We start from the raw sequence: 72,089 nt of genomic DNA on the forward strand, positions 1-72,089 counted from the left end.
GTGGTAGTATAATTTCTTAGTATGAGCGACGCTTTTTAGACCGTGTGGCGTGCATGTGGGAGTCCAATTGTATGCTGCTTGCTGGTGATTGATCACCCCCCGCCAAACACTCTAGAGGTGGCTCGCAGGGTATTATGTAGATATATGCCATACAAGTTGTCGCAAGTATGAGTCCCACCTGGACAGGTTGCTCCTAACCTGCCCAGGGCATGGATTGTCATGTATTTTTAATTGTTACCTTGTTGAAAAATACCGATGTCCAAGGAAAAAATTCTGTTTTCGGTTGTATGGTCGATAAATCATTAAATATTGATAACAAGTGGTCCGACCGGAATTTAACCATACTCAAGTCCTCGATCGACATTTAAGCGATGAGTTAACTATGTCTTAAAGATATGCTAAACTACCGTATGTATACGTGTGTAAACTCGGTAACTTTGTGATACAAATGAAGAAATCTTTCAATGCAGGCTGGTAATTCACACCCGTCTCCTACTAGGCAGTTATCCTCATTCTGTCGTAATAATTCACCACGTCTTCATGAATATTCACGACTATCCCACTCAATTTCTAACTAGATTCCCGTTTTGACGAGAATGTAGACATTTAAGCCTTTCGAAACCATAAATGAATTTCCTGAGATTTAATGAAAGCTTAAAAACATCATATTCTCAACTACTTGTACCACTATGTTCTCGAATTACATTACCAATACTAAAAATGAGTGAAAACCCTTTTAAATGGCTATTTCATGCTTCAAAAATCAAAACTTCATATGGAGAAAGATACACGAAAATTTTTCATCGACGTTGAAAAGCTTCATCATCATGATAAGAGCGACAATACATATAGTGGCCAATTCCTTAACAAAATTTGTGATCATGATTTTGCGTTTATTTTTTTGCATACAAAAAGTGTTCTGTGCGTCCAAAAAGTCTGAGCTTCAAATATATTTCCTTCAGTTGGCCATAATACCCACCAGTGGAAATCTAAGTTCATCCTTTTGACCGTGAAGGTCAACGAAAGCAACTTACAATTTTCAAACTAGAAAATAAAAGTCGTCAGATGACCTTCAGCTTTAGCAATAAGACTGAAATTCTTCCACGCGGAAGAATTAGTATCGAATGATTGTGGTTCAGAAGGACGGCGATACATTTGGTCAAAACCAGCTCCCGTGAACATCATCCTTGCATCTTATCTTCCTGGGAATTGGCGCTGACACGATGGGTAGTAGATCAAACTCTCATCAAACACATCCTGAGGGCTTTTTGCCCTCCGTTCACGCTGCGAGCGAAGAAAAAGATTTCATGCCTTTCATTCGAGCAAACTCGGCGATAAAAATGGCATTCAGGTTGAACCAAGACAAAGCCAAACACTTTTCTTAAAGGCACGAATGTTACAATAGATGATCCTCAAGTTGGCAACATAATATGCTCTCGACCGCCGCGCATTTAAATGGGTTTATGAAGTCGCCACTAGCGTCGCTGACGGACGAAGTGATACAGATTTCATGCAGAAATAAGGTATAATTAGGGGATTTAACCGAAATTTATATACATGATGATGTGATCTATCAAATTCATTACTTCCCAATGCTATTCCTCGCCAGGGGCGCCGACTTATAAAAAATATTGGGGGGGCCCATATCGGAGGTTTTTCCCCGGGAAGAGGTTAAATTCAAAGTGTGTCGCAGCGCCGAAAAGCTGTCATGATTCACACCACCTGATTCAGTTAACCTGCTTAACCTTATAATTATTTGTTTAAAACGCATTGTTGAATTTATTTTAAAATGTAACTATCGTACAACATGGGAAAAAAATTACCAATATATTTTTGTGATTTCACAAAGCATAATATAACTTAATTATTTTCTTGAATTATTGAGGGGGCTCCGCCCCCCCCCCCCCCCAAACGAATCTTTGAGGGGGCTCGGGCCCCCTCAGGCCCCATGGAGTCGGCGCCACTGTTCCTCGCAATAAAAAACATAGTAATGCAAAATATTGAAAAAGAGCGGATCGCATTGCACTCATCACCGCGTCTTGGACGTTTATGATAACCTATTAAAATGCGACCGAAGCGGCAGCAGAAATTAGCCTTCTTTGGCTCGAATTTTTAAGCATCGCGTGATTTAGCGATGACGTAGTAGCAAGCATTTTTGAAGAATTTTTAGGAGTGAACATTTGAACATTTTCATATTAGCGTAGATACCCCTTCAGTTGAATAATTAACTATGTATTTCATTTTCAGTAGATGATTTAAGACAATTTGCACGGTTTGGCAGTCAATTATTATGATTGGCAGCGTGTTTTAAGAATATCGTGGTACAAGCAATTGAGGATTTGAAAATTTAAATTTGGTTTTCATCTACGGAAATCATTTATGGTTTCAAAAGGCATAAATGTCTGCATTCTCGCCGCAACGGGAATCTAGTTAGACATCGAGTGAGGGCGTGAATATTCATGAAGATGCGGTACAATCTTATAATTGAGCGATGGGAAGGGTCTCATAGGAGACGGGTGTGAATTACAAGTTGGCAATGAAAGCTTTCTTCATCTGTTTCTGAATTTTACCGTGTTGCCTCATCTACACGCGGTACTTTAGCATATCTGAAAGTATTTCTCATTGTTTACGTGAAATTTAACTCTTCTAAAATGAGATTTATTTGGTAAATTATTGTAGTTTACACTCTGGGAGGACCTAGTATTCATAAAAACTGCTGTAATGTTTATACAACATATCACATGTTCATATCTATTAAAAACGCTATCGTCTACAGAGATATCCATAAAATATATGTATTCAAATCTATATCAAATAATAACGCTATCATCGACAGATCTGTACTTGATATTATTTGATAAAAATTATTTGAGAAAAATTATTTGATATTTTTTTCATCTATATCTCATTTACGTACATTTAGATAAGTCCAACATCTATCGATGATATCGTTATCTAAAAAATTTTTATCCCAAAATGTTATTGCTTCTATTGAAAAATATCAAAAAATGTTTTTTTTAATTTTCAGAGTTTGGTATTAGCTCCAGGCGATCCAACCAATAGGCATTACGTGTGATTTTTTTTCACCTGGTTAGGTGCTGCGAGGCACCTTCTTTTAAATTCCGGTAATGACAAATGATTTTTTCTCTGTGAAATTTTCACTCCCTTAAAGCCGTTTTACACGGGGCACGGAATTGCGCAGGTTAATTTCTAAAATGGCGAGGGATTGCAAGAATACATGAACGAAATTAGAACGGGGGCTATTTTGCCATCTCACGTCCACGCATTCTCGCATGTGTCCTAGCAAGTCACCGCTTTACACGACGCTATTTTGACTGCGCCTTCGTACTCACGTCAGATTGTGCAAGCAAGTACGTGCCCCGTGTAAAACGGCCTTTAATGTCTTTGTGGGTTATTACGTAATGGTGTACCACTGTTTAGTCCAGAGGTCTCCAAACTATGGCCCGCGGGCCACATCCGGCCCGACAGATAATTTCATCCGGCCCGCCAAACAAATGACTGTTTGTTGTGTGTTGGTTATAATTGGCTTACGTAATCTGGAACCTGGTTTTAATAAAATTCGTTAGTCGGAACTACAGTATCATTCGTCACACTAATTCGGTTACATAAAACTAAACACAGGAATCTATTTAGTTTAGCCTAATTTTTTCCGACAAGATATTTTTTATTTTTTCCATATTTTTACTCTAATTTTTGAGGAAATTAAATTACTGGCACTGATTTGTTTTTATTATCTTTTATTCATTCGGCCCACATAAATGTGGAAAATATGTAACGTGGCCCTTAGATTGAAAAGCTTGGAGACCCCTGGTTTAGTCCATGGTTATTTCCTAAAAAATAAACAATTTTTCCGCCTCCGTAGTCATTTAGATATTTGCAGTGAATATAATAGGGGTGGTTGTTGATACTCTAAGTCTAGTATAATATGCTGAACGAGAAGAGACTAATTACATTCTTTGAAATTATTATTCCGTATTTCCCAATCGCAACTAGTAGACGCACATGCGTACAAGCCCAATTACAAGTAGTTACGGCCATATTGGATGTTAGATGCTCATATTGAATTAAAATTTCCTTAACCAGCTGAGGTAACCTGGTTGACCGAAGAAAAATTCCCTTACACTTGTCATTATATTTTCAAATTACTAAATATTTTGATAGAATGATTTCTTGTTTGTCTTAAACCACGGTCTATCAAAGCTTAATTTTTTGCCATCATTCGGACAATAAAATATATTTAACAAATTATAACCAAATATATTTGCGGAAACGGTGGCAAAGAACTAAATACTTTTATTGATCAAACGTCAAGATAAACGAGAAAACATTTTATTAACTTCGTCATCAAAGAAGTACAGCCGCCCGTATCGCCACAATTTACTATCGCCATTGATATCGCTAATTTTATTTAGGCCATTATCGCTAATTGGCCATTCATGGTACGTACATTGTCATCATACAATTCCAACTTAGCACCTACGAAAGCAAAATATTTAAAAAATCAATAACAGCGCATTAGAAGATGAGTCCTTATTTGTTAAGAATTATACGTGTCATGATCGGTTAAAATCATTCAGATGAAATAACTGTGGCGTGCAATATCATCCAATAAACACTATATGTTATCTAGTTAAAAATGCTACGTGGGGTAATCTCATCAACCCCCTTAGTAGTGTGAGAATTAGAGGAAGTGTTCGTATTTCTGCGAGACAAGCCGCTGAATTCAAAAGCAGCCACGGTACATCCGGAGGAGGCCATGAGAAAGAGGGAGACAAATGAGGAGCGAAGTCGTGATGGATGCACCCAAGGCCCGCTTCCCAAGGACGACGCCGGGGGGCAGGGGGGGCAACTTGACCGCGCCAAGGACTCTCTCTGTCAGAGCAGCACCATAAGGCGTTCCCGAAAAAATCGCTCCAAAAATGATGCAGCTGACGTCTCTTCAAATCCTATGGCGATGCTGAATCTGCGGCCGAGAGAATTACATTTGCAGTGAAAGCTCCAAACTATGCCGTAGCAGCTCGAATTATTCTGTCATTTCTCTCGTTTTTTAATCGGTTTTCGCAACCGTCTGTCGGCAATAAACGCACAGTGATCCTTTAATTCCCAATATTAGCGATAAATTATTTTTAACTGCGTGAATTGGGAGAAAATTCGTAAGAGAAAAAAATCGTTCGCCTTGGCCGGGATTCGAAGCAGTATCCCCCGAACTCTGGTTGAGTGCCATAGCCAGGTAAGCTACTGTAAGCTCTATATAAATTTTTGGACTGTACAGGACAAGATTTAAAAGAGATGGATTGACGAATTGGTTTGATAGATTCAAGAATATTAAGGATTGTCAACCCCGCTGCTCGAATTGTTGTCGCTTTAATTTATTTTCCTAAATCGCCACTCGCGGATCTAACAGTCATCTATATCCACTTTTAACGAGGAAATACACCGAAGTAATATGTAAAGTAGCCAATCAATCGTATAAACTACACCTCTAACGCATGTGAGACGATTGTCAACAAAAAACACGCACATTAAAAATGAGCAACAAGATAAAATACACCTTCTCTATCGTAGGCAGTACCAGGGTCGCAGATAGGAATTAAGGCTGGGGGTGGATTAGGTGCAACTAATACCGGGGTATGTGGGGGTACGGAATACCCACCAGGATAAGCGGTAGGTACGAGCTAAATAAATTGCGGAATTTTAAGATAAATGGTTCAAAATGGTGAGTTTTACGGCTATCTGAGGGATCTTTTATTAATCCTTACACTATTCTATTAGTAATACCAATCCAATTAAGTAAAATGGATTAAAATTAAAAATTTCTCTGAGCTTTGGGGGGGTTTTATCCCCCAAAACCCCCATCGCTGCGCCACTGGGCAGTGCAGTAGGCAGACTTCGTTTTCGCAAATAATCGGCACAGGGCCGAAGAAGCGCTAATTTAATAGACCTTTCTGAAACTGTAGACAAAAGCACGAATTATTGTGTGAACCAGAGTGCAACTTCGGATATTCTAATATAGGCCGCACGTTAAAATGAATAATTAGTATTCAGTTGAATCGCTTATACGTGGTTCTTCAAGGGTACATTCCTTTATCTCAGTGAGTATGTAATAATACTATCGTGAGTGAAATAGTTATTCATATGAATTTCCAGCAGAATTTCCAGCCTCCAGTGATTTTATTTTCAGGCTGAATTTTTTTCTGAACTGGCTATCTTTGAAGTTAACAAGAGCTTGAAATTTACCACAATGTATATTTATCAGTATTTTTACATATCATTTTGAGTTACACAAGTTTGTCCATTAATTCTACGATCATTCATCTCCCTATGCATATATTTATGTCACAGAATTATAATTTCATTGTTTGCAGGGCATTCATATGAATAACTATTTCTCTCGCGACAGTATTATTACATACTCACTGAAGAACCACGTTTAAAGGGTTTTGCGAGTATTTTATTTTGCTTTGATCGGTCAATTTATGAGCTTAAAAATAGCGTTTGAATTTTACTTTATCGTAATTAGAACAGGAGTTACAGACATTAGCATTCACTAGAGTTAGTTATTTTCTTAGGAATAGGATACATTTTGTATTGCTAATACCACGGGCAATATTCATTGCTGAAATCTGAATATTGAAATCATTATATGTGTTCATCATACTCAGGACCGGATTTTCCTATAGGCTAACTAGCCGTCAGCCTATGACCTCAAGAACAAGAGGGGACTACATTCAAATTGTTGGCTAAATTAAAATAACTCTATAATAAATGCAGTGAACACTAAAACACTGAACCCGAAAACAATGAGAAATTCTATGCATAAATAAACGTAAAAATCATTTGTTAAGATCAACGCGTTGGCTCATTGGGTCTGTTCGTTTGTCTATGCTAGATTACAGCAAAGTATAATTCATAGGTTTATTGATTGGTATGACAAATATAGACATGGATTACACAACTAAGCTCTGGTTAGTTCTTACATTTAAAGTGCATAATGCAGTGCTGGAAGGAAAGAAAAAAATGAATTAGCATGAATGAATGAATGAAAAATGATGAAAAAATGAATTTATGAACATGAAAAAAAATCAATTAGCAGAAAAGCAATCGTATTCAAATATGTGAGGTTGAAAATAGTGCAATGAAGAAACGAAAATTTAAGAGTTACAAAAGTGCAATTTCAAAATAATTCATGAATTCAAAGAAGAAAAGAAAAAATTGAGAAACATTTGAAAGAGTAACATCTTTTAGCAATGAAAATATAAAAGAAATAACAAATGAAAACATTCAAGATTGCGCAACATCTTTTACCAATTTTTCAAAAATGTTCACTCCCTTGGGATCGGAGCCAGTGTTTAAATTTATCCAGAAAGAAAGTCATACAATTTTGACTCAATAGCTCAACCTGGAGCAACAGAACAATGCCATTTCAAGGGAAGTGTATGTACACTAATGTCCATAAGTTGTGCATAAGTTACGAACAAGCAGGGGGGACAGGAAATAGACCGCAAACCGCTTGACACAATCATCTATCAACCTTACGTGATTGCTCTGCATAGGAAAGGAGTATTCACTGCTTTTAGTAGTGGCGTAGGTGCAAGGTAAACACGGCCAGTGCCTGAACCCCATATTCCCTCAGTCGTGAATATTTTGCAGTGGAAGACATTGCCAAGTTTTGTAAATTGTTGTCAAAGGTGTACCTTAGCTGTCAGAACCTTTCTGACACTGTTTTTTTTTCACAATTTGAGTGACATTTGGTGTGCGATTCATCTTCCGTTTGTTCAGCAATCCGTCGGATATTCCTATCAGGCGGTATGGTATCGTTTAGTGATCATTCTTAACTTTTGGACACTAGTGTATTTTTAAGGCTTCACTTTTGGGAAAATTGGCATGGGATTACTCAAATCTGCCATTGGATTCCGGGTTCGCGAGTCTCGCCAATTTTTTTTGTGTGGACAGGTGAGTGCTTGTATACAAGACGCTCTCCCCCACCCACTATCACTCCGCCCCCTCCCACCTCCCCCTCACGCCCCTTTTTCCCCACCCACATTGTGGCCCGCCCTGGCGTAGGCCATAGTCACCTTGAGAGGCGGATACCACGCCCACCTCTCGCGGACCAGAGTATAAAATGGGCCGCAGACTTTGGAAGAGCATCACTTCGACAGGGAAACCGAAAGAAGAACTCTCTCAACCATGTACAAGCTGGTAAGTGAGCCATTTTTCTTCTCGGACCAAGTCTTTGACTTTGGGATCCAATCATTTCTGGCCCAACTAGACTCAAGCCTCATCTTAAGGGCTAGTGGAGCACTTGTGACTCTGAATAGCAAAGTTTTTCATAACGATAGCTTATTTGTTCAGCAGAAGTTGTTCAATTCCGACTTATTCCCGTATTTGAAGGCACTTTTGTGGTATTGAAGATAGCTAGACAGCTGGCAGTCAACTTGAAATCAAGAGAGGGGAAGTAAATTTTCCAAAGCCTGAAAGATCCCTAGCAATTTCTTCAGATACTTTTCTCTGTTTGTGTCCCGATAACATGATTTAGCATGAAATAAGTCTTTAAAGCCCATTTTCATAAGAGGGTTTAGGTTCTTAAGAGAATTTATCCATGCTTCTCGATCAGTTGTATTTTGTCTTCTAAGGCGGCTTATTGCTCATTTATAACTTAAATCACTATTCTATATAATTAAACAATTTTACAACCGTCCTTTTTCAAAATTTTCTCGACTGTATCAAAATTACTCTCTAAGTGATTCAGCCCTGAGTTTAGTTTGCACAGGTGATGGTAGATCTCTTCCCCTGCTGAGCCAGAGTCGTCTCTATTTCGTACATTCAGGGTAGTGAGGCCATTTCCTTTTCCTCCTCGCACTTCGAGGATTTAGTCCTACGATACCTGAGGGCTTCACCCGTGATCTGAACCTGGGGCGCTTTGATCAGCATTTAATTACTCTACCCACTAAGCTACCATGTTCCTATGTCTTTCAAGAATATAGTCCACGAAAATGGAGATGAAAATTTTTCAAATTCAATATATAGGCAAACGTTTCCCAGGGACTACTTTATATAACCAGAAAAAATGACTGTTTCTCGCGATTATTTTCCACTATGGCTCGAGTAATGGACATATCCCTTTTTCCATCACTCAGTACGTCCCTTCTCCTCAGCTGAAAGTATTACTGGCACCGTCTTTCAACCGATCAGAAAACACGGTCGCTTAAAGAGACTGTATCGCCACGCTTGGTTTTCAATTGAACGACAGTTGTAAATATGGGAAGTGACGGAATAAGCGTTGGAAAGAGGGAAACGATTCAGAAAATGATAAGTTGAGCGATTATTTCTTTGTTCTATGAAAAGCTATCGTTTGAGCTATCATTCTGATGGACGGAAATAATCATTGTATGATTCAGGCTTTGTATATACATGTATAATCTCCGAAAAATTGCTCTTGACATGAGAGTACTCATTTCTCTTGTCCTTCTACAGGCTCTTCTCCTGCTGGTGGCCGTTCTGGCCGTAGCTTCTGCTCAGCTGCTCGTCAACCCATACACCACCACATACGGACTCAGGACTGGCTACTCCCCATACGTCAATGCCTACTCCGCACCCGTTGTCCGCGCCGGATACGGAGCCTATCCCTATGCCTACGGAGCCGCCCTCCGCTACTACTAAGTCCAACGCACCTGACCACGAATGAGGCTACCACACAATTCTCTCCCAGCATTCCCATGGTGAGTAATTCAGTCATTAATATTTCAAGAGAGGATCCTCAAGTCGGCCTCTAAGTGTGCTGTCAACCAGCGCACATTTAAATGGGTTTACAAAAGTCGCCACCTGCGTCGCTGACGGACAAAGTGATCCGAGTTTAACGGGGAAATAAGGTATAATTTGGGGTGCCAACCGAAATTTATATTCATGATGATACTATCTATCAAATTCATAAAAAGCTTCATGCTACTCCTCGCAATTAGAATCATTGCACTGCAATATATTGGAAAAAGTGGATCGCATTGCAATCATCGTGGAAATTTTTTTTTACAAAAGTCGCAAATCGCGTCGCTGAATCCAAATTTCATGGAAAAAGAGCTATAATCATGGCTATTAACAAAATTTATATTACTAATGCTGTGATGTATCAAGTTCAAGACTTTCAAATGTTCAAATATACATCGTTGCCCTCTGTGCATTTAAATGGGTTCATATAAGTCGCCACTCGTGTCGCCGACGGAAGAGCAATCAGGATTTCATTGGTAAAAAGCTCAACATAGGGCTCTTAACTGGCTTTAATATTCATAATGATGTAATCTATCGGTGTCATAACCTCTCCATGCAAACACTATGTTGCAAATACTTAATGGTAAATATTGAGAATAATGGGCCGGTCCACACTCGTCTAACTTTAAGTAGTGGACATTTTTCAAAACGATTTCAGTGCATCTTAAACGCAATTGGCAGCATAGCATCTACGGGTGGGATTGTGACCTCTTTGAATTCAGAGTACGGGAGTCGGGAATTTGATTGATCTGCTCTTATGCTGTTTAGTGCGTTTTCGTCCTTCCAGGATGCTCTTGAAATGAGTAATGTTCTTCTTAGTTAAATCCGTGACGGGAGGATTGAAACTGAATCGTTGACGCTGGCTCTTGAGTGATTGCGAAATTCTCCTACAAATGGCGCAACATTGAACCATTGTGATCACCACGCCGCCACTTTGGAACTAAAAACGTCGAATGTGTTAGTTTAAGCCTCGGTTAAAATACAAACAAGAGCACATACATACAAGAGGCTGGTTAATGGCTAAAAGCCGAGTCCAACATTAGGACAACTGTCATTTCATTTTGGGAAATGTAACAGTTAGGAGAGTTAATAGATTATATTAAATTTATAATACTTTTCATTCTTTCTTGGCAGCAAACTTAAATTTGTCCGCTAAGTTGTCCTCTACGGACGAGTCTCGTCAATACCTAAAATAGAGTCATGCTTTGTTTGCGTAAGTGACGAAAGTAAGTGTCACCAAATCTAAAGAATCTTATTTAGGGTAGAATAGTGCGTGCGAATGTAATTTAATACAACGTCTATGCAATTTTCATCTATGTTTAAAAAGTTTTTGTGATAAAGTAATATTACAAAAATTATTAATGGTTTTTTTCTTTTCATTTGCAGTTGGTTCCAGTTTGATTTCGGCCATGCATTACATTTGAAAATTTAAATTTCTGTATTTTGGTAAATAAAAATCTCTTGTATTTTTACAATCAATGTTTAATCATTCAAATCATTTTCCTTGCCCCACCGAATACCTTACTTACACTTACCTTAGCTTTAAAGACGCCATGTAACATTTATAACGAAATAATGCTGCGATTTCAATCTGGTTCAGAATTGATCTTTTAGGGAGTCAAAATTAAATTATGAGTTTTCAATGAGAGTAAATTGTAAGCTATGATCGAAATTGTGAGGTATTGCAAATATTTCTGGATATATTAAGGCACAAAAGCATAATAAAGTTCCATAGCATAATCACAAGAGCAAAATAATTACAACTCATCTGAGTTGAGTTCTGACATACGCATGAGTTCCAAGACGGACAATATATTCAGTGAATAACAGCAGAATTACATAAATACTGATGACGACAAACGAGTCTGTATTCGAAACGTTATGGGATATGAAGTGATTCAATCGGTGAGATACCTGATAACATGTCACTTAAACACTTTAAATGCTCAATATTTATTGAATAAAAACGGTTTTGTCCACTTACGGCAATGTTTTGTATCCCAGTTCGTGCTTTTAACTGCACGTTACCACTCATCCTGTTCTTCTAAACAGCCATTGCATTAAACCTATTCATTAATAACAAACCCTCCAAGATAATACATTATAAATGTACGTGAACGTTCATCTCATTCTCATAAAAAATTACTTTCAAGTGAAAAAACGCTCAATGCTCTAAACTTGAGTTTAGAGCGGATTTTGAGAATTTTTTGTTTGCCGCTGTGATTTAAATGTTGGCTTGCTAACCATGTCTCATTCCTCAAAGGCATTTCATATGGTCCAAAGAAGCACTTGAGTAAAATACGCGTAGGAGGTATGAAAAACCCTCTTTCATTTGGATCTAAGAAACGTTCAAGAGAGGGAACTAGAACAAAATGTCAGCAAATTCACGACAGTACATTTCTTGCGTAGACGTCTTTGCGTCCCTAAATTTATGCTGCGGATGAAGTTAACGAAAAGACTTCAGATGAAATTATATATTTGGAAGTTACCATAACTGAAAATCTATCGTGAGGAACCCCAGAAAGAAATGTTTGTGGCTGAACATTGTTGCTGCAAGTCCACGGAGAGTTCATTGTCTAGAGTGATACGAGAACATCATCTTAAAAACACACTTTATTACCTGGTCCTATAGAAACAATAATATAATAGATATGTTTTATAGATAAGTAACGGATAAATATCGAAGATAGTTTCTACTTAAGTAACCATAGAATTTCATATATGCTAGGTGGAACTCAGACATTCAAATCAAATCGTACATTACATGCACAAACATGTATTTAATTCTTATTTGTCTTTCTTGTATTCTCTTAGAGTTAAAAGTCTGGTTACTAAATCGTCCCTCCCTACGCCTATCGAAGTAGTTTGTGGAGTAGTGTTAGGGTAGCCTTTTAACACATCTTGGTTCGGCACCCCTTGCATTTGAACATCCCTGGCGGCCGGCCACTTTTAACATTTTTACTGGGCCGGCACAACTTTACATTTTCACAACTCATGAACTCACACAACTCACGAACTAATGCACATTTTTAAAAAATTTCTTAAATGCATATTTTTGCAAGAGTAAGAACTATATCCAATTATTTTAAAATAAATCCGTAGAAAGCCACTGATTTAAATGCAAAAACACGTGACCGGACCACTACCGCTGGAGTCGAAAAGACGTACTTTTACGTAAGCGGACCATCGAGTGTTAAGTGTCGGGAATGGAGAAAAATACAAGTGGTACAATAACGCAATTTTTTATTGTTTTTAAAAGTAATGTCCACGATAGTCAATGCACTTTTGTATTCCATGGAATCAGTCGTTATAACATTTATTCGATTCCGAAGTAGGGGTAGTCAAAATGGCTGTTTTGTAGGCATCAACCGCTTCTTCAGACGTCTGGAAGAGCTTTCCTCGTATCATATTCATGATTCTGGGGATGTGAAAAAATCATTGGGGCTTAAGTCCGGGCTGTATTAAGGATGATCAAGAATTTAGACGTTTTTCTGTTCCAAAAACGACTTTATGACTCGAGCGGTGCGTGAGCTTCCATTGTCATGATGGAGCGTAATGCGTCAATTTGGGTTATCTTTCCGGAGCTCGGCGATCACTGCAGGCAAGCAAATGGTCGTATAACATTGATCATTAACTTACCTTTGATTTTCTAGAGCAATCGTCGCTACATGTCCTGATTTGGCTACGAACGATGCGAGCATTTTCTTGGAAACGCTGCGAGAGCGAATAACTTTTGTCGGTTTGAGCTCACTTAGGAAGACCCATACTGAAGATTGGCGTTTTGATTCAGGCTCGTATCTGTAGATCCACGATTCATCACCACTTACGATGCTGTGGACATGCTTTGATGCTTCTGTGTTGACTCGTTGTAGGGTGTTTCGACACCATTTAACTCTAGCTGCTTTCTGTTCTTCTGTGAGGAGGTGCGGTATCGAGCGGGAAACCAATTTTTTAACACCTAACTCTTCTTGTAAGATCCTTTGAACTGAGGTCGCTGAGATATCCAATGATACCAGAATCACACGTTATGTAACATGACGATCTTCCATAATCATGTTACGTACAGCATTCACGTTTTTTTTAGTGACGGCGGTTTTTGGTAACCCTTCACGCAGTTCCTCACTGAGGCTAGAGCGTCCTCGCTGAAACTGTACATACCAGCGATAAGCGGTCGTCTTTGATGGTGCTTCTTCGCAAAAAACAACAAAAAACACAGTAAAGCATTCTTTCTGGGTGAGGCTTCGTCGAAAGTCATAGAAAATTATGGCGCGGTACTGTTCATGACTTGATTTCATCTCGTACAGCGACTTGGGAAACGTTGACACGCCACCGTTTTAGAACTATCAGGCCAATCCTAATGAAACTTTGCATGGGCATTAACCAACTCAAAAAGTTGTTTATAAACACCTGTTGCTAGGTGATATGGAACGTTCTATTCCCGGCACTTAAAAGGCTACCCTGGTGCGTAGGTGAAATTGTGAATTAAATGATTCATTAATGAAGAATAAACCTAAGATTTTCTTTGGATATAAAATTCATTAAAATGTACTTCAATTGCACCACTCTTCAACTTTATCGCTATCTCTGGCTTGCAAGCGTCCGAAATCTTGCCCCTCGTTTTCATGGTGCTCTTTGGTTGACTGAAATCCGATAATCCGTGGTCACAAGAAGTAATTGAGCAAAGCCGGCCAGCAAATCGATGGAAATTGAGGACAGAGTAAACACTCTAAAAAAGTGAGTTCATTCAACCCAATTGCACACCAAATTGCCAGCTCGTTGGTCGTGCAAACATAATATTCATAATTTTTTAAAATGAAATGCACTGATATATTTAGAAACATGTACTTAGTATTACTATGGTAGGTAGGGATTAAAAAATATTTTCGATAAGAATTGCTTATTCATTTACAAAAAATAATATCAACAATTATTAGGTTATGAGGATTATAAATTCATAACTTCACCAAGAGTGCGCAGATGAGTTTCTCTCAAGAATATTTTAATCATTAGAAGAAATTAAAATCGTACATTATTTTTCCATTAGTGTTTTGTCTTAAGGAGCATTTCAAAACGGGTGCAAGAATAAAAAATGAGTTAATGGTGGACCAGATTTTTGGATCAACTCTTATAATTACAAGTGTACTAACGTATGTAGGACGCCTAAGTTTTTATTTCATGAGGTAAATATAATCCATTAACATCATTTAGCACAAACTTATTGGCATTGGACACAAAGGATTGAAAAATAATTTTTTATCTATTAACTGAACGGATAAGATATCGGTCTTTATGATAAGAGGTCAGGAATTGATAAATTTATTTGAAATACGGTTCTCCTCATGATACCTCCTTGTTTTTATATGAAATTCATTTTACATTGCCATTATTTTGCTCCAGTTTGTTTTAATTTTGCATTCAAATATTGATTGAGTCACTATTTTATTGACCGAAAATTTAAAATTCCAAAATAAATTACAGCCAAAAATCTAGTTACTTATATGTCAGTGTAAACAGAATCTGATTTAATAACTTCTACAAAATTTATTGACAATACTTATAGAGACATACATTGTTTCTGTTGATTATGGTACATGCTATTGTCTTTTGCCCCTATATACGTCTATCAATACACTATAATGAATGATTTTTGGATTTTCTTTGTGTCTATCTGTAATACTTTACCTCATACTGAAAGATCTCATTGTCAGTGTGTTCACAAGCACGTCCTAAGAGGAAACTTAATTTTTAGCGGTCAAAATTTATATCCTAACGTTTCTGCGACCCACATTCTATTAAAGTGTTGCGTGTTGCATACTGCTTCATCAAGGAGATGCACTTCGCGCTTCAAGACGCTTTCAAATAAAAATCGTGTTTGCCGCTATCCTTTATATCTATGTAAGCTATTTAAAATAAAGGAAAATTTTATCCCAAAACACTTAAATTTGAACAAACATGAATACATGTCTAAAAACATTTCCTGGTGCATAAAATTTTCTTCTGCTGAAAGACAATAATTTATTTGTCAACATTTGCTATGTTTTACATTTTATTTATTTTAAAATACCATTTTGAAAAAGATGTTGGTAAATGCAAATTTATTTCAAAGTGTTGCATTATTTTATAAGTATTTAGTACTATATTATTTTCCCAGATAACTCATAGAGCATTCTTATCGTATTCACTGCATTTCTCACTTAGATTTTCCTCCAACGAGACATTTCTTCCTTCAGCGACGCTAATTATTCCGCCACGTATGTCTGAGTACTTATCTCACCAAACTGATGTTTTTATAAAACTCGAGCACTTCCTCTTTTTAGGCTCGGCGCCAAAAACAAATGAAAGGCGACGAGCGGTTAAGAGCATCAGAGAAAACGCGTTATGAGAGGTCTATAATTACAGGGATGATAAAAAGGAAAAAAAAAGCGTCAAAGGGAAAATAAATATCAGAGGGGAAAACGTTGGCGTGGATGCTGGAGGCGGCGGCATGAGACGAAATGACAATATAAATGCAGATGTGGAAATATTAAGAGACCCATCTCTGCTGGTCGGCCATCAGACGCCAAACCCGGCATTTGCTTTAATTTAAAAAAATAGATTGAAAAAAGAATTAGTAAAATTGGAAAACAGAAATAGAGATAACTAAGACATGGGTTAAAAAAACACTTCAATGATATACTGAGAGTGAGTCATTTTGAAATAAAAATTGTATTTACCGCAGTAATTTTTTGCATAAGTGACTTAACATTAAGACAAATTTTATCCCAAACACTTCAAAGTGAACAAACATTTCGAAAGGTATTTCATGTTTTTTTTAAATTTTCTATAGCTGAAAAAGAAATTCTACCAGCAGATGCACATTTTCCTTTATTTTAAATTACAAATTTGAAATTAAATCGAAACTTGAAGCTTGTACGTAGTGGAAGGGAATATTATCAATAACAGGCACTTTTTTATTTCCACAACGTATTTAAATAATTTTTTTAAATATATTAAGAGATGTAAAAAAATGTCCGTTATTTATAATACAAATTTGAAGATTACAACAAAATTACCTAAAAGTAAAAAATATACTAAATAGCATAATGTAAAATAAATATAAAAATAATCGAAGTAAAAAATAGATTTCTCATAATTGTACAAAGTTACCAACAAGTTGCACCATTTAATTTGTCGTAAATCTAGTCGCTTTCCGGCGCCATTTTGTCGTTTACTGTTATTTCCTCCTAATTTAAAGAGTGCCAAACTCGCTCGCTTGTAGCGTGCATTTTATTTTGCCTTCAGTCAAACTGGAAAGTTAAGAGCATAGAAATGTAATTGGTTTTGAGCTCTCGTCCCGGCTGCGGAAGGTTTTGAGCCAACATGAGATCACGTGATTGTTAACAAACGTCATGGCGACGCGTAATCAATTACTATGTTACCCAGTATTCGCGGTGATGAACAGCATTGGTTATATTCGTGGCTTTACACATCTTTAAACCCACACCGTTATTGATAAATGCGCAAAGGCATATTAGCCATACGAGAATAAAATAAGAGACAACTAAATATTTCCGGAATGAAAAAAGCAAAATTCGAGGCAATTAAAATAACTACCAACTGCAAAGCTATTATCTCAAGATTAATTTCATTGGATTAAGAATTAAAACACCAAAAAAGCCCGAGAATATCCTAAGTTGTGAGTAACGGGATATTTTCCGAGAGAAAAAGTACATCAAAGCATAACTTGCGTTAACGAAAGCATTTTCTCCGATTAAATCTGAATCCTTCACCCACTAGAATTACGTACTTGAATAATTAAAGCATTAATTAGCATACTTTATATGTAAAAATATGAAAAAAGATACCACTATACAGCTCGGATCCCGGCCCACTCAATCCAACCTTATCTTCTCCATCTCCATCAACACCTTTCCAGCAAACGCGTCCTTTTTTTCTCGCCAGGCACTTTGCTTCACCTCTCTCCGTTTTTTTTGCACCTTCCAGGAATCCGAGGGCACGAGGGCCCTCCCTTTCACAAAGCAATAATACGTTCCAGGAATCCTGGTGCTCAGTTCAACTCATCACTCACAGAGGTGAGCCCGCGCGGGTCAACTACAAAATCCGGGATGATGTAATCCCGTTTTCTTTTGTGTTTGTTCATTATATACAATTAAAAAACATTTATTTGCTTTCCTACTTGAAAATACGGCAATGAGCTCTTCAGTTTTTTTCGTCATCTTCAATTCCGTGTTTTCAATAATTATTGATATAAATACATGCAATTGTTCACGATGATAATATAATTATTCCTTTCAATGCAAGCATTTATTTCAATATGGAAAATTTCCACTCCCCCACGCTTAAATATTTGGATTTTACTCTTCAATTGTTGACAGATAAATGAGACAAAATCACAATTTCCGTCGTAGTTATGTGAAAATTGTTCGTGTTTAACATAATGAAATCACATAGTCTCATTTCCACACTTTTATTTCGACCGACCGAAGTTTCAGCACATAATGCCATTTTCAAGTTAAAAAAGAAATATTCCTCATATCCATAGAACACTAAGTAGTATATGTCCTTGGTAAAAAGCAATAATAACTAAATTAAACACTCCAATTGCGACAATTATAGTCCCGAATTCGTAAAATTATATTGAATTCCACTTCATAAACTCTGAGCTTTCTTCTTCAATGCTGACCTCTCCTTTTCGAAGCGTCGAGAATAGTCGGTTTCTTCCAAACTTGAAAACATCATTCAAAGAACGTCATTAACCACCTTGAAAATGGCTTTAGTGCTGAAATCTTGGTTGGTTGAAATAAAATATTGTGGAAATAAGATAAAGTAATTTCACTATGTTGGAGGTCTATAAGCTTTCTTATCTAATTCCTTCCCAACATAATTGTCTCCACGAACTTCAATTTAAAATTTCATCACTGAATTTAAGCTTTAATGATAAGGTCGCTAGCGTAGACCCAAAATCGCATTTAATCGATAGAATTCCCTAGATGGATGGGCAAAATACGTTTCCACGAATACTGTAATCATGCTCATTCGGCCACTTTCTCGTAAGTAAGGTATATTTCCAACCTGCCGTGTTAACGGTAGTGAACTTCACAATAATTTCCATGTGATAAAGTTCCTCTGAACCGCGAATCTACCACGAATCTTTGGTTCTCGGTAACCACTGCGCGGGCCATTGTGCCTGTTAATTCCCATGATTATTTACCGAGGTTCGTGAAACACAACTCTTATACAATGAGTTTTCAAGAAGCCATCCTTCATGACCATTTTCTTTAAATTGGAGCCACTTATTATTTTCGAATGCCAAGAAATACCATGTAAGTCCGTGATGGTTAACATATTTTTTACCAAATTATTTAGTTTCCTCAAAATACCAATAAAAGTTATGGTAAAGTTAGGGTAAAAAGCATGTGTCAAATTAACATAGCCGTTATTGAGTTAATGCTCGTATTTAGTAATTATACTTCATCGTAAAGGTTCAGAATTTGAATAATTAATTTTCTTACTTGGAAAGTAATATTCATCTATGAATGTTTATTCATGAACATAATTTATATTTTTCAAGTACTGATTAATAAAATAGGGTGAGAAATCAATCGGTAATACCAATAGAAAAATGTTTCGCTGCTGCAATGGCTCCCACCGACCGAAATGAGTGGTGACATTCATGCTCTGTATTGAAATTTAATGCTCTCTATTGTTGGATATTATTCTTTGGCCATGCAAAGTAAGGAGGGTAGCATGGTATCTAATGAATTTGTTAAGTTTTTAATAAGAGAGCACAATTTCGCCGAATATCGCTTGATTGCCTTGAAGAAAATAAATTATATTTATGGATATTCAATCGTTCTCCTAGGTTTTCTTAAATTATAGAAAATCTACCATCGAGGCAATGAATCCGTTAATAAGACTTAGGTTTTAATTTCCAACTTCAATTGTTTGGCTGTGAATGACATACAACAAAATATATGTTGTTGCTTGTTATTGTTAGCATTTGCGTTCACGATTTTTTCCACGATTTTGGTCCCTATCTGGACCTTACCTCCACTTTTAAAAAACAACAAGGTGTAAAGAATTCGCGAAAATCAGAGAGTTGATTTCGATCTTCAATTGTTTAGCTCTGAATAACATACAATAACGGAGAAATTTAAATCGCGTAGATGACGCCCTTCTAATTTCAGGAAACTGTTTTGTCCTACACATATAGCAGTACATGAAGGACTAAACGCAGTTTGGACATCTCTTCCTAGGTGACAGTTGAGGAGGTGTAGTTCCCGAATCGGGTGCGAAAGGGTGAACTGGGTGCGGTCGGTCCGGGGGACACGTGGCGCCGCGCCGCCCCGCTCCGCCACCTGAGCCGGCGGCGCGGCGGGGGAGTGTGAAGAGAGGGGATAGGGATGGGCGTGTGCTTCCGGGAATCGTGCGGGGGCGGTGAGAGGAGTCAGACGGCGTGGAGGCGGAGCGGCAGACTACGTACGACCCATTTCCCTGTGCCGCCGCCTGACCCACTTGACTCCTTCCCTGAAACGGCGCCGCCCGGATCGATGCCTTCAAAGCAATGGGGTCAATTACATCCCGTTCCTTCTTTGCTTTAATCCCGTCTAACCGGCTGCGAAAAGATAGGGAGCTACTTGCTTCCAATATATAGTATCTTCTGTATAGATACCTTTTTCTCAACTTATACGCAACCAAACTCTACAAATGAGGTACTAAATTTCACATAATTTATCAGAGAACATGCGACGGCGTATCTTACTTCCTAAATATTGCTATTGTTTCCGAACATTGGTTTTTAAATAAATAAAACAAGTTTTTTTTTATTAAAAAAAACTATAAAACCAAAAACCTATATATTCCTGACGTTAACGGCGCACAAACTGATACATTTGTTCATTTGCAACAATATCTCGCATTCTTTAAATAACTTTTATCAAAATGCGGCTGATTGCACATTCAAGTCTCCTGTTGATACGTAAGTATGAGTCATCATGTGCGCTTAACATAGGATATTGTAATACTTCCAATGTTGTGTTTAAAGAGGTTCTCAGACCTCAATTTGTACATGAACATTTTACTTCCAATGTTGTGTTTAAAGAGGTCCTCAGACCTCAATTTGTACATGAACATTCCAATTTAATCTGTGCATAAGACTCTACCTTTTTTTCGATTAGAAAGGGTTAATAGCTTTGATAATGATATTAGTATGGTATGGTATTTTGAAGGAGGCGACCGACAGCTGAGGTTAACTGCGCCATGAGGGAAGGGTATGGAAGGAAGGGTGGAGAGAAACCTGGCGTCGGCATTAGCCTGCTCTTAACGAAAGGCGCCAAGGGGAACACGGCTTAACGTCCCATCCGACGGACGGAGTGTCCTCCACACAACATTCAAGCAGGGATCGGGCAGTCTCTGAAAATTCTCTGACACCGCCGGGATTTGAACCCGAGCCCACGGGGAGGGAAGCCAACACTCTAGCTACCACAACAACCCGATCCCCACGATATAAGTATCAAAATAAATGCTGATAAATTGTCAGCATGGAAAAAAATATGAATCTTCTCGTGCTTCATATTTTTTTCTTAACCTACACTATTGTTAGCATTATCGACGTTATCCACGACTTTGGTTCATATTTGGGCCTTGCTTCCACTTTTAAAAATCACCAAGGAGTAATGAGCGAAAATTGAGGAGCCCCAGTCATAGTACGTGAAGGGAAGGGCTAAACAAACGCAGCTGAACAATATTTTCTTTGATTTCCCAGCTTCATGATGCTTCCAAAAAACTATGCCGAAAATATTAAGCTGTTTCCAGATTATGTCAAACAAATTTGTTTCCAGATAGTGAAGGGCGTCTGGATCGATGCCTTCAAAGCAATTAGGTCAATTACATCCCGTTCTTTGCTTTAATCCCGTCTAACCGGGTTGGAAGGAAAGGAAGCCACTCGCTTCCTATATATTCTATATATTCACGTCTTTACTGGGCGGGTAGGGGAGAAATTTAATTTTATTAGTAAACGGGAAGATAAGGAACGTGTGAAATCACTTTAGCCTTGATTTGGTGGAAATTCGATGATAAAATAATAACTACAAATGGTAATTTACACGCTTTAATGTTTAACTCCACCACCAACTATGGTTTTGACATTGTCATTTTCAAGGCCTTGATTTGGTCGTTTGTGGATTTTTATATTAAAATGTGAAAATAACCATTTGAAGTTAATATTTTATAAGGAAGATAAGAATTTACTTCGTACGCTTCACTTTGACAATGTTGTGCAGACGACGGCTTCGATAGTTATGAAATTATGGAGGTTGTAATACCTTTGATAATAAAATTAATGTCGAAACAAATGTAGATAAAATGTCACCATGGAAAGAAAAATATGAATATTCTTTTCCTACGTCACTCTTCCACAAAATTAAGCCCAAAATGTTAAACGGTTTACAGTAAATTTAAACTGTTTTGTTTGCAGATAACGAGAGAAAAGAATTTTCAAAATTTTTTGTCCTTTGAACACGATGACCCAATTCCTTTTACCGTGGATTATCTATTTCAAACTTCATGGTTATGCATCGAAAAAATTCACTTAAATCATTGCTCAAAATTACCATGATAACAATAAAAAATTACAATTTTATTTCCTGAGTCAAACTATAATATTGTTTAAATCTTCATCTTCCTTTCCCTTCCTACAGGTTGATTCACTGTTTCCAATTTTCAAGTTGACGCAGGCTATGATTTAATGTGAGTAAAAAGTTAATTATTTTTAATACTAATTTTTGGCGGCTCCAAAATATATCTTGGAAACTCACGCATTGCCCCATAAAAACTCTGCAAAAGATCGTCTCCCCAAACATCTCGCTACGCATTGAATATCAGTCGTGATTCGACTTTGCTGAGTACACTACAACCTTCCTTTCTCTTCTCTCCCCACTCTAAGCTCAACTTTTTTTCTCTCGTCCTTTGTTTCGCCAGTGGCGCCGCATTCCACGAAATTCCAACGACAGGGTCTGTTCGCCTCCCACGCCCTCTGTTATTCATTTCTTTCAAGCCCCGATCTTTTCCCTCTCTGTGCTCAAAGGGGTTCGTTCCTATTTCCAGAAAAATAGCTTCTACTTCCCTTTAGCTCTGCCCACGTTCACCACCCTGAGCCTACATATTGAAAATAAAACTTCAAGCATATTGCTTTCTCGGAATGTAATATTTCGTCAAAAGATAGGAGTTCATTTAATATTTATTTTATATGTAATGGTAGCTGGCGTGACTTCGCAGAAAACCTTTATCGTAGGAGTTCATTGAATTAAAACTTGCCAATTTCCACATAATGAATTGATGAGGGTAACTTCAGCTAAATGCTCAGCTTCCTTCCTTGGGATTCTCCGGAAAAACAAAGTTTTCATCATTTGTCATCATGTGGAAAAAGCAAAGTTTTAATTCCGTCAACTCATATTATATTTATGCTACTGTTGAATTCGTTGCAACTTCGTTTTTCAAATAGATTATTCAAAAAGTAAATAGGGGCAGCTCTAGTGGTATAGTTCTAAGTTTATTTTACTTCTTTGTGAATGCTGAATGCTGATGATGTCAAAAAACCTTTCATTAACCGACAGCACCATCAGTACTTTTAAGGTATTATGAGGTATTTTCAATTATTTCGCAGATTATTATTCTAACTTAATTGCTCTTTAAAATGGATGTAAAAAGGATAGGAAAAGACATCGATTCTATTTTCACATACTCATTAGTACGCATACTTCATGCGTAATTAGTAGGACGTGGCCCACTGTATTTTCATATTTTGCTTACTGCTGAATATAGCGAACATATAACAGCGTAGTAGTAAGGAAACAGTTCATCAGAACTTAGATACATAGCGACACCTCCACCGCTCAAGCGCTTAATAATCGCTCACCGAGTCAAATCCGCTCATCTAGGAGCTCAACAATACGAATGCGCTCAGCTGGCAGTAGCCGGAGGATAAACCTCACCACCTCCAATTCTCTAAAGAGCTCACCTCCAATTCTCTAAGCTTTAGAGGTGAGCGTACTGCTCCGCCTACTGCCAGCTGAGCGTATTTGTATTGCTGAGCAAACAAAGCAGCAGATAAAGAAACAAGGAGAGGATGTACGAATATACAGTATATGGCTGGCAAATCGTATCCTTCATTTGAGAATCACTTCTCTATGTTATTGATATTATAGATTATTCATATATTCACATACTTGCACTACACACATACAGTAAAAAAACAATGTAAATAAATCCCATGTATTCTCATTTTCTATACATTACTTTATAGATTACACCACATATATTACGAGCATGACGATAGGGAAGCGAGACTTTTATAGAAAGGCGATTTATAATTAGTAACGAACAAAAACTGAAATCGTACTAGAGAAATACCTATAGCATGACTATAAGGATAGAATAAAACTTTGCAAGTCGCTCAATGATTTATACAATAGCGACCGGTTTCCATACAATGCATTATCTTCTGGCAGAATTCATAAAATTGTCTCATGTTATATAGGGGTATGGACAGGGAAAAAGGTGAGGTAGAGGAGAGGGGGAGAAGGCGGAATGCTGGTAGGCGTTAAGGGCGGAAATCCGGTATATAATTGTCAGCTTCCGATAGTTGCTAGCCTTCATGGCGTTGCAGACGCTCTTAATAAACGCAAGGGTTTGGGGCGTTACTTGATGGAACTCCTTCAGGACTATCAGGAAAGAATAAAAATTTTCTTGTTCCACAAATAATTGATTCGCTCGTGGCCGGTTTTGGTACAATTTATCATCATCTTCTGGCACAGTTTGCAAAATTCTCTCATGTTAACAAATGAAAAGAAAAACTGTGTATATTTCCACCAATTCATTCTCGCGGTACAACTAGTTTCGACGCAGCGGCGTCATTATCAGGTACAAGGGGTCTCGTAAATCTGCTTCTTTTGTCTCTGGTTTGGGATTTTTGAGAAAATGTACAAGAACCCTTGTACATGATGATGACGCCGCTGCGTCGAAACTAGTTGTACATCGAGAATAAATTGGTGGATAAATACAATGTTTTACTTTTCATTTGTTAAAATGCACTTCCACAAAGTTGAACCACAGACTATAGGAATTTTCTCATGTTACTTACAAAATTCTCTTTGTTATTTTTTGGTAGTGTCTTCAAAAATAGGTCAACAAGTGTGCAGCATAGAGTTTAGAGTTTGGAACCGCATATTCATGTTTAAACGTCAAAAAATTAATACCTCGAGGTACATCACGGTACAATTCAAGTAAAAAGTTCTCAGAACTTAGCTTTACAATTGTCTTCCTCAGATGGTCTTATCGGAAAAATCATACGTTAAATACACGTTGAACACAGTAATATCTTGACCCTGCACACTTCAACAGCTTTGCTAACCATCAATTTCTTGTTCACTTTTGATGTCAGCACTAGAGGGTAGCGCACGTTTTAATCATCGTCGTGTGAATGCACGATAGTTACAACGAATGCTGGAACAATCGTAGGGAAAGAATAGTTTACAAAATTCTCACATGTTACTTACAAATTTATCTTTGTTTTTTTCGGTAGTGTCCTCAAAAATAGGTCATCAAGTGTTCAGCATTGAGTTCAGATTTTGGAACCGAATATTCATGTTTGCACTTTAAAAAAATGAACAACTTGACGTAAATCAAAGTAAAACTCAAGTAATAAGTTCATGGAACTTAACTATAAAATTTTCTTTTTCACAAGGTCTTTTCAGAACTAAAGTGACGATATGGTTGAGATGTTCGATATTAAAGGTGCAATTATCGCGTTTTAAGCGATCATTTCACCTTGTTTTAGGGTTTTTCTGTTTATTCACCAAATTTTTACGCGACTTATCCGTCACCAAAAAAAGGTTGGCCGAAAAGGAAGAGTCTGGACTATCCCGTTTAAGTATTGCATTACTATTCGGAATGTATGAATAATGTGGCATCCTGAGAGCACCTCAAAATCTGCATAAACCAGACAGATTTCCAGCCAACATGCGGTTAAGTGTATACTCTTCAATTTTAATGAAAACTTCAAGATATCGAGCCGAATGAATAATTTTTATCAAAGATTGATCGTAGACAGGCATGTTTTATTTTATTTTATTCATTCACACAAAAGATAAATGCAAATTTTCAAAAATTGAGTACAAAAATATGTTTTAGCATATGGAAAAAGCACATCAAGGGAATGAAATGTTATTTCGACAATGGATAATTGACAGATTGTTGATTTTCCATTTTCTTGGTGAAACAACTTGATTTCTTCCAATAAGGTTGATAGATGTTATTATTAAACATTTGGAAGTTCTGTATCGGTATTCAGCTACGTCAAAAGCAATCTTTAAATCATCCTGATGGATGAATTTGCTTTCGTAGGTTCTAAGACGAGTGTGGGTAATAACTCTATCAGATTAATATAAACACCATCCAACACAATAAGTTGCTTCAAAGGATTCAGCACAAGATAATGCAGTACCTGAAAATAAAGGAAAATACGGTTTTAAAAATGGTAAATAATTAATCTTGTTTGAGGCAAAATTGTGGCAATTGAAATTTTCATTGTAATTGATCAAAACTATGGACCTTCAATGAAAATCAGAAAGTAAACAATTACTTTAACATCACAAAGTGGACTTTCCAGCAATCTTTTTAATCAAAGTAAATTGTCAATGCGTGGATACAATAACTTCCAGAGAATTCAGAGAATGAAGATACTGATTTATTTCTCGATTAAAACTTTATTTGTAAGACAGGTTTTCATATACTGAGTACAAAAATAATTGTTCAATATATGGAAAAGACACAGTAAGGAAAAGGAGTACTAGTTTTATACTGGATGAATGACAGTTGGCTCACTATAACCAATCTCTCCACAGGTTCCCCTTAGTTTCTATAGCCAACGACTGAGGGCGTTGTCGAAAGCACCAATAAGCAAGTTAAATTGTTTCCAGGTTCTATTGAAAACCATGGCCGCAATTAAGGAAATCAATGTAGCGGTCATCGCCGAGCTGAAACAAATGATCATCGACATTCTAATTGTAACCATAGTACCGCAGTCAATTAACTACGCTATGACCGCAAGATGTCCCCTCTGTAGTGGGCAGTTAGGAAAGTGTCACATGAGATCAATATCCTCCATTATCAAGAGAATTCGAAATCGAGTTAACTAGAGAGTTTTTGCTCTCGAAAACGCAATTTATCAGTGTGATGGATTTAGTAAGCTAGTTAGTGATTATGGGAAAGTTAACAGCTGGTTTTTTTGGTGGTGTCCTCAAAAATAGGCCGCATTAGGTGGACAACAATTAGTTCAAAGTTTGTATCTGCATTATCATGGTGAAAAGTAAAAAACTTTGTAATTGGACATAAATTTATTTATGTACGACCTAGATTTTGACGTAGAATGTTATCATCTGGTATATTTGAATAGATGATGACAAGATGGTGACGTGCCACTTCGCAACCTAGGTGATGCATAAATAAATTCATGTGGAACTACAAAGTTTTTTACTTTTCATTATGTTAATCCGATTCCATGAAGTTCCTGATGCAACAAATAATACTGCATTTTCATGTTTTCACATCAAAATAAAATTAATATTACCGTATAATTCTAGCGAAAAGTACATGGAGTCTTTACTGGAAAATTGTCTATTTCAGAAATTCTCTTCAGAGATTAGGTGACGGCACGCGATATGCTTGAGATGTTCGATATCAACATTGATACTCTGATACGAAGATGTCTTCACTTCCTCTCGGTAGCAATAGTTTTTCTCCCAATCATTATCCAAACCACTTCGCCAAGTAAAGTCTCTGGCATAGAAAATCGCTGAGGCCGGTGTTTTCAGGTCAATTTCCCCAGGGAAAGGAAGTCGGTTTGTCGATAAACCGAGATATTTATTCCGCCCCGCCGAGTGCAATAAGAATTCAAAATGATTGGGACAAACTCAGCGCACATAAAGTTCCCGATAAAAGACCCATTTAACTCTTGTGTGTACACCAGGACAGATAAATCGTCGAAGAATTCAAAACGCTTTAATCTTCTGAGAAATAGTTCACTCCCAGACCTCCAGGATCCCAACAAAATATCACAAATTTGAACAGAAACACTTCAAAAAGTTACTTAACGCAAAAAATAAACCAATTCGTAGAAATTCGTCGTATAATTCGATGCGATTGTCTGAAAAATTTATTTTTGAGCTTAATTGAACGAGAGCTTTGGGACACTAGCAACAATGCGATTACGCAAGCCACTCCATCGATCCCACCCATTTTGAGAACGATCGTTTCAGATAATTATAATCACACGTTTTCATTCAGTCTTAATTATTTAATATCCTTAAAATGTATTGAGTATTACATAGTGTCGGAAAGGGTGGAGACCCAAGAAAAACCATTTTCATGGTAACTGCAAATTGCTATCTAACAATATTTGCGTTGCCATAGCTCAGTAACTAAGGAGTTGCGACCTTATGTTTATTAGACAAAAAATGCTTAAAATTATCTCCCCTAACACCTCCTTAAGTAATTCAGATTGCTCCTGAAACACCCAATATCATTATACCTAGCATTAATTCTAATTATAAAAATATAACGTATTATAAATATGAAATCATAATAAATTTCTAGTATGAATTTAGTATTTCATGAGTAAGGCACCACTCGTTATCAGGCTCGACGAATCCAGCATCAGATAAAGTTCTTTTTCCTCCGATGAAAAATCTTCACATCCCTCATTTTCAGACTAAATAATGATTTGGCGATAATTTAAGTTAACTATGTTATTTACTATTTTTATAATAAAATCTATGTATGTATGTAAATCTATCTATATATGTAAAATGTATCACACCCCAAAACTGGTATGTGCAAAACGAAAATGCAATTAAAAACGAGTAAAAAATAATTTCCGCGCAAAAAATCGTATATTTTCAGTGCAATAAATTAATTTTATTGAAACTTTCTTCATAGTATTAAATTGTCTAAGAACCATATCAAATGACTAACCGATAAAACTGTAAATATATCGTACAATTTATCTTTGCTCCTTGGTTACCCGAGTACCCAGGTGTGCATAGGGGTAATAAATTCCAGTTAATCACACGAGGATTAAGCAAGACCATCGTTAAAACATAACTGGTGTGTTTTAACCAACAAGCCAATTTTTTACTTTACCTGACACATTATTTCGATTAGATAGAGTTTGACTTGTGGACGACATGAATTCTCCAATAATCCTCGCGTAAATTTAAATCTATAAGAAATGAGATGATTCACATTTTAAAATATTTAACATTCTTTTATCCTGTTAATTATTAAACTTATAACCCTCTAACTTTAGCAGGAGCAATTGAAATAATCACAGGAGAAACTCCAGAGCTGATACATATAATTCTTGGTATCCCTGTAAGTCAAAAGCCGTGAAATGTAGAATGTGCATAAAAATTAGCAACTCATGCAGCAGACGATATCCATTGGATATCTATATAAGGTTGATGTATCCTAAACAGGTTGTTATAATACGATGGATATTTTGAAACCGCTACATAAATATCCTATTTGTAACAGCAACGACGAGTCGTGAAAATAACGCCTCATAGATATCCAAGTTCTTATATCTGTGATATTAAAAAATTGTTATAACAAATAGTATCCATCAGTGGCGTAACTATGAGGGAATTAAGGGTGTATCCCCCCCGCCCCCCAAAGCCTCATAGAAATCGTAAAATTATTTAAAAATCTTGTCTGGATTTGAGATATAATAACTGCCTCTGCTTAAGGTTAAATTTTAAGTGCAAAAATGATATAAAATGCATTTTCGGGCATTTTATTTTTCAAAAATTTTCCTGAACTCCCCGTTTTATGGGGGGGTAGCCCCCACTAACCCCCTTCATCCCTCCCAAAGCCCCCACATCCCCTCCACCCCCCTAAATCGGATTCCTAGTTACCCTACTGGCATCCATAGGTTGCATATGTTCTGTACAGAATTGAAAAGCACAAATGTTTTGTCTTTATGTCCGGGGATTACCAAAAACCATTTTAATCACACCCATTATGTACTCACTAGATGTTGTGAAGATAACTAAGTTATTTTATATTACGATCATGTCCTCTGTTGGTCATTGCTGCAACGTTGTTTCGAGGGTCCTATGGATATTTTTCGGATATCCATGCAACGTTTATTGGATTAACATGGTTATTGCACGGATGTCGTACGATAACACAGAAAATGCTGTCTGGATGTCGTAGGGATATTGATTACTGCTTCGGAAGTTTCTTTTCGGGACTATAATTGTCTTAAATCTATTTAAAATTTTGAGGGAATATTATGCTATTACTACTAGCGTATACAAGTCAGATACAGCGACTCCATATTTCTCTCGTTATTGTTAAAAGGCAGTTGAAATTATTGAATTCTTGGTGTAATCCAGCTGTAAAATCATTCCCTAAGTCTGGCTATTCAATATTTCATTTTACGAAACATAAAAAAAGGTTCACCACTTCCTAACCTCAGGTTGAAGCCATTCAATCCAACAAATTTGTTTTTTAGCGAATCCATTTTTAACACGTCATTTACATACTAATTTCTTGTGAAAGTGAAGGGGGCTACGATGACCTCGCTTCATTTTAAAAGTTTACGTCATAATCTCCAAGGGTTAATAATAGTTTACGGAGCAGAAGTGACGTCAGAGTCGCTGGTTCGCCCATCGCATATTTTTTTACCGCGCCAAAATTGAGATGCCGTCCGCGTAATGAATATCAAACCAAGGTGACCGCATGGAGGAGGCCCCAGTGCGTCCCGAACAAGCTTGATTAATACTGTCCCTTCACTCACTTGTTCATCGGTTTTCATAAATGCCCAGAGCGCTGCGATGAGCGTAGAATGATCCTAAAGTCCTCTGGATTACCATGATGATGGATTAATGGTGTGAGTGCAAATTTAGAGTACTCTGAAGTGATCTCAATCTAGAGTACTCTGAAATTATCCTCAAAGGCTGTCATAGAGGTTTTTCGCTCCCGGGGATAGCATTACAAATTAATGTATTCAATAGAATATGTCATTACGAATATATTCCTCAGTTATGTAACGTCAGACGTTTGTTTTTTTTTTTAATTCTCTTTATTTTCTCAAAGGTGCAGTTTATTTTTGCCCCTCAACTACGCGATCATTTGTTTCATTACTCTTATTGTTAGTAATGACTTGAGCGATCGCTTTTCGGGACCGGAAAAGTAATCGCTCGAGTGATCATTATTCTGAATCACGCGGTACCTCCCGCCGTCGCTTCTCGCATCATTTCCGATATCACAGCTCTATGTCGTTACCGATGTCGTTCCCACGGTCGTCAAACGTTGTGCTGCAATCGCTCCATACGAGCATGCGTTCTGATTGGGTGATATAGGGTTTCAGTGACGGTTTCAGTGACAGAAAAAGCGATCAGGCGACCGATGAAAAAATTATGGGAGTCCTCATCATAAGAGAGATCGCGGAAAACAATTGAGCGCGACGATAACTTACGAGTGATCACTCGAAAATGACGAAAAAAAATTATCGTGTGATTCAGGTTTTACAGCCAAAAATCGCGCATCAAATAAAGAGCAAATGAAACAGTTTTGCTTGTTGGCAGCAATGCCTATGTGCACCCAATGTTTCCGCCGCCATCCATTAGAAAGCAATAGTAGCAAAAATGGCGACTAGTGACCAGAAAGGTTTTTGTGTTTTACGGATTGCAAAGACAGAATCAGTAGTTATTGTGTAATGCGCGTTCCGCATTAAATTCCATTGTGATCCTCCAGGTGATAATAGAAAACGTGACTCCACTACCAGCTGACCATTCCGAATTAAGAAACAGGATTGAAGCAGTTTTTGCAACAATTACTCGAGAGAAATTGATCAATTTTTGGGAGGAACTCGCCTAACATCTTTACGCGCGCCGTGTGACGAATTTTCGTCGCATTGAACACTTCTAGACTGTTACGTAAAACTGTTTGAGTTGCGTTTTCATTTAATAAATGATTTATAGCTATAGTTTTAGTTTAATCTATATTAGAAAGTGTTAAAAACCCCCATTCATTTCGAAACATCCGGTACTAAAGACCTAGGCGCTCATCAAAATGTTCATCACTTCGTCGTCCTGACCACCCCTCCAACAAAAGTCCTTTGTTGAGTGCATTCTCTCGGCAAAAGCAGAAGGGTAGCGGAGAGCGGAGCGCTGTATATCCATGGGAAGCTATTTGGGCGCGCTGATGTCCTCATAAGGACCGCAACAAAATTCTCTCTCCCTTAATGGATTCACGCCCTGCGGCGCCAACTTATATTAGCGCCACCCCTGAACACACTTAATTTCCCACTCCCCGTGGCCTTTCTTCTTCCGACGATATAACGCTCCCGTGACGTTGGCTGCCCCATTAGACCGCCCACGGTTGCCAAACTTACGAAATTTTCATAGGGGATTTATCATGTTTTTGAACTTCCATTGTCAGTATTAAAGTACTTTACCGGTTATAATTATTCCACATAATAGATTTTTTGCGAATACTAAATTGTAACCATCACTTTAATTTGCAATGAAACCTATACTCTTTTATCATTTTCATAAATGCTCTTCAAACATTTTTTGTTAAAAAACTTTTTTGGTTTCATTGCTGGAATTATTTCCTACTTAAAGATCACTAATACATTAATAAAGCGATAATATTTGAAAGCATATTCCATTAAAAGCGTATTTGGCTGCATAATTAATTAACATTTATATGGTAATATGCGGCCTCATTGCACTGAAATTTTTTTATCATTTTCACGCATCTCAGAACCATGCACTCCTAAAAATAAATTTGAAATTTCGTAAATAAAATGATGAAAGTTGTAATAATAATTAATTAAAACCATGGTGACCGTAGTTGCAAATTATATATCTAGATGCGTGGTGAGATCTAAATTCCGCAGCAAAAAGTCACTGTTCAGGACAACTTAACGCTCTTATCATGCGCACAGCTCCTGGCAAAATGAGTGAATGCGAGTGAGCGCCCGTGACTCGCAAGAGTAACAGACTAATGGAGACTTCGTGTTTCCTCCCGCCTCTTGACTCTCCCCCCACCTCCTCAAGCAAGTAAGAAACATACACGCCTCCAGATTCCCTTTCTCGTAAAGCCAGCGTCCGAGGGTCTAACGAGAGTCATTCGTGGAATTAATGAACCTATATAAATGTGTTTCAAAATGAATAGCGGGATTTCAACGCTTTATAATACTTAAAAAGCTTAACTTACTGATATAAATGGTTCATCAAACGAAAGAGCGACTCAACAGTTCTGTTTATTGGCAACAATGCGCACACGATGTTTCCGTCGCCATCCGTTAGAGAGCGCTAGTGGTAAAGATGGCGACAATAGAAAAGGAAGATTTTTGCAAAGATGGAATCTGTAGCCATTGTGCAAATTGTGTTCTGCATTAATTTTCGTTGTGATTATCCTGATAAAAATAACATCTGTGCCTCCACTACCAGGTGGGATGTTTGAATGAAGAAACAGGATTGAAGCAGTTGTTACAACAACTACTCGAGTTACATTAATGAACGTCGTGGAAGAACTCGCATGTCTTCTTGACGTGCGCTGCGTGACGAATGGTGCTCACATTCAAAATTTGTATGTTTTTATGTAAAAATGTTTGAGTTAATCTTTCATTTAATGCATCTACCGATTCGATCGATGGATTTTTCTTCCTCATAGGAAAATCCACTAGGATTGGTAGAACATTAATAGCTCACGCTTGGTTTCGCTAATTAGTAGGGCCTCCTTCGCTTCTATAGCGTTGGGGTGTTTTTCCCTCGTCCCGTCCCTTCCGCTCCTATCCCTTCCCAGAGGCGTCGGCGGGCTCCCATCGCGGCGGCGCCTCTATCCTTTTTCCTTCCTCTCCAGCCCCTCCCCGGGTGATCGGGCATATAAGCCACTGGCTTGGTTCCTGGCCCCGGTGCGTGGTATCCTTCGAAGGCTTCACCTAGAACCTCACCTCAAACTCTTTCATTTGATGCTTCATTTATAGCTTTAAGTCTAGTACATCAAGTATTAGAAAGTTTAAAAGCCTGGCTATTGATTTTGAACCGCCCGTTTTCCGATCTTTCCATCCAATTGTCCCGCGACGATTGTCTTAATCAAGCCATCATGTCACAAGATATTGCCTATAAGGTTATTCAACCTCATCTCAAGGGTTTCATGAAGCTTTCCTCCCAACTCTTCTCAGGTCTTCTTCATTACTTACTCGAATCACCCCTTTGGATCCTCATCATTCTTCTGTAACACCACATTTCGAAGGCCTCTACCCTTTATTTCTCCGCTGCTGTTATTGTTCATGCTCCACTTTCGCAGAGAAGAATACTCCAAATGTAAGTTCTGACCTAGCACTATATTGCAAATTAATGAGAATGGATTAATCGCTCTTTACTCACTACAGCGCTGCAATTTTTTTCTTAACGGATCAAAATTTTCTAGAAGTGGCAACATAAATTAAGCTTCTTCAGGATGGACTGGGACCTCCTCTATGTCTTGTATGTAGTCCTCCACACCAACAGGCTAGTTTATGCTATACGAGTAGTCGGGAATTTTACATCGTCTGAGGTTACCAATGCATGCATGAGGCACAGAGCTCAGGGAAACATCTCTTAATAATCACCTATTAAAATTGCTTACGGTCGGAAAGTTTCCTTCGTTTGATAGGGTATTAATAATCCTTATTTAAGCCAAGCGCTACCGGCCAGCTGGGTACTCTGCTACCCGCTAGCAGCCTACATCGTAGCGGCGCTCATAGTCTCGCACCAAGGTTGCCGCACACGGCGGCAGCCGAAACCAGAATGAGGTCACACGGGCTTTTCCCAGAATTCATACTTAGCCGTCGCGTTTTCGCGCGCTTGAAATTTTTCACTTTTCATTTAATCGCGAAAAATAGTTATCGTCATTCAAAAATCTAAAGGCGTGAAATGCGTACTCCAGGAGTAATAACCTTTCGGTTTAGGCAAAAATAATAGGAAACCACCCTATTGGCTTGAAGGGAGCTAGAGGAAGTTACGTCAGCGTCCATCACGTCTTTGAGGCACTCATCGTCGCCTAATACGTGACCACGAGTCAAATGAGCCTAAGAGCAAATGACGATCGAGCACGCATTTCAGCCGCACGCACACACGCACGCATATTTATTTTCGTGGCTTTCGATCACCTCACGCATTTACGGTCTGGCATTGTGCTCTCTGCGTATGAAGCGGCGGAAGACGTCAAGGACAACATTTCAAATAACACGCTCGCTCTTTTGGGGTACAAGTCTATCGAAAGGCGCTACCAAATGGGACTATACAATGTAGAGAAATTTTTAAATATTTTACACGTCTATGTGTCTTTCGTATTCCTTAACCTTCTTCTAATCAGGACCGCATTTACCCAAAGTTACACTATAAGCACTTCTCCCCATTGCGCGCCCCTCCTCACTTGAGCCCCACCCCCTCCCCGATTTTTATGATAAAGCATAGCCAATCGCATGACGTAAGAGAAGGTGCCCCTTGGAATGCGACGCCCCTATGCACGTGCCTATTTTTCCTTGCAGTAAATCCGGCCCTGGGTATAATTAGAGGTTTTTATTAGTTCTTGCATTGTTAAGGTAATTATTGTTCCATTGTCTTGGAAATTTTTTTGACACGACCCTATTTTCCCCGAAAGGTGTCCAAAGAAAATATTTTCCTGTCGAAATTAAGAACTGTGCAGCACTTATCCTAGTCTTAATCAGAAACGCACTCAATTTTTTTGACACGGCCCTATTTTCCCCGAAAGGTGCCCAAAGAAAAGATTTTCCTGTCGAAATTAAGAACTGTGCAGCACTTATCCTCGCCTTAATCAGAAACGCGCTCGTTTTCCCAACACAGGCCAAGCACTCAGGAAAACAACACGGAAATAACAAGTATGGTACTACTAAGGACACGAACATGCCGCCATTCAAATAGAACTGCTGTAGGTATTTATAGAAAAAATTATTGCAGTAAATGACCATGTATTCCAAGCATGAAGGAACAGCTTCTTAATTTGATTTAAAGCTATCACAGTTTAAAATAAATAAAAAATTGTGAAAGAGCCATTTTTCACATTTATGAACATTTTCGAGTTACTTTCATTGCTATTTAAATTAATCTTCCGAATATAAGCCATTTTGCACAGCAGATTCATTCAGACATACTTACAGATGACTTGACGTTATTCCAGGCGTTCATCCAACGACGTAAGGATAGGCGGCGTATGCATAAGGGCTGTATACATGCGGAGAGTAGACGTAAGGACTCGTGTACACGCTGTAGGGCGTGTGGTAGCTGTAGTACGTCGGGGCCGTGTAGTAGAGCGGCGCTGCTATCGCCGCGGCCACCAGTAGAAGTAGAAGAACCTGAGACGAGGTGTAGATACATATCAATGAGCTTCTGAACTTATTTTTTGAAATTGCACAGAAAAATTCTCTGCGCTGAGTAGTGCATCATAAATATTTTGTTATCAATTGGGCCAATGCATGCGGCGGAAATAAATTTAAAACAGTGGATGAATTGAAACAGGAGAGGAAACACAAAGACTTCTGCGGGCGTGCAGAAAACGTTACGCAGATGTTAAGCGAATTAGGCTTGGTGCCGCTAGAAACTAGAAGGCTGCGCGCTAGGCTTAGATAACTTGAGCAATTGAGAATGGATATCTTTAAGAGGGACACTGAGAACATCATATGAGAACCCCACTATATTTCCAGGTCCGTTAGAAACGATAAATTTAGAGAGATATTTTGTCGAACGGATAGATTTGGGAATTCACTTTTTCCCCGAATCATAAAGGACTTCAATAAATTCTAATCGCAATTTCATTAGAGAATTTATTTTTAATGAGTAAGCGGTCATTTATCGGAAAAGAATTTTATAGTATATCAAGAAATTAAAACACATTAGCAATATCCACAAGCACTTTAATCCCATGACCATTTTTAATTTTCAATAAATTTTGTACTACCGTCAGGTGACTTCAACTAAAAAAATTTTGTTTTTCGAGGATATTAATAGGCAAATTTTTGTGTTGAAATCACCTGAAGATGAAACATAATGCATTGAAATGGGTCGATAGATTGGAAAATTGCCCGTAACTTTTAAATTACTCCTTCTTTTCCGCTACGCTTATCCAAGTGGATCGAAAATGTGGTAGGAATCTCGCAAGGTCGCACTCCTGAGATGGAGTTTCAATCGACTTTGTACCTCATGCGCGGGAGCATGCGGAAAGAAAAAAGGACGATAAGAGCTTCGGCGAAATTCGACGAATACAGGGTCCGCAATTTCGTATCGTAGAAGCCGAAAATACAACAACTACGTCATGACAGTTGATGAGAATTGACAATAGCGAACCATCTAATAATAATATTGTAAATTTAATGAATTATTGCAAAAGGTTTACCAGTAGTTTAAACACGCTGAGTTTCGAAAAAAATGCAACGTGGTCAATCTTTGCAAAATTTGTTCAAATTTGACGACATGTATTTTGTTTAAAAAGGTAACTTGAGAAAAACGGAATGCGTCTAAGCATGCCGAAGTGCATTGACGATTGCTGTGCAAAGTTTCGAATTCCTTACTCAAGAAAAGATTTTTGAGGTTTCGTCCAGCTTTTTTTTTATTTTTGTGCACTGTGCACCGCTTTTATTGTGAGTCCGAAGGCTCTCCATCGACTACGGACAGAAGATGAACGATATGGAATGTAAGAGTCTCACGCCGTCTTTGAGGCGTCGCAAGCTACTACTGGAGAATCCACAATAGGGTAGTTTCCTTCATCAAAGAAAACAAAAGGCATTGATGGCGATTCGTTACCCACCATTAGTGTATTCATAATACACAAATTATTTGGTTTTTGAAATACCGGTTTAGACGAATGGCAAGGGTCAAATTTTATCCTCATTTGAAAAAGGCCAGATTGGCGCCCATGCGATTCCACTCCACGTGACGTCACAGGGACCTAGTTTCTACACGAGAGGATAGGAGTTATGCATCGTCAGAGGCTACCAATGCATGCATGAGTCACAGAGCTCAGGGAAACATGTCTTAATAATCACCTATTAAAACTGGCTAAGGTCGGAAAGTTTTCTTCGCTTGATAAGGTATTAATAAACCTTTTTTAAGCCATGCGCTACCATACAGGAAGGTACTCAGCTACCCGTTAGCATCCTGCGTCCTATCAGCGCTCAGAGCCTCGATCAAGGTCACCTACCAGGCGGGAGGGGGAACCAGAAATGCGTCGTAGGAACTGTTTCCCTTCATTCCTACTTACGCGTCGCGTTTTCGCGCGCTTGAAATTTTTCACTTTTCATTTGATCGCGAAAAATAGATATCGTCATTAAAAAATCTAAAAGCGTGAAATACGTACTCCAGGAGTAATAATCTTTCGATTTAGGCAATAAAAAAATAATAGGAAACCACCCTATTGATTCTCTCAGATACAGAGGAGATCATTCCATGGAAGAGGTGGTCGAGAGATTTTTCTTCAGATTCGGAGGAGCCAATCAGATCCCGTCTCGAACACGACCGGTGCAAGTCTCGCCGAACCGGAAGTGGGTGATGCGATTCCCCACTGCCTGATATCCGAGATGTGAAAATTATAGGCAAGTACTTAAACAAAATTAAAGAATACATTGTATGAATAGAATATGAATGAGTAAAATGGAATTAGAATGAGTTAAATATACTAAACACTAGAGTAAACTGCAAAAACATAGAAAAAAAAATAAGAATCACTACTACGTTCAATGGTTTCCGGCTCAACTTTGTGGAAGTTGAAGCTCACAAATTACAATACGACTTCGTTTTCTTCCGCGGATTTATTTTGTTGGTGCAACATGTTTCAACCTCAAGCGACACTTGAAAACGACCTCTTGAGGTTGAAAAATGTTGTACCAACAAAATAAATCCGTGGAAGAAAACGAAGTCGTTTTATCATTTGTGAAGAATCACTAAATTCGCTGATGCGAAGTTATTATTGAAAAATAATAAAAGATATTCAAACATCATCAATAGTTTGATTTAAAAAATAAAAAAAATAATTTTTTAAATATAAAAATAAATATCTTTACATTTAAAAAAATTTCGAGTGCATTTTCATCTTATTACTTTTATGCATTATTTTCACACAAACAACACAAAAAACGACAACGATAAATATGTGCCATTATATTTATTGCTTTTGTAAACTGACTGGTTGAGAGGTGAGTAAGGACTCACCGGAACAGTAGAAGTGTACGCGCATTCGGCGTGATCATGACTAGTGAGGAAGTGAGGCCTCACCGAACGAAATTTTTAAAAATATCATTTTGAATCGATACCTCCACCACAAAAGCGCACTAAATTCTTCATATTGAAATAAAAAATGTTAATGACACACTCGACACAACATTGAGCGAAACGACTTTGACATCTGTGTCATTAACTAGGTTCATAAACAGAGAACGACCAATCAAAACCCGGGTCGGTAAGTGTAAAAAAGTGCTGTGTGGAGTTCGCTATTATATTTCATGAAGAAGATGAACAACTTCCACGAAGTATCGCTGAGGCAAATGTCTTAAATTTGCTCAAAATTTGTACGCCGGACCAAATTCGCTCATATGGGACCTCGTCAATAACAATACATGCAGCTGGCATCAGTAAGAGAACAAACATTCGACGCTAAATGCTTCCAACCAACCCACTCAGCTGTGCAGACTGTTTTAAAACCCGAAAAATTGCGAATTTTGGATACTTTTGTTTTATCGTCGAAATTGATACAGCATTTAGTACATATTGCACCGCAAGCCGCCTCAATAGACGTGATAGGACATGAGCTATTGGCAATAAAAAGGAAATGCTCTAACAAAGTTCGCTTAGTATTTATGAAGTCCTTAATTGTTCGGGGGAAAAACGAATTCCCACACCTATCCGTTCGGAAAAAAATGTCTCTCCCAGTTAATGGATTTTACGGACCTGAATATGTAATGGCGTTCTAATATGATGTTCTCCGTGTCGCTATTAAAGATAATCTATTCTTATTTACGCAAGCAATATAAACCTAGCCCATCCTCTGAGTCTGTAGTGGCTCCCAACCTAATTTGCTTAACATCTGAGTAAAACTTCCTGTACGCCCCTGTCAATCTATGACGAATCACGCAACACTGAGGGTCTAATGATGGCATTTATTGCACTCGATAGCATGGCATTGGTACAAAGCAATCAAACAACATAAATATGTGCAAATAAAGAATATATATACTCACGGCTCCTCTGAGGAACATGGCGTAAACACAATCCGAGAGCACTGATCAGAGAAGACTTAGCGCGACGACTCCTGGTCACAGCGTGCGTAGAAGAGCACGCCGGGACGTCCTTTTATACGAGGCACGCGTGGGACAGACACACGTAATAGCACGATCACGCATATCATCATCTCCACATGCACACGTCCGCCAAGGTGCGTCGGTAGGTATATTTTTTTTCTGTTGGGATTACATAGTGTTCGTTGGGGGAGGATGGGAAGGAGGATGGGTTATATTGGATGGGAGGCGATCAAAAGTGGGAGGGGGACGGTCGCATAGCGACGCGTCCGATGTTGGACGGGACGGAAGCTGGTTGGCTTTGGTTGTTGGGGAATCCCGCTGGTGTCATGGACATCCGTATCATAAGTGATGTCTGTTAAGGCGGGTTCATAAAATAATCTTAACATAAATAAAAGAGGATGTTTGTTTGTCTATCCGTCATACATTTCCATATGGCGGCACGGATTTCAACCAAATTTTGTTCGTAGGCGCATTTTATGCTCCCAAAGCCCGTTGTGGTTGTGTCCGACGCGTTCTTTGCGTCGTTTTCTCATTACTGTTTGTTACGTCTCGTCATACAATTTCTGTTGTTTTATATCCTGCCGGGTAGGCACACCTCTTGGCATGCCCAAAGGGAAAACCGCTCAAATTATTCTACACTTGATATATAATCCTCTCCGTGCAAACCTTTATGCTGGGTTATGCGTTCACACAGCTTTTTTTGCCTACGCACGTATGGACACATAATGGTCAATGCATACGGGGTATAAGCTGATCCTGTGCGCGGTATACGGAATTCGTTTTATTCCATTGTTTGCTGTTACGTATGTATACCATATCTGCTTTGTTCTTTTTCCTAAAAATCCTATCATCTGACCATTAATTTCAAGTTCCAAGTCTCGGTGGTTAATGGACACATTTATGGTTACTATCCTTACCAACCCACGCCGGGTGGCCTGCTAGTTAGCACTAAATATAAATTAGTACTTACCGAAAAAACTATCATTTCTTTACAGCTTCAAGACGCGCCACACGCTTGCCGCGTCGCCATACTCTCCGCCGCCGCCGGCCAGAATATTAGTCGGCGAAGATTGTACATTACTAAAATTACAGGTCAAAAATGACACACGACCCTTGGGTCAGTCTGTATTTAGCCAAACGACGCGCCGTTTTGTTATATATCTATGCCTAATGATAAAATATTATTTTACTGTTATTATATCAATATTTGTACGTATACTTTAAATTTGCAAGGGAGAAGCTTCGTGGAAAGGCTATGTTAAGTCACTTGGAGGAACTTGGAGGAAGTAACTACTTTTTCACTAAGTTTATGACCAAAAATTAGCTTAATACAATCTCCTCCTTATTTTATATAATTCTCCAAATGGAAGAGAAAGAAGTGTTCATTGGCATGAAAGAAAGAAAGAAAGATATTTATTCCACTGCCCCAAAATATTACTACATGTACATACATAACCAGTGAAATAGACACCCCTTAAGACATGTCTTGAATAGGGGTTGCCATTACATAAAATATGGCAATGCTCGGCAGTACATTCTTGTAACCTTTAAACAAAACAAAAGAGGCTCTTCTATGAGTCTTTCATAGACACATTTGTCCATGTGTGCATAAACAATCTTTAAAGCATACAAAATACAATTAGAATAAAGTAATAAGAAAATTAACATGAAATAAATTTATAATAAATTTGGTAACAAAATAGGTTTAAGCAACTAAACGAAATAAATGATATAATATTTTTATTAATAAAAAAATTCATGAAACCACTGCAAGAGGATGAATTCGGCAAAGTATGCACCAGTTATTTTAAAATATTAATACGAATCTTCAACTTCCTAGCTAAAAAAAAAGCTTTTGAAGTTGCGGTCAGCTATTTTCGATTCCAGTCCACTGAGGAGCGTGCATGGAATTTAGTGTTAAATAGACGCTATCTATCATTCTTTCGCAGAACTATAACAGCACATTGCCGCAGGGTCGCACGTAAGGCTCTGAAATTGAGTTAAGCGCGATTTATTTTTGGGAGTTTACACTCGTAACGCTATATTATATCCAAATTAATTTTCATTCCGATGTGGCGTCTTTCACGCTTCACTGCAAGGGGACTGCATAGAGGAGGCCCGATTCCATCACTCAGAAGGCTGATTTCTGTTGCCCCTTGTGGCGCATTTTAATCTGTTTTCAAAAATGTCCGCGGCGCGGTGATGAGTCCAATGCGATCAAATTTTTCCCAAAATTTTGCATAAAAATGTGTGCAATTTTGAGGAATAGCATTGAAAAGTTATGAATTTGATAAATTATACCACGATGTATACAAATTTTGGATAAAACCGCTAATTATACCTCATTGCGTGCTTTCCGTTCATGCGACTCACGCGTCGACTAGTGTCGACTCGCAGTAACTGTTTATAACTCTCCAATTCCTGCGCGTTATAGTTTGTTGACTTGTGTCACAACAGTCGGCGACACACACAGGATGGAACACGTGTGCCATAATGGGCACTTTCTCAATCCCTCCGAGACTCAACCCCTCTGAGACTCGACCCCTCTGAGACTTGACCCCTCTGAGACTTGACCCCTCTGAGACTTGACCCCTCTGAGACTTCACCACGAGGAGACGATTCGCGAGCTCCTGAGTACCAGTCTCGCGAAGCTCCAGAGTACGTCGTGCCTGGCTGACCCACGCGGGCCGCTGATCCTCGCGTCCTGTGAACTGCTCACAATTTATAGTGAATTCCCCAACGGTGTCGACCTCTTTACGGCATGTGTGAACTTCAATTACCCTCCGCCACCGTCTACCCAATTGTAAGGTGAATCGTCAGCCTGAAACCTGTTTCCCCTCCTCTGCCTACACCTCCCCTCTCACGCCTGCTTCGAGCGCCGCCGCGAATCTTGCAAGCGGTCTGGCGCTCTCTCTCTCTCTCTCTCTCTCTCTCCAACCATATTGTTTGTTAATTTTTCACTCCTAACCACCTATATTCTCGTCAATTCGTTCTCGCGACGTGTGTGCGTTGCACACGAAAACCGCGACGCAAGTCGACTTGTGTTGACGTGTGTCGATGAATGGAGAGCACCCATTTCCTCGTGAAACTCGGATCACATTGTCCGTCAGCGACGCGAGTGGCGTCTTTTGTAAACCTATTTAAGTGGGCAGGGGGTGACAACACATTTGGAGGGAAACTTGAGGATCCTCTTCTGTTATATTCGTGATTCAAGGTTAGAGTAAACAAAACACGGTTGCAAAACGCTTGAAAAAAATAACTGCGACACAGCGAGTTCCATTATTCCCCGATGATTCTTCCGTTGATTCAAAATCGACCAACCCCCACGCTATTTTTTGCGTGAATTCGCCAGATTCCACGCAAAAGTAAAGCCTCGAATTCTTTACATAGAGCAATGATAATGGATTTCAAAGAGATGAACTAGGTAGGATAAAAATAGAACCTGATTGGAGGCTCTGAATCTACACAAATCTCGGTATGCCACCGAGAACCACACCTAGATCCAAATAATAGGATACAATTGGAAGCGTTTGAAAAGAAGAGTTCCAGACGAATACTGGAGATCAAATACATCCATGGAACGCATAATGGGGAAGTCTTACGAGAGAAAGGAGAAATTCTTTTGAGTACATCAAGAAGAAGGCGTGAAAATCTCTTAAAAACAAGTGAACTGGAAGAACGAATTATTCGTCCTCCCATTCGTCCTGCCGTATTTTTATCTTGTATTCGGTGTCTATTTCTGGGTTGCGCTATAATTTATCATAGAATTTTTCCGGATATATATGTAGTGGAACTGGTAAAAATTTGTCTGTTTACCAATATATATTGAGCGATGATAAAGGATATTAAAGATATTTTCTACCTAAGTTTGAAAATATAACGTCGAATGTCGCAACGTCGTAATAAAGACGTACAACGGTCCTATTAATGGTTGGTGGTGCAACTGACAGCATGCCTGACTAGCAATCGGAAGATCCGGATTCAAATCGCAGCTAAGCTACCTAATGATTTTTTTCATGGCGAATGTCATCCTTGGTGTACATTGGTTTTATTTCATTTTGAAAAAGGAAGTTATGTTGGCGCACCCTGTACGACTCGCAAATTCTATTCCGTCTGCACTGAAGCCTCTCCCGACCAAAAGCCTGAATCACACGATCATTTTTTTTCGCCGCGAAAGTGATCACTATCGCGATCACTTTTTCCGTCGCGAAAAGCGATCGCTCTAGTGTTCATTTTTCTGAATCACACGGTCACTCCCGCCGTCGCTTTTCGCATCATTTCTAATATCACAGTTCGTTGTCATAGGATCCGCATCACGAAAATATATAGCGTGTTTGTTTATCTATGTCATTCCCACAATTGTCAAACGCTGCGCTGCAATCACACCATAAGGTCATGCGTTCTGATTGGCTGATATGGGGTTTTAGGGACGGTTTTAGCGACGGAAAAAGCGAAAGGAATCCTCATCGCGATCGCGATCGTGAAAAACAATTGCCGGCGACGATCATTTTGTGAGTGATCACTCTAGTGATCGCGATAGTGATCACTTTCGCGACGAAAAAAAATGATCGTTTGATTCAGGCTTAAGACTCATGATTTCTGTCTCGCTTTCAGTGCTCTGAAGGCTATTCGAAAGTTGCCATGTTCTTTTCCTTCGGACATTTTCCAGCTTTTTATCAAAGCTATTTCGGCAAGTTATGCACAATTTAGTTGAGAATTTCTATGCGAAGTTTAAACTTCCAAGCATAAAAAAAGTTTTTGACGGTTTTTGCCGACTTTTATCGGTTTCAAACCACTGCGTACCGTTGCGTATTCGGCCGAACAGACATTTTATATGGAAATTCCTTTTTGAACATGCTTTATCGTATTACCTTCATTTGTATTTCCTTCATCGCGACAATTCATCACGCATTTGGCAAGTAGCTGTCGCTGCATGTGGTGGAGAAGGGGAGGCGGCTGTGTTTGGGAGAGGGAGGGTCGCATAGCGACGCGTCCGATGGAGAATCCATGGGAGGCAAAGATTGTTGGGGAATCCCGCTACAACCACGGATAAGAGAGAAGTGCCCTGTGTGAAGCGTCACATGGAGAGTCACTTCGTCGAGAGAAATAAACAGGGATGCCTTCACGGACGAATCAATCATCATCACAAAATAGTAGAGCAAAAATATTAACGAACGCTAAAATGTGATTCAGTAATTCAACCCGTAAGTTGATATGGATAGGTGAGGGTAGAGCTAAGTTCGAACTTGATATTCCAAGAAATTAATTATTTAGCAGGAAACATACATGTTTGGCTGCAGGCAGCTACGCATATGCAGAATTCTCAAACTCAGTGATTCAACCCACAGGATGTAATGGATAGGCTAAGGTTTAGAACATTTTTCAAAATAAGTGATAGTATGTTTCCAATTCTCGTATTATACATTCCACCTTTACGTAAAAACTAAAAAAAAAACAAAAAGTAAAGAATAAATCAGGGAATTAGTTCGTTGCGGTAACTAGAATTCTTGCTTCCCACCCAGTGGTCCCGGATTCAAAACCCGGCGGTGGCAGCCATTTATCAGAGACTGCCCCATCACTACTTCACTGGTTTGAGGAAGGCAATTACAGCACTCCGTCCGTCGCATGGGACGTTAAGCTATGGTGCCCTAGGCGTCTTTCGTTGACAGTAGCCCACTGCTGACACTGGGTTCCTTTCAGCCCTTCCATCCCTAATCATTGCTTAAAGCGCAAATATCCTCAACTCTCGGCCTCCTACAGCGTTTACCATAGCAGCATTCCATGATGTTTAAGATATTAGCTCCGTCGATCTTTGCTTCCATTCTTAATCTCATTACCACATTTTTAGCTTCTCTTTAAATATATTTGCCGTTATTATACTCGAAAACCATTAAAATAAGTCAAAAATCAATCCGATTCAGGGACTAAAGCATTAGGTTGGTTTTGATGGGTGAAAGCAGAGCTCAGACCGACATTGACATAATAAGAAGTTGATTATTTAGTAGGATGCATGCGATGCTTGGAAGCAGGCGGTTACTACGCATCTGCAGGATCCATACACGAAGTGATGAAACCCGAAGGTTGTTTTGGATAGGTAAGGGTAAAGCATTCTTCAAACTAAGTCATATACGAAGAATGATCGTAGGCTTTCCCGGCGTATTGAATTGTGGAAGGCTACACGGGATTTCCACCGGGTCAGGTTCTCCAACTCCATCTCGCCCATCGAAACGCCGGCCGAGATGGAGTTGGAGAACCTGACCCGGTGGAAATCCCGTGTAGCCTTCCATAAGTCATAGACGAGTGGATTTTACGCATTCATGATAGAGAGATCATTTCCTTCCCCGAGGCTATCTTGCACTTCTTAGTGTCAGAGGATTTTTGGGTGGGATATCCGAAGACTTTCCACCCGAGATTCGAACACTGTACACTTAGTCACTATCCAAACGCTCAACGCACTTTGTTACGGCGCTACCCAGTTCAATGATGGTGGGCAAAAATCACCCTTATGTAACGTTAATCAACTCAGGTAATCAAGATTGCATCAGCATTCTTAGTCCCACAGATGCAAAGCGGAGCAGTTTCAAGTCATTACGGATGCACTCTGCCTACACATCCGTACATTGATACAACGAAGTCGATACTTAATTATTTCATCGGCAATGAGCATAAATTCTCTCCAACTGTCGTGGTAAATTAATGGTATGGAAGAGATAGAACAGCATTGTGGAGACTTTGGGCTTCTTACAGTGCTCTGGCGAGTGAGCACTTTCCAATCGAAGATATGGGCGACCTTCACCATAGACTTGATCGTCATCCATCACTGGTGACTCAATAGTAGCTAGGTCCGCAAGCGAAGTATGCCCGTTGCTATGCTGAATCACACAGAAGTGTATCTATGGAAAACAAGGCTGCAATTTCGCTAGTAGAGAACAAGCAAGTGGACAATATAGAACAACTCCCATCCGGGTATTCAGCCGGAATCACACGAGCTTTTTTCCATCCCTTAGAATGATAGCTCCAGCGGTAGCTTTTCAGGGACCAAAGAAATGATCGCTCGATCCATCATTTTCTGGATCACACGGTCATTCCCGCTATCCCTTTTTCCATCGCTAATTCCGTCACTTTTCGTATCCAACTGTCATTCAATTAAAAACTAGGCGTGCCGTTGAAATCGCTGTTAGCGGGCGTGCGTACTGTTTGGATGAAGGATGGTGAAAGCTATGGTTTCAACTAGGGAAAAAGGGACGTTCCTAGTGATGGAAATTACAACCCTCGAGCCATCCCGCAACCCGCGAACATCTTGTCCGGTAGTGTCCGAAAATATCTACAGGGAAGAATGACGCCTCGACAGCTTAACTGGCTAAAGCACTCGACCGGAAATCGGGGGATCCGGGTTCGAATCCCGGTCAAGGCGAATGATTTTTTCTCTGTGGATATTTCGCACCTCGAGCCATCGCGGAAAATGGTTGCGAGAAAACGGTCGTTTTTTCCAACATCGCTGGAGCTGTCCCTCCGAAGGGATGAAGAAGATTATCATGTTTTTCATGCTTTGTCCTAGCGGAGAGGACGGGCGCAAGTGTGCGAACTCCGGTCGCTTGAAGACCGAGGCGCGCTTCATTTGGTACTTTCCATTCATCGACACAAGTCGACTTGTGTCGACTCGCGGTTTTCGTGTTCCATTCTATGTGTGCCGCCGACTGTTGTGACACAAGTCAACTAACGGTTACGCGCAGGAATTGAAGAGTTTAAACAGTTTGCTTGAGTCGACAATACTCGACGCGTGAGTCGTATGAATGGAAAGCACCCATTCCTGTGAAAATGACGAAGCACTGTCAATTTTGGTCGTAACAAGTTGAATTTTTATTAAAATATTGCCTTGCCAAACATGCTAAAAACATTGATAGAGTGCATTGACTTCATTTTCGGCGCCGTTTTCCTGAAAACGTAAATTTTGGCCAAATGGCACTTCTAATATTCCGAGACATTTCCACGTGTGACGAAAAATAATTTTCAAACATCATTTATTTCTAAAAAGCTCAGGACTACAGTGAAAATATGAAAAGACGTTGATACCAGCAATTTACTCCTTTATTTAAGAGAAAATAGCATATGTTTAACTACGTCGCCATATTGGAAGCCATCCTAAATACTTCACTTCAGGTCAAAAATTTGTGATGTTAAGGATCACATTCGTATTCAGCGGCAATTACACGCTTGAATTTTTTACAACTGTTCCTCTGAGCTCAAAATAGGAATAGCGTAAGTATTAACATTGCTTGCCAATCCTTAAGGCCTGTTTACACGGTACATTAACCCGTACGAGTTAATATGTATGAACGTGAGAAATAAAACGAAAATTCTCAGTATAACTACCCAACTTGCGTGAATGCATGAACAGAAAATAGAATTTGTTCTAATTTGGATCATGCATTCGTACATGTTCCGTTCCGGTCCACAAAAATAATTCACGCAAAGAGACATTAAACTCGTACGTGTTAATGTATCGTGTAAACAGGCCTTCACTCACCTATCTGGCTCCTCCACCGTCATTTCTAACAAACCTAACTAGCACCCACGCTTCTTTCTCCGAGTGATGAAAAGCTAATTTTTAGGGCATTTTTTATTGTTTTTGGAATAATCATGTCTTTAAAAAAATCTTTTATCATTATATTTTTATGTTTTCATTGTAGCCATTTGTTGCGATGGCTGTATGAGGATTGAAATTTTGCGTCATAACCTATCTTTCTCTTCCATCTTCCGAATTCTTTTAATGAATTACAACTTCGCGTCTGAGCGAACGACCCCCATTATGTTAGATGACCAAGCCATTAAGGAAAATGAAATTTCTGAGTGATGTGATGACCCTCCTCACCTTCCCCTAATCCATCTTCTTCACTTGTTATCCATCGTTATACAATTGAAATAGCGAAGTTAAAACTCCCGCCGGCCATCGCTCTCAGCCATTATTTCTTCATGTCAGGATGCTGCCTCTGCCTCCATTATCTTTACTTCACCCCTTTATCAGATTTATTCCAGTTTTGTCAGCCGCTTTACATACGATTTACATTCGATTTGCTCCGCTAAGGAAATTTTTCAAAATTAAAGTTCCTAATTTCAACATATACAAAAATATGGATCTTAATCGAAAGCAAAATTAATGCAAAACGCTTTAAAAAATTCTTTATTAGGGTACGAATCGCCACCCAGAATTACGAGTAGAAAATGTGAAAAAATGAATTGTTACCATTCAGCAGCCAGATCAGCGCTTTACTTGTGGGCGCAAAAGTTTGAATTCATTCAGTAAAAATAACTCCACCATTGCTAGTTGAAAACTTAATTTAAAATTGCACTAATTATTCTCCACATCACAGATATATTTGCGCACTTCTATCGACATAATATTTCCGTCAGCGCCATGATGAATCACAGTATCAGGTTTCTCATCCCACCGCAAACTCGCTGTTGTACATCATTCAATTTTTTTTCTTTTACACTTCTTTAATATAGTAGTTAAAAATAGCCTAATGCGGGATTAACGTAAAATTTTAAAAATAAAAATTTTCAGCACTAAAAATATAGCTATTTTAAAGATTCTAAAAAAAAAGAAATGAAATTCAGGTTCGGAAGGATTTTCAGATTATTACTGATGACTCAGACATATGATTCAGAAAATGTGTTGAATCGATATATTCGGCTTTTACTTTGTGAAAATTCATGCTGAATGAATGAAAACAACCTTTTATTTCCCACAGAAATTTTTTGCGTAACACCACTGAAAATTTTCTGTGGAAATTATAATTTTAGTTCATTCATGTGTTGACTCACCCATCGCAAAACCATAGAAGTCCTTAGATAAACTTTTAACTCCATAAATATAATGCTGAAACATATCATCGTCATTAGTTAAATATGATTTGATGTTTTACCAGCGAATAATGTAGGTCAATTCTTCCTGTGATTCTCACCAGGTTATATTATCCATAGAGAAGGACGGATCCAGAATTTTATTCGGATCCGGATTCGGATCGGATCCTTGATTTTCGGAGCCGGATCTTTAGGATCGGATATTTTCGGATCCAAATGCATTTTCAAATTCCTGACGCTGAGATTCCCCCGATGATTGTTCAATCTCTTGGGAAGATTCACACTATGTGCCAGTCGTATTTTGATATTTTTATTTTCCACAGCTAAAATTCTCCTACTTACCCTCTGCGAGAGCTTTCATACAAAACGGTTCATGAGCAGGACAAGAATAGCATGCGAAGGCGCATTCGAAGATAGAATCGGAACTCTTTCCACCCTGATGGGGCGTTCCATTCACTGAAGCTATTATTCAAAATTTCGGATCCAGATCCGATGTCTTCCGCGACTTTGGATCCGATGTATCCGATGAAGGGCAATATCCGCGGATATTTGGATCCGAGGTATCCAATCCGACCATCCCTAATTATCCACATTAGCCAACCTTTTGAGCTCCTACTCGGGACTCATCCTCAGAGCTACTGTAGGTCGTTTAATTTGTTTATGGTTGCCGTTCATTGTTGTTGTTGTTGACATTCAGCAGCCCTGAGGATGAGCCTTGATTCGGAGCTCAAAACTTTGGCTGATGTGGATGATATAACCCGGTGGGAATCCCAAGAAGAGGTTACCCATCATTATTAGCTGTCTCCAAAATTGGCTTAGTTGCAGTAATTTCTTGAATGAAATAAAATAACTTTGTTTTATTCCACACTTTATTTTAAATAGCACGACCCGGGTTTCAACATCTAGTGTTATCATCAGGTACAATTAGATGGGTGGCATGCTCTTAAATGGGTAATCGTGGGTAGAAGGGGGTGGGGGACCGAAAAGAGCCAAGAGCATGATTTTTTTTATGTGATATACATGAATTGATATGTAAGAGCATGCCACCCAACTTATTGTACCTGACGATAACACTAGATGTTTAAACCTGGGTCGTGCTATTTAAAATAAAGTGTGGAATAAAACAAAGTTATTTTATTTCATTCAATAATGAAGCAATTCCACAAAATAACGCCTGAAACCGTGTTTTACAGTAATTTTTTCTTTATAGGTGTTGTCTACGAACAAGGCAAATTTGAGATTCTGAATAAATATTCATTTTCGCCCGAACCTTATCTTCATCATTGATGACATCTAGCCTTAAGATGAACTTCAGAGCTGCTATCTGCCGCTCATCAAACTCGTGTATTGTGTTGGGAATCGTACATGAGTCGGGCGTGTCTTCTTGTATAAATCTCCGCCCAATCAATTTTAGGGAATGGATTTTTTATTCCCGCGAGTGTGTAATTTGGGAGGAAGCAGGAACGTGATACCTTTATGAGGGCATTGACGCATGGGTGCGGTTTTTCAAGGGCAATGTAACCGCATTTAAGGACCTTATAAGCCTTAATTTCAGCTCGCTGCGAATGGTAATGTGATCGATCATCCCTCATCAAAATACGCACGTACCACATCCTGAAAGTCACCCTCGGTTACATGCATAAATTCCTTCGTTGCTACGAGCAGACAGAGAGCTTTATATAGCTTTTATTCACATGGATTGGGTTGGAAGCCGGTTGTAGATTCGGAGGCTATGTGCTCCGTTTAATTATTTGAAAATTTCAGAACAGAAATCTTTCACAGCGATAGAGAGGAAATCATTTTCCTACCTTACTATAATTCCATGTCTGAGAATAAATGTAATATAAAATAAATAATTAAAGATGAGGAATCCTATTTTCATCTAAGAATATAGAACTATAATAAATTCTAGCCAGTAAAAATGAACTTAACAACGAATACTTTACGTTTTTTAAATATAAGCATGTTAACAGCTCCATTTACATCTACTCCCGCCGCACGTCTATTGAGGCCGATGAATATATCAAAAGCATCTTGAACATTACTGAACAGAATGCAGTTTTATTAGCATGTAATTTACTGCAGTTCCCAACTGTACAATTGGGCATCATCATTAGTCAACAACCCTAAGATTGGTTTGACGCACCTCTGCACTTCTCTCTCCTATCCGCTAGCCTTTTCATAGCGAAGTATTTCTTCCCTTCAACTGCCTTAATAACCTGTCCTATGTAACTGAAATTGTCGGCGTCGGTGGCGGCGGGGATAAGTCCTCGACTACCATACCGATGATCGCGGGTCCGAGACCCGCCTGGATGGGTCATCCCTTCCAGGACATGGGGTTGTGTGGTCGTATTGTTGATTGTTTAAATTCCCGATGTAAATGCCACGTTGTGCTGTTTTCGGGAGTAATTGACATGAACAAAAATAAATAAATGTTTTAAAAAATAACTCATTCGGGGCCGTCCCTCGCCCTTCTTCCCTTCCAACAGCCCTTCTACGACTGTTTTCAACTAGCAATCATGTCTCAGAATGAGGCCAACTAAGTTGTCCCGTCTTCTTCTTAAGGTTTTTAGGAGGCTTCTCTTTTCTCCAACTCTTCTTAAGGAGTTTAAAAAAAAGTTGATTTATATAATTTATTGCCATGGATAAGTTGCGTTCTTCCGTACTACCTTTATAAAGCCACTGACACCAGTCCACCATAAAATGAAATAACATGTACGTTGGAATTATTTGACTACTCAGTTCCACTACTCAGTACTGAAGTCCTTTATAGCTCCAAGGTGGAGATGGGGAATCGATAAACCTATCCGTTCGGAAAAATATTTCTCTTATTAAATCACTTGTCTTATCGAAGCTTCGGACCCGGAAACACAATCATAATAATAATATTTATTGGCTCTGGATATAATACCCATAAGAGCACCAATTTAGCAATAGTGGTTTATTCTTCGCTTCAGAATCAAAATACTTAATAGATATGTTTATGCACCAGCCACAGTCCCGATGTTTGAATGAAGGTGTTTCAAAATTCTACAGAATAGATATCATATTAAAGTAACTGTGAAAAAATACAAGAAAAGCATTGAAAATTGAATATAAATATACAATCAGAATATGTCATGCACAATAAACCAAAGGGAATGAAACATTCTTAACAAAATGGCATTATTCTTCCATTCTGAATAAAAAAAAGAAACTTTACTGGATTACTGAAGAAAGAAAATATTTATAATACCTTTGTAAATCAATACGATCAAAAACATTTTCATTAATAATAAAATAATGACAAAACAGAAGAAAAAAATCGCCTCTGATTCTTTTTGGTATAATCTGGGGCAAATAACAAATGCTGTACAACAGCGTCACAGCATCAATTTTCGTGTATAATGAACTACTGAACTGTGCATCTATGTAGTAGGATAGAGTAAACTTTTATTGTGAATGTTTGCGTACAGAAAATATTCTTCAGGTCAATAGGGAGGGAATTCCATAATTTCGTAGATTTGACCAGGAAAAAGTGATGATACTTAAATCGAAACTTGAAACTTGTACGTGGTGGAAGGGCTCCATATTAATAAAGAAAGACAATTTTTTTCTTCCACAAGTTTATAAAAATTTCTATTTTATTACCGGTTTCGGCTATTACACCATTATGATAAACAACTTTTTTTAACCTTGAGGAAGCAACAAAGTGTCTTTCATTATTAATGTGATGACACTTATTTGCTCGATGGGCGGGGCAATATAGGTCTGAGGGCGCACTTCGTGTATTCATACTTCGGGACTGTGGTTGCTGCATAAACATATTTATCACGTATTTTGATTCTGTAGCGGAGAATAAAGAGATGAGGAAGACACATAGCGGGGTACCGAGATGATGTTCTCCGTACCGCTCGGTGAGACATTTATTTTTAAGTTCTCAAGCAATCTAAGCCTAAGACGAAGCCTCTGGCTCTCAAATCGCTGATTTTATAGACAGAGGCTTCATAAATTTTTTGAAAACGTGAAAAAGAGTTTTTTGATTAAATACGCAGCTTTCCCTTGTGTTTTAAAAAGTGTACGAATTAAATCTTTTTGAGCCGGTTCACAAACGCTAGATGGACAGAAAAGATGTGGTGCAATGAATGCAAAATATCCGAAAATATTCCGAAAAAACACTCGATGAATCTTTGCTTCTTCAGGACTCGGCCAAAAACCTTTCATTTAAGTGTTCCCCACGATAGGTTTGAAATTAGCGTAACTTCTAGGCATTTGACTTCATCTTACGCCTATCTGTTAGTAGCATTACACAACATATCAATGGGGATAGTAGACGTTCTTTGCAAGAAATGTTCTGCCGTGCATGTGCTCAGATTGAGGTCTAGTCCTCACTCTTGACTCCACACGTGGACATTGTTTTGCTCCGATGATAGAATCTTAAAGTCAGATCGATCACTAATTTCGACAGCGTCATCGAAATTCAAACGTTTTTTGCTTATCAATCCGTAGCAGAGGTCATTTATGTTCGCAATGAACGAAAGGGGTCCGATTGCGCTTCCTTGTGGGACACCAGATGCGGCTTTAATTACATCAGAGCTAATTTCGACGATATTTAAGCTGAGAAAGACGTTATGGTGTGTGAAGTATGTGCAATGGACTGAAAGCGGTGAAAAGCATGGCTCTATTAATTCTACCCTCGAGTAGGTATCCCTCGTGAAAGGAGTTTGGCGCGGCGCGCGCGGGGTCTGGTCGAGAGAACTCATTCGTGGAATAGTGGCGCCCGCGTGGGTATAATGAGGCGCCGCGTCGAAAGTGAACGGCTTTCTGGATAAGTCTGGCGAGTGAACGGAAAATCCAAGCCTACTTCCGACTTCTTTTTCGGTTGATGAGGATAAGAGACGTCTGAAAGGAAAAGGGGTTCACTAGCGGTCGAAGAAAGAATTCTCAGGTCTCATTAAGAGGCACCTTTGCGGCCTCAGTGCTTATATTCGCGAGTGGATTCGAAGGAGAATTATTCGCCTATTGCTTCGCATGCTGCGGAAGGGATTTTCACCCACCCATTGGACGCTAAGCAAAAGTATACGATAAAGGAAAACGGAAATGGAAAGTCAAATTAGTACCACCGAGATTTCGAAGATAAATGGATTGAGTAAAAAGCAAATTATTACTAATTCTATCATGACTGATCTTTTAATTCAATTGACTGTTATATTTAGTATTTAGTCAACAAATAACTTTAAAAGACTTACAACCTTTATTTGATAATTCATTCAAGTTCAAGTTTAGTGATTAGATCGAAAACTTCAGCGGTGAATTAATTTATTAAAATTCTCAAGCCCACAAAATGAAATAAGGTAGTTTGCGAAACGTTTGCATGGGGTTAATTTAATGAAATATAACGACCCCACTCCAAATTCACGAGCTGATAAACTAATTCCTCTAAAAAAATACAACGGTTGGAGGGGTATTGATGCGTCCACTTCAGGGCCTCAGTAAAATAGTCACATGTATACATATTATTAATTGCTTGTCAACGGAAATAACCATCCATCATCTTAATGAAATACATAATTTTAATGTTTCTATTGAACATGCCGGTAGCCACTAAAGACACAAAATTGACTATCTATTTTGCGCGCCATCTGGCGGGAAACACGGCAAACGCGGTAGATAATATGGCGGCCGCTCCGGTAATAGGCTTATAACAGATTCACGTTTATATAAGGGATGGTAATCGAAATTAAACGAAATTCTATTCTTGTAGAATTTCAAAAGTTTCATTCCCGGGAGCGAAATATAGAAACGAAAAAGAATAAAACCGGTGAGCTAAACTCAGGGTCGAAACGAAATCGGAGTCAAAACTACTTCGGGTCGAAACTAAACTAAACCTCTAGGACGAAACGAAACACAGATTATGTTGAATGAAGTAGAGGTTCGGCCTACCGCCATTCAATACATGAGGCACTCATATTTGGACCACAAACAGGAGAACGGTGAACGCAAACTGGTCATTCGATTTATCAGCTCAATGCTTTAACCCATCTAAATTCTATCATGAAATGGGTCGAAACTATTCCCTCTTTTCCCCCTGCACTCAACTTTTGGGATCGAAACTTAGCCATGAGCAGCGAAGTTTCGATTAATTTAGTTTTGTTCCTGGGATTAAGTTTCGTCGAGGATCGAAACTAAATTCCTTGGTGATTTTAATTTCGTGTGGAAACGAAACTAAACCTAGACCTCGTATATCCGTTTCCCTCGAAACGAAATATTTTCGTTTCGTTTCAATTGCCATCCCTGGTTTATATGCTCACATCTTCTCCAAAAACCACAACGGCCATTATATTGAGGATAAAAATTATCGCCGAAAAAATATTTCTTTATCTTCGTGAATCTAGAGTAGTTCGTTTTAAGCAAATAAGAGAAAATTTGTGTGATTCATGAAACATTTACTTCCCCATAGTTTTTTATTAAAAGTGATACCGTCATATAGCTCCCTTAAAAGATATTACAGATTTTTTGGTGAATGACGAAGTTCAAGTGCGCCCATTCATATTACATCAGCGTCAAAAAATAAGTCTCTGCTCTTAACAACTTGGTGTAACTTATTAAGACCCAGATATATGAATTACAAAATTCGTCTATGGCAGTCAAAGCGGCACATAAATTGTAAAATTGATAATAAAGTACGCGATATATTTTTTATTTATCTCGACAGAATAAAACTTTTTGCCGAATAGTTTCGCAACAAATTAGACATTTTATCATTTGATGAATATGCAAAGTCAAATTACGCTATTTTAAGTTGTTGTGAATCAACAGACGGTCTTATTGAGGGTCAACTCCATTGTAACGCTAGTTAATTAAGAAGTAATCAGTAGTAACAGAGTAAAGTAACACAGTAAAGTTAACAGCAGTTAAGTAACATAGTAAAGTTAAGTCAAGTTTAGTTGTTGTGAACAAGGCTTAATCCTTAGCGTAACCATGAAGTTGAAAACTCAAACAAAAGGCTATCGCTCCCCAACAATTTATAATGGTGTATGCCGACGGGATAATCATTAGCTGAGAAAAGTTCAAATTTCTCTTGTAATTAACGAGAAGAAGAAAAATATTTTTGCCTATGGAGAGAAATAAAGACTAAATTAAGATGTCTGGCAGTGATTTCAATATTGGTTGTGATTGAAGGAATATGTCATTAATTTGTCTTATCCTTTTAAAATCAAGTTACGCCGAGTTAAGTTGTTTTGAACGGGAAACTAATTTATATCCTATTCAGTAAACATGCTTCTGTTGCCTTCACTTCTCATCCGCTTACGCCCTCTCCAGATACATCAATGGTAACTCCAGTTTCCATGGCAACAGTTCCCTGTGGAGACGCGCGCCTTAGAACCACCTTCCCCCCCCCCCCCCCTTACTTCATTCATCCACTCCATGCATCCGAGCTGCTTTTCGGAGGTTTTGAATTTGAGCGGCTTTTACGTGGTCGCCAATTTTTAATCTTTTCTCCAAACGGAGCACTTCTTATCTGCTAGTTCGTTCACCTCTCGTCTACTCTCTCTCCGGTTGCCGACCAACGCCTCCATCTCTCGCTCTCTCTCGCTCTCTCTCTCTCTCTGGGCGCGCGAAAATGAATTCCACCACGCCTTGAATGGGACTTTGACACTTTTGAGTCAGTCACTCGAAGGAGAGCAAATTACTCGCTCAATCTCGAGACTTGAGTACGTTCAGATATACCGGGATATAGGATAAGGGTTCGTTAGTGCCATTTTACGAAACGCCTTTTGACGCGAATCGACTAATGTCTGTTCATTACGTTGCGTGTTCGAAGAGGTTAAGTGCTGCTTTTTTCCGAAAATGTACCAAATTCTTTCCTATTAAATTCAAGAAAACGTTCTGTTGGGAAAATTTCTCAGCGTTGATACAAAAGAGACGATTCTAGATATTTTAGAGGACATTATAATTTGACTGAGTCAGAGCTTATACCGTCTAGTGCCCGCGGGTTGGAACTTGTTGATTTTGAAAGAGAAATATTAATGTTTTTTGGAATATTTACTCTTATATTCCTGGTAGATTTCCTTAATTTTAGAGTAAGAAAGCTATTCAATGTGGATAGAATATTCTTTATTCAAGAATATTTTTTTGAGACGACCATCTTTGATAGTGTTTTGCGTACTTGAGTTTTAAATCGCGATTTTTTAGGTTAATATCCTGTCGTACACCAACTGCTCCAGTTACTAAGTAGCCACATGTTATCAACATCAGAATAAAATTCCTAGTTAACCTTGAGAGACTGACTGAAATATTTTGCACAAATAGTAATTAAGGCATATGGCAATCGCTATTAAAAGCAGTATACCCACACATAATTGCGTTGCATCTGCGTCCAAATTGAGTTCAGTAAACATCAACAGCTATTCTCTAACTTTTAAGTAATATTGAATGCAAAATCAGCCTTTAAATTAGCCAAAGTATTTATAATAATATAGTCAACGCTAAGACATTATAATTATAAAGATCCGAAGTAAATATAATATGGAATATGAAAAGTGCTTGAGGATAATATAAGGAGATAAAATCTCTCCAAAAACTAACTTCAGTAGCTTTCAAAATGGAATTAAATGATTCGGCGAGTTACGAAGCAGAATATTACCAATGATATTTAATTATTGATTTCGATGTTGCTAGGGAGTTGTTGATAGGAGGAGAGTGGGATTGTTGAGTAGATATTTAAAAATGGAAAGTTTCTTGAATTAGCGAGGCAACAATAACCTGCATCTTTCACAAAATAATGATGATTTGGAAGAAAACAAGGGTCTGACGTTACAATAAAAACTTAGAAACAAATAAATATAGATGGCTATCATATCCTAGAACGTTCTACAATTTCATTAAGATATTATTTAAAGATTCATCGTGGATGTCATTTGTCACAAAGCGTTATATCATTGGCTGGAATCAAATAACGACTGCCATTTTGATTTTATTTTATAGTAGATTTATGTAACGACTCATAATTATCGTAATTATTCACGATTCTAGAACGATTTACTGACATTGGATATACCTTGGCTACCAGAGAGTTTATGTTAACGTAATCACCAAGAATGCGGGCAACTTTAAATAGATCTCAGCTGGCAAAAGCCTCTGAAAGGCGATGATGGAATATTTTTTTACGTAAGCGCAAGCCTTCTTCCGCACAGGTTAACTTCCTGCCACGTTCCGCCGCCGAGTGGCGCACTGCTTATAGAAGAGTGCGCTTTTCTTTCGTCTTTCAGCGGGAACTGCCTTCTTTTTTTTTGCACTTTTATCTTTCTTCACGAAAATACGTGCATGCGTATGAACGAGAGCAGAGACACGGAAGCTGGCCGTACGGTTGGATGGTGCGGCCGCCGAACACAAAGCGCCCGGCCGCCTTCTTTTGTTCCCTATCGGACACGGCGCGCGCCCTGGCGAGAGGAGCGAGAAGCTCTCTCTTTTTCCAATGGCTTCCGGGATTTTAGGAAGGTGAACGAACGCCCGTGGTCTCCGCTACCTCACTCAGGGGAAGCGCAACGCAAAAAGGATTCTACAGGAATCATTCCTGCATTACTAGTGGTGGAAGAAATACGGGACTCTTTCGTGTCGGATAATCAGATACCCTCAGATTATCTGACAAAAATGTAGGACAAGATGGTCGGGAATATACGAGATATCTGCTGGCCAGCACCTCGATTCTGTAAATGTCGTTTGCTTAAGACTGGTACTGGTTACCATAGTTGAGAATTCACGGTTATAAATATTCAAAATATAATGTGTTCAAGCGATTCTGTAAGTCTCTACTCACGTGCTCGCTTTTCCACTCCTGGTGTTGTCGATGACGTAACAATCGAGCTTATCCATGCATTGCTTCTCGACCTGATTCAAAAGAGAAAACAATCCTATTCCGTTAATGATCCCTTTCCATTATAATCTTCTGCGAATACACAGAACACGTCACAAGGAATAATAGGAAGTAAAAAGGAGATTTTAAGGATTAATAAACAATCCTCATAGGGCTTATAACCGGCCACGCCAAATCATTCGAGAAGCGGATTGAAAAATTGTTTTTTTTCTGTTGGCAAACACTAGAAAGTACGGTCAACCAATGGATACCTCTTTCACAAAATTCACGTAGATCCTTTACTTATAATCAACAAATATTTTATCTCAGAATAAAAAATTGGAGATCAAATAAATTAATGTCGAAATAAAAATTGAAGATATTACGTAAAAATTAATATCATCTATGCTCATAGTTTATAATTCATTCAAATTAATTAATATTATCATAAATACTATCGAATTACCCAGAAGGTGTTTTTATGTGTCCTCGAAATAGTGAGTTTCATATGAAAAGAACTTTTATTTATTAATATCTTCACTAATTATTATTATACTTAATTTAACTAATACTTTTTTAATTATTTAGTATCGGATGACCTATGATTGGTAACTTAACTAAATTTTGCCGACAATTTATCCCCATTTTCATTCAACATAGTATGCACATGATTTTTAACAATCACGACAGCAGCATTCATAATTTCATCCATATCATTCTATTTCATCCCTGTTATTGTGGGTCCTCTGTAATGAGGAACTTGCATGGGTCGTAGATTGCTCTAAAAACTATTTTGAATAAGTCAAATGGATACATTAGGTCGCAAAAATACCTTCAGTTTCTCCATTCAACATCAAAAGAAATAAAAAAATTGCATTTAAAATCGAGAAAAATTTCTCTGAGCCGACCACTGCGCGAAGACACCCGAGCGTTGCCGAGGCCAGGCGTGACGTCATAGGTGCCTAAACAACCGTAGGGAGTAGGGAAATACGCTGAGCGCATGGTGTAAAATTTGTTTTGAGGGAGTATTTAGCCGCTCATCGTCATTTTATTTTGTTCTGTTATTCTTGGGCAAGTTTTCCTATTGCTATTGTGCCTAGATTATTTCTTGGGATATTAATAATGCGGCATCGGGATGATGAAGTACAAGCGTTTCACTTCGTTTGTTTTGGTTATCAGAAAAATGGATGATAACGTTGCCACTCGTTCGAATAGTACACCTGAAATTCATCTACGTCTACATAATACCCCGCAAGCCGCCTAAAAGGCGTGTGGCATGGGGTGTTAGGACACCAAAAATTGATGCCACGGCCCTCATGGAATTTGTTGAGACAAATTATTGCTATACGTCGGCGGCAAATCGAGTTGTAAAAGAAACTTGTAATACTGGAGGATAACGATCGTAAGCTGTGCTGTTGACATTAGAGTAAGCTGTGCTGTTGAATTTGGCAACGCCGGATTAACGGAGAAGGTAGTCCTATCCGTCCTACGGTACGAATTCACAGCAAAACAGTCTGCACACAATCCACATGTGAGATCGCGAATCGGTTCCGCTGCCAACACACACAAACAAGCTACAACCTATTTCAATAATATAGGTAAATCCATAAACAATATTCTAGCATATACCATAAAAATATAGTGGGGAATAGGCAAATACTCTTATCAAAAACTGGATGTCACTTTCACATTCTTATATTCATCACGTACAACTTACAATAACAGAACTCGTTATGATGAATACAACTATTTATTCACTGATTTAAACCCTTAAATCAGCCCACACAGGTGACATTTCTCACTACTATTCGTTGAAATAATGGAATAACAAACTTCACACACAGTCTTTATTTCAATAGCGTGATCGTGAAATGTCGTATCTACGGTGAACAACGGAGATTAGCACGCCACTGACAATTTTTACACTACTGTTAGATATTTATCGATAGCGTAATAGCACTTTTTACAATTCAATCACGATGGAACACTGATAACTCTTGGCCGATATTTTTCAACCTTGTCAAACTTTGTGCATTACAACCACTGGCACTGTGATTATTAGCAGTAGCTTAACGGGAGATGTCACGTTGAAAATAACACTATTTTGGCACAAAAATGTTCCAAGATGTCTCCAATCAGCGAGCAAAAGTTGCATTGACTGGAATTCACCCCATAATACAAGCACAGACAGTCCTAAACCACGAATTCTCCGGTACCTACGAATAAACGGATGAAGTTATTGTATATAAAAGCTAAGCGGACATCAGTAAACATCAAAATCGTTCTAATTACATACTTAAATGAATGATATGCCGTCGATAACATCAACTTACAATTAACGTATCCCCCTTCCAATGGCCGTGGCTCAGACTCCTACAACGATGTTATTTAGGTATTATCAAATTTTTGGTTTAACTGCTCCAGTTTTATATTTTATGCCCTTACTCAGATATTAATATTATAAATAGTGCAAAATACGAGGGCTTCCAAGCCTCTATCGTCGGATATTTATCTTTAAATATAAAATAATCAACACGTCTAACAAACGAAGCTCTCACAACTGCTGGCAACTATTACAAACAATCACAACAATAGCTTCGCGTGATGTTTAGGCACCTTTGACGTCATCGAGGCTTCGTCGGCAGTGGCATGGGGGGTGAGGGAGTTTTTCCCGCGCTTTAAAATTCGTTATATTTATCATTAAATATCTCGCGAACGAAAACTCACATTTACATGCGGTTTTCTTTGTTGTATTCAGAAAATAATTTTCTGTCCGCCTATGAAATAAAAAAAATTCATGCAAGTTCCCCATTGGACTCGTGCTTTTTTGGGAGGATTAAATAAATAAATAAATATGGGAAGTATCTGCTTGATCAATACTTAAGGGGAAAATTTTCGGGTGGCTGAAGAAGACCTTTTAGAAGAGAAGGACCCCCTTTAGGCTATGTGCCTTTCTCCAATACAGGGAACGTTTGGAGGAATCTACAATACTTCAGGAGGTCATTGGGGAGAAAATTTTAAGCATTTTTTTCGTGAACTTTTTCCGTAAAATGGGGTCGTAACTCCTTAGTCACTGAGCTATGGCCAAGCAAGCATATTTAATGCATTTTCCAGTAACCATTAAAACGGTTTATATTGGTTATCCAGCCTTTCCGACATTTTACTTCATACTCTGGATTTTTAAGTACATAAAATAACTAAGGTTGGACGAAAATGTGCGATTATAATTCTCTGAAACAACTAATCTCAAAATGACTGATATTCTGCAATTGTGTTGCTGCTTGTTCAAAGCTCTCCTTTAATTAATATCAAATATTGTTTATTCAAACAATTACTATCGCATATTTTTGTCTAACCTTTATTCTTAAGATCCTTATAAATCAAGGGTACCATTTAAATAAAATGTCGAAAAGGCTGAATGCCCAAGAAAATCCGTTTTCATGGGAACTACAAATTTTAATTAAAAAAACTTTCGGTTTCCATAGCTCATTGACTATGGAGCTGCAACTAAGGATTGCCCATGTTTATGAACGAAAAATGCTTATAAAGTTCTCCCCTACCACCTCGTTACGTATTTAAGATACCTCCTGAAATACCCTCTATAATGTTCGCGATCGACCTCAAGCACCATTCTAAGAATGGCGGTTTCGAGGTTGTTTGCGTTCAGACCTCACTAAAATATTCCTAGCAGGGTGACAATGATTGGTCTAATGATTCTCAGAGAATACGCACCTCTTACCCATTCAAGCAACATTAATTGGGCACAGTCCACAGCACTGCAATTTAATCGTCGCCGGATGGAACGAAGAATCGGTGTAGTCGGTCGTTTGAAGTCCACATTTGCTCGCGTTCGTAAGAATGAGAGGGCCTCTTTGAATGTCCTTGGAAGTGGCATAGGCGTTTGTGTGTGCGTGTCCTTGCGAACAATTGAAGAGCAGCCGGCGTATCAAGCGCCGAAAGAGAAAGGTGTGTGTGCGCGAGCGATTGAGCAAGCAAGCGGTCATCTCCTTTAACGATTTCTACGCGCGAGAATCCGATGGATGTAAGAGAGCAATTTGATCATGACACACTGGACGGAAGCATTCCGATCGTAATATTAGAAGTACCGGAGTCGCATACCAAATACCCTCGAATGAAAAATCACACCTACACACTTCGATCATATAATTGCCTAATACCTTGCAGTGGCAGATACAGATATAGGGGTCTGCCCGCATTGCTGAACATTGCAGAACCTCAATAGTAAATTTTTCATATCATTAGATAGCATTGTCTTCTATATGCGTGTAATCAGTTTAAAAAAACTATCTTAAATTTTGCATGTAACTTAATTATTTTTCATTACGATAAAAGTACTTATTAAATTTAAGGCAATACAATTTTCAATCTATTTAAACAACATAAAAACAAATTCTATGGTCGTAGACAATTAGCAGACCCAATAAGTCGAAATCTTTCTTTTTCCCTCCCATTTTTCTCAGAACCTCCATTCTACTCGCACGTTATATCGATTTGATATTTATCATTCTTCTATAGCACCCCATTTCGAATATCTCCAACATTGACTTCTCTGCTGCTATTGTTGTCTACGTCTCACTACTATGAAGAAGCATTCTCCAAGTATAACTCCCAGTGAATTGCTTCCTTCCTTCAACGATCACATTCACAACTGCCAAGAGAATCTTTCATTTGAGGAATACCATCTTTGCTCCCGCCGATATACTAACAATTTCGGTCTTCGTTCTTCCATCGCTGGTAATTAAACTACGCTAGAATCAGAGCTACTTCGTCGCCTCTAGTTCATAGTATCCTAGTTAAAGCCTAGTATCGCCTTGGCTCATCACTTTTACTGTGAACCAATGTATTGGTTTTCTTCACATTAATTTTTATGCTTTTACCTTGATAACTGTGCTTTCCAAATTGATTTGGTTGAAATATATCGATCTAGTTAGTGATGAGGAAGCCCTACGAAGAGTTGGAGAGAAGAGGAGCCTCATGAAAACCTTGATTAGATGACGAAACATAGGCCAACAATACCAATACGACAAAATATAGGTCATATCTAGGGGCATGAGCGCATGATAAAGACAACCATCGAGGGAAAAGTAAATGCCAAGAACGGAAAAGGAAGGTCTCGAACAGAATATAGGGAAAAGTTAAAGAAGGATGTGAAAGAGAAGAAACGCATAGTTGTGAAAATATTAGGTGTTAAGAGAATTGAGTGGAGAACTGAGGCAAACCAATTTTTTTATTGTTGACCAGTGATGATGATAATGTATGAGGGCTCAGGGGAGCCCTTCGAGGATACAACACCCCGGGGCCGGGAACCAAGCCCGTGGCTTATACGCCCGATCACCCGGGGAGGGACTGGAGAGGAAGGGAAAAGGATAGAGGCGCCGCCGCGATGGGAGCCCGTCGACGCCTCTGGGAGAGGATAGGAGCGGAAGGGAGGGGACGGGGAAAAACACCTCAACGCTACAGAGCGAAAAGGGCCCACTAAATAGCGAAACCAAGCATACGCAATTGATTTTCTACCAATTCTAGTAGATTTTCCTACGAGGAAGAAAAATCCATCGATCGAATCGGTAGATGGTGATGATGATAGTAAGTTCAAAATAAAGGTGAAGAAAACCGAGATATTGGTTTGCAGTAAACTCTCATCAAGTGAAAAAAAAGACGTAAAGATACGCCAGCGATGAGAGTTCAGTGGCCTCCCGTGAGATGATTGTGGGGAAATGGGGGCGATGGTCATCATGTCTGATCTGTGGCGGATACTCATGGGTCAACGCTGAGCTGAAGATAAAGCACTCCTCTCGACACAGCTTTCGTCACTTCACGAGACTTCGCTCTGAGAAGAGCAGGGTTCAATGATTCCTATCTCTGACGGAGGCATGATTCTGACAATTTCTTTAGAAAAAACAAGTTTCCTTTATATTTAAAATCCTTAAGGATATAAAAGTGTTCCGGGTATCCCGTGGAGTGGGGGAATATCGAAGACAAGAATCTTCTCTCCTTTTCTGTTTAACGGGCTCGTTTTAATATTTTTTTATTTTCGATTTTGATGGAGTTTGAAAATTAAAGAGACATGAATTTAGTTCGTTTTTCAATCAGTACCCTACTTACTAAGTTGATGACGTCCGAGGTCCTGCTGATTGGGTTACCGCCTCTCATCCTCTCCTGGGCCTTTTGCATCGATCTCACGTCGTTCTTCGTTTTTATACACTCTTGCGAGTGACTCGCGCCCTAAATTAGCAGTCCACCTAAACGACTTTAGACGTATAACATCTAATGACGTCATAAACTCGTGGAAGCGAGGCGAGAACTTTCGATTTTGTATCCTAAAATTATGGCTGCATGGCGAAGAAGCTAAAAACAAGCATAAAGAAAACCAATATTTTAGCATGAAGCAGAAGAAATGCAATCAAGATTATTAAAAAAATACGGAAGAAAAAACTGGTGGAGGCGGATGAATTCTGTTATTTGGGAAGGAGGATCACTAGCAATGGGAGAGGCAAGACAGAAATCACCAGCAGAATAGTCCAGGCGAAGAGAGCATTCCACCAAAAGAAAGATCTACTTCAACGGGACATCTATTCAAAGAAATAAGGAAACATTTTATAGGTACTACATTTGGAGCATGCTTCTCCAAGAAAGTGAGGAATGGACAATGACAACCGCGGAGAAATCAATGGTAAAAGCCTTCGAAATTTAGTGCTACAGAAGAATGATGAAGATGAAATGGATCGATCGAGTTAGTTATGAAGAAGCCGTAAGAAGAGTTGGAGAGAAGAGAAGCCTAATGAAAACCTTAATAAGAAGACGGGACAACCAGATCGGCTACATCCTGAGACATGATGGCCTAATGAAGAAAATGGTCGAGGGGCGAGTAGATGGTAATATCGGAAAACGGAAACCTCAATCAAAATATATGGGTCAAGCAAAGTAGGAAGAGAAGAAATACATAGGTGTGAAAATATTAGATGATAGGAGAATTGAGGGGAGAGCTGTACAAAATCCTCATTACCATAGATTTTTTGACCACCAAATGCCCCCAAAAACTGGAGACAGAGGCAGTTGGCAACACAGTAATAGATTTTGCGTGGCTAGTCCCGGTATACTTGAACGGTAATATATAGAAAATTTAGTGTTTCGATAATTTTTCTTTGGGGTTTCTGAAGATTTAAGAGGAGGTCCATTCTATGACTTTTTGTCGTATCTCGTCTCTTTCACCCTAAACATTTCTATTAATGAGTGACTCAGTGGTTTGAAGTGGGTTTTATAGTATAGTGATGTAGAAAGCAAGAGAAAACCACCTCATTATTATCCCGAGGAGTCGCAGCTACTCACAACGCCCAACTGACAGCATCCTCACGAGTAAAATATTCGGGAGATGAACTAGTCACTCATCCGGATGTCTGAGCGGGGACTACTAGAGATAGTACATCGGTCAAATGGGATAAAACGCAGACGATAGGAATTCCGACTGAAGAGGAATCTTTAATCACGTTTCCTAAAAAGGAACGTGAATTAATCTTATTACAGGAAACGTGAATCAAGCTTCTAAAGGACGGATGAAACCATCTCCACATATTAGATAGATTTTAAAATAAACTTTTCTATATTCCACACAGTATTTATTCAAATACTCCACCGGTTTAGATTTTTTCTGGTCATAATCAAGACGTAACAAAACCTATTAACTCTGTTCTTGTATAACTGAGAACTTCAGGCCTGACTTTGTGGAACCTCTCCATATTGGAAATAAAGGAGTAAAACTTTTTCAGGTCCACTATTTTAATAATAACAAAGTTTTACTCTGTTCTGGTATTTATTGATAATGACCTGAAAAGTTCGAAACCGGTAGATTTTTTCATGAATGCTGTGTGGAATATAACAAAGTTTATTTTTGAATCTATCATTTTACCATTCCTCCAAGTGAGCTCGCAAACTGTTGATTTTATCCTCTATATAGCCTCTTCGGTACTTAATTGAATGCTGTACTTGGAAGCAGTACTGCGTTTACTCCTTCATATATTCCGCCCTGAAGGCCGTTTGAGCGATTATGAATGGGGATAAGAGGGCCATGAGGCATCGTAGATCGAAGGACTCACACGGGCGGCCATTCGACGCATACGGTCGGCGACTCATGAGTCACATCGCGTTGTCTCCGTGAGCACAGGAAGGCGCTTACAAGGACTTTGTGGCGGCGACATATACAAAAGGAAGCCACGCCACGCCACGCCAAAAGCTGCTAAGAATTCCGGTCAATGCCGACGTCAGCTCCCACATTAATGAATGGATTAATCAAGGAGTAAATCACCGGACGAGATAAGCTAAATATTTTCGTGATGACATTAGCGCTTGGCCATGTCATCTCGTGCCCTTGAAGATTTTTATTTGGTAAAAATAATTAGGAAAATTTTTGTTTCGATTTCTATTTTATTATCGGGTATTATTGTTCTCACTTGTTCTTGTTCTTTGGGAATTTGATATTCATTGCTTTGAAATGGGTGAAAATATGATAATTTAAGAGCTGACATTTTTTTCGTCAAGACGTTATCGACAAACAAACAAGGAAGGGTTCCTTCATGTGGTCCTTTCGGTTGACGAAACCGCTCTCTATTTGAGGACAGTCGGTCAGCCTTTCCACCAAACCATGCCCAGAAATATTAGATATGATAGGCCATTTTCAGTCTAATTAGATAATCCTTTAAAAAATTCCTTTGGGAAAACAAAGTTTCATTTTTCATTTAAAATGAGTAAATTCCTTAAAGTATCGCCAGAAACCATTAACTGTAGATAATCCTTACTTGTCGGTATATGATGGCAGCTATCATGAGTAAGATTAAAGTAAAAAAGTATATTGAAGCAGCAATTCTTGATGATCACTGTTTTGAAACCCATGCTTTATTTTAAGTTTAAAATGATTCATGGCTAAATTAACAGAAGCAGGCGAGGTATAGTGGAATGCATCCTGTAAGTATTGAAAGAACAGAGAGATGGCACTTTTCCACAGGTATATTATTGAAATTACGATGTGTTTCGGCCGTCAGGTCATTATCGAGTGCAATGAGGATTTTTTATTCTTGCGCTGTATTTATACAAAACGGATTGGATGATTCATGGCTGTAACACTGCGATGTGGAAGGCAAAAGGAAACCGCCACATGATTATCCCGAGGAGAAGCTGCTACTCCAAGCACCCAATTAAAAGACATGATAGAATTCTTCGTAAAATATTCCGGAGGTAAACCACTCCCCCATTTGAATCTCCAGGCGGGACTACTCGACATGTTAAATAACAACTTTTGGGCTATGTCGCCGCGTCAATTTTTGGGGTTTTCTGGATCTGAATGCCCCAACGTTTCCCGACCTTTGCTGGTCGCTTTCTCAAGGGATTCAGACCCAGAAAACCACAAAAATTGACTCGGCGACATAGCCCAAAAGTTTTTATATAGCATGACGAGTACCCGCGAAAGTTTTAACGAAGAATTATTCGAGATGGTTCATCGGTCAATGCGATAAAACACTGACGTTAGGTACAAGGATTCTTGAAGACAACAATCGAAGGACAGACGGAAGGCAAGAGTAGTAAGGGATGGCCGGCAGACCGCAACTACTCTTGCCGCTGTCCTTACCACTCTTACATAAGGGGCCGCGGCCCCTTATTAGTTGCATACGACAGGTTTACGCACGCAAAAGATAAGAATACGTCACGATGAAAAAGTTAGTTAGCAAGAGAGAGGAATGGAGTGCTGCGTCAAACCAATGTTGGGATTGGTCTCTTATGATGATGAGTTGAAAATGAATTCTGACGAGCATCGCAGTTTTAAAGCTCCATGGATATGTTTGTGTGACATACTTGGCTTAATTAAGCCATAGGTACCTACATCACTTTCCTGCGCATATATATGTAATCCCCTTGACTACTCCTCTCCATTGGGGTTACATCCCTTCCTCCCCCCATCGCATCGAGACCTTCACCTGTCTTCGATCGATCCCCGCGTCACAAAGGCATCCCTCCGGTGATGTCGCGTCTGTCTCCAAGGCGACGGGAGGACACCCATCCCACCAAACAACTCCAATTGCGATGGCTGCGGGGAGTTTCATCTGTAAACCAAAAATAAACGGTAAGCATATTATAAACAGCCATGAACACTCAGTACTAAACAATTGAATCTTTCGTTACAGAAACACCATAACCAACAATTTTAAAATTTTAGGGGAAATCAAGAAACATTTTAGTTACTCCTTTAATTCAAGTATTTCGGCACTTAATGAATAATTTTACCATCAGCCTTTAGGATAGTCGCAGTTGTATAATTTCTGCACGTAACTATGCATTTAAAACTTTTGATTCATAATGTACTAAAACTTCAAAATTGAAAATATCTCGGCTTTAATAAAATATTCAATAGCATTTGACCATGCCAAAAGATACTATTCATGAATCATTTGATCTAAGATGAGGATTTTAGCGTGACCAAGTTTTGGACTTAGGTGTGCCTCTTAATGTTGATACCTAAGGCAGTTCAATTGTGAATATGAAATAAGAATGATTTTTACTGTGATTATAAGTTAATTTGTGACGATTTCTACAGATTTCTGATAATCATAGCACAAGGATGGAAATAGGCATCACGGACTAAAATCGCAAAATTTATATCTCCCGTTTGACAAAGAGCAGCGGCAAGATCAACGTGTTATTCACAGTTGAACTAGTTACCTTTGAAATATTGCGTTCCCACGGAATAAGTCTCCGAAAAAAGGATTGCCCTTCCAACTGGAAATATGCAGATTCATTTTCAAAAGTAGTGATATTACTTTATAGTCACGAATTAAATTTTTCCGATTACAAGGAGTATCAATCGGTGGTAGCCGATATAAAACAAGGAAAAACAGTACAGCTGCATATAATTTTGAAGGTGATATAACCTGGCCAGATCGCGCACTTTTTGCGTATTGTGAGAAAAAAAGTTTAAAGATAAGATAATCAGAATAATAAAAAATACTAAGGTTGGTGATAAAAATAATATTTCTTTCGCTGCCAAAAACACTGAAATACATACAACAGTAAAATCCGTCAATTACAAGAATTTCTGGCACGGTTACAAATATACAGCTATAAAATTCACAAAGGCCTAAAAGGGACCACAGAAACACCCAATGATCAAACAGAAATATAAAATTGTTATGCCTGGTGATGCCTTAAAAACAAATAAAAAAATTCCGTTAAGCCAAGTCATAGGCAAAATTAGCAAACACAGCCATCGACTCCAAAACCTATTTACAAAGCCGATTATTAAAATTGATTGTCAAAGCCATTGTTAAAGCTGTTTCCAAAGATTATTTTAAAAGTTAATTTTCAAATGTGTCCGTTCTAGCCCATCCTATTTTATGTGTATGCTGAAGGGACTATATAGAGGAAGACCCAGTCCGTTCAGATGGGGACCGATTCATTCCACCGCTTCGGTCACTTTTGATTCGATCTTCAAAAACCTCCGCAGTGCGACGATTATCCCACTGAATACCGTTTTATTTATTTTAGATGCTGTTCCCAGTAACTGTTTCCAAAGTTAACTTTCAAATATATCTCTTCTAACCCACACTATTTTATGTGCATACTACAGAGACTACATAGTGGAGGTTCAAGTCCGCCTAGTCGAAGACCGGTTCATGCTGCAGCTCAGGTCACTGTTTTTTATTTCATTAATAAAACGACACGAGCGTGATGCGCCCGCTCCCAGCGGGCTTCCCCCGCTCTTTTCAATGCAGGTCCACAGAGGGATAGGCGCGTTTCTAATTTTAAAATGTAGAAAAAAAAAGGCAGGGTCTTATGTACAAATTTAATTGGAATGTTCATGTACAAATTGAGGTCAGAGGACCTCTTTAAACACAACATTGGAAGTAATTACACTATCCTCTGTTAAACGCACATGATGACTCACACTTACGTATCAACAGGAGACTTGACTGTGGAATCAGCCGCATTTTGATAAAAGTTATTTAAAGAATGCGAGATATTGTTGCAAATGTATCAGTTTGTGCGCCGTTAACGTCAGGAATATTTACCGTTTTTTTATTATTTAATAACCAATTTTAGGTAACAAAAGCAATATTTAGGAAGTAAGGTATTCCGTCGCATGTTCTCTGATAAAATCTGTGCGTTTTGGTACCTCATTTGTAGAGTTTGGTTGCGTATAAGTTGAGAAAAAGGTATCTATACAGTAGAAATAATATAGAA

At 38.6% G+C, this 72,089-nt stretch overlaps 1 protein-coding gene and 1 long non-coding RNA gene across 2 annotated transcripts; one reads left to right on the top strand and one right to left on the bottom strand.

Moving 5' to 3' along the window:
- The first annotated feature begins 8,113 nt into the window (after nt 1–8,113).
- Nucleotides 8,114–11,258, top strand: LOC124165369. The gene is made up of 3 exons (XR_006866218.1): nt 8,114–8,220; nt 9,496–9,740; nt 11,170–11,258. It is a non-coding gene; the product is annotated as an uncharacterized LOC124165369 (long non-coding RNA).
- Nucleotides 11,259–25,894: 14,636 nt separating this feature from the next.
- On the bottom strand, nt 25,895–45,039 carry LOC124164936. The gene is made up of 4 exons (XM_046542174.1): nt 45,019–45,039; nt 40,088–40,196; nt 36,018–36,214; nt 25,895–26,284 (listed from the first exon to the last, which is right to left on the bottom strand). Exons 1-4 carry the CDS (start codon nt 45,037–45,039, stop codon nt 26,150–26,152), a joined length of 462 nt encoding a protein of 153 aa, XP_046398130.1. The 3' UTR covers nt 25,895–26,149.
- Nucleotides 45,040–72,089: the final 27,050 nt, after the last annotated feature.

The sequence above is a fragment of the Ischnura elegans genome, chromosome 9 (assembly GCF_921293095.1).
Source record: "Ischnura elegans chromosome 9, ioIscEleg1.1, whole genome shotgun sequence".
NCBI classification, from domain to species: Eukaryota; Metazoa; Arthropoda; class Insecta; order Odonata; family Coenagrionidae; genus Ischnura; species Ischnura elegans.

What these genes read in the sequence shown, in the direction of transcription:
- LOC124164936 (XM_046542174.1), bottom strand. Translation starts at nt 45,039, where the DNA reads ATGAAGGAAATACAAATGAAG. An exon ending in TGAAGGAAATACAAATGAAG is followed by an intron (nt 40,197 to 45,018) that starts GTAATACGATAA and finishes CTCGTATAAAAG; the next exon opens with GACGTCCCGGCGTGCTCTTC. An exon ending in GGAATAACGTCAAGTCATCT is followed by an intron (nt 26,285 to 36,017) that starts GTAAGTATGTCT and finishes CTTTATTTTCAG; the next exon opens with GTACTGCATTATCTTGTGCT.